General features: G+C 40.8%; 2 protein-coding genes across 2 annotated transcripts; both read right to left on the bottom strand.

Moving 5' to 3' along the window:
• Positions 1–24,767: 24,767 nt before the first annotated feature.
• Positions 24,768–43,497, bottom strand: CAV1 (caveolin 1). The gene is made up of 3 exons (XM_013948087.2): positions 43,222–43,497; positions 42,205–42,369; positions 24,768–27,082 (listed from the first exon to the last, which is right to left on the bottom strand). Exons 1-3 carry the CDS (start codon positions 43,249–43,251, stop codon positions 26,741–26,743), a joined length of 537 nt encoding a protein of 178 aa, XP_013803541.1. The 5' UTR covers positions 43,252–43,497; the 3' UTR covers positions 24,768–26,740.
• Positions 43,498–49,753: 6,256 nt separating this feature from the next.
• Positions 49,754–58,730, bottom strand: CAV2 (caveolin 2). Its single transcript, XM_067289958.1, has 3 exons — positions 58,503–58,730; positions 58,074–58,261; positions 49,754–51,310 (listed from the first exon to the last, which is right to left on the bottom strand). Exons 1-3 carry the CDS (start codon positions 58,650–58,652, stop codon positions 51,160–51,162), a joined length of 489 nt encoding a protein of 162 aa, XP_067146059.1. The 5' UTR covers positions 58,653–58,730; the 3' UTR covers positions 49,754–51,159.
• Between the last annotated feature and the right edge of the window lie 13,359 nt (positions 58,731–72,089).

Raw genomic sequence — 72,089 nt, 5'->3', positions numbered from 1 at the left:
AGTTGAACAAGACTGGACCCAGTACTGACCCCTGGGGGACACCGCTAGCTACAGGCCTCCAACTAGACTCTGCGCCGCTGATCACAACTCTGAGCTCTGCCATTCAGCCAGTTCTCAGTCCACCTCACTGTCCACTCATCTAGCCCACACTTCCTGAGCTTGTCTATGAGGATGTTCTGGGAGACAGTGTCGAAAGCCTTGCTGAAGTCGAGGTAGACAACATCCACTGCTCTCCCCTCATCTACCCAGTCAGTCATTCCATCCTAGAAGGCTATCAGATTGGTTAAGCATGATTTCCCCTTGGTGAAGCCATGCTGACTACTCCTGAGCACCTTCTTGTCCACCACATGCTTGGAGATGGCCTCCACGATGAGCTGCCCCATCACCTTTCCAGGGATGGAGGTGAGGCTGACTGGCCTGTAGTTCCCTGGGTCCTCCTTCTTGCCCTTTTTGAAGAGTGGGGTGACGCTGGCTTTCTTCCAGTCTTCAGGCACCTCTCCTATTCTCCATGACCTTTCAAAGATGATGGAGAGTGGCTTAGCAATAACATCCGCCAGCTCCCTCAGCACTCGTGGGTGCATTCCATTGGGGCCCATGGATTTGTGGGTGTCAAGTTTGCTTAAATGATCTCTAACCCGATCCTCCTCCACCAAGGGAAAGTCTTCCTCTCTCCAGACTTTCTCTCTTGCCTCCAGGGTCTGGGGTTCCTGAGGGCTGGCCTGACCAGTAAAGACTGAAGCAAAGAAGGCATTCAGTAACTCTGCCTTCTCTGCATCCTTCGTCACCAGGGCAGCCACCCCATTCAGCAAAGGGCCCCCATTTTCCCTAGTCTTCCTCTTGCTACTGATGTATTTGAAGAAGCCCTTCTTGTTGTCCTTGACATCTCTTGCCAGATTTAATTCCAAACGGGCCTTAGCCTTCCTCGTTGCATCCCTGCATACTCGGACAACGTTCCTATATTCCTCCCAAGTGGCCTGTCCCCCTTTCCACTTTCTGTATACTTCCTTCTTCTGGTTGAGTTTTGCCATCTTTTACAATGCAAAGAAGAACAAATTGGGGAGGAGAAGAGTTTCCTTCTATCCGCACTGTGGATTTAAAATGCATTAAGTTATGGTATGTTCAGTTCCAGCTTAGTTTTCTTTGTGAGAATCAAAGATTTTCCACATATAATAAAATGATTTGCTAGGCCTTGTGTCTTTGTCTAAAATGCTTTATGTATCAATGATATCTGAATAACCTGTGTTATATGTCAGCTGAATTTCTTTGTGAGATATTCTCATTTTTTAATTTCCTTGTGTTCACTTCTCTCTACCCCCCTTCACCTCTTTACCCACAAAACAGCAAAAAAGGAATTCCTCGGTTAATGGAAGCCAAGTGTAAGTTTTTCAAAGTTTCAGGTCACTTAAGGACTTATTTACTATTTTAAAAGTAACAAGCACTGAGGAACAGTAGATTCACAGAAAGTCAATGAGATTTAGGCATGTTTGTTGATTTTGTTCTAAAAACAAATCACTGTGTCTTCCAAGATACCTTATGTCTTTTGTCTCTCTCTTCTCCTGCTCCTGTGAGATTGATAGCATGGATGAGATTCACTGAATGACTCCTTTGATGTCAATGGGATGAAAGCCATGGCTAAATTGGACTGTGTGCTTTCAAGAAGACTTGGAATATACTTTTTGATTGCTTTAATAAAGATACTGTAGCAAATCTGCAGCTGCCAGAATTGTTTTAATAAAACAATTGTCTTTCCTATAGTGGTATTATGTAATTATATTGTTCCCAGTAAAATAATCCTGTCATGCCTTAAGGATATTTCTGGAGGCTGCTCTTCTACAATATTCATTTTGATTGTTATTCTGATAGGTAAACTTATTAGTTTACTTGTCATGCAGTCAGTCTGGCTTACTTTGTTATATATGACTATCTCATGTAAGATCTACCTTTGGTTTGAAGAACTAGGTTTGGCTGACTGAAGACAACAGAAATGGCGGTTCTGCTCTAAAATATGACTATACAAACTGCAGTGTTTGCTAAACCTTTGTGATTTGATCAAATCTCAACAATTTATAAGTACAGAGATGCTACTTTTTAAAGACCCAGATGTGTTTCATCTGCATGGACAAGTCAAGTTTGCTTTCTACTGATTCATGTCAGCTATATGGATTCTGCATTTGTAACCTGTCTAATAATTCTGCAGCTGTTGCACTACCCAGAATAGATCCAGTTAGGTGTCTCATACCTTTAACGGTTCTGCAGTGCCGTGGGGAGTATAAAGTAATAAATGCATATTATGGCTAGAAAATAAGCAGGCATCCATCTAAATACTAAATGGGACATGATGTCTTCTGAATAAAAAACATAGTTTCCATACAGACACAGTTCAGAAAACAAATGAACTTTAGGGTGGTTTTTATTTATTAGTCTGTTCTGTCCAACATAATCAATTTATGTTTAATTGAACTGTGTTTTAAAAATCACAACATGAATCTTTACTCCTAAGGGAGATTTAAAAATGACCAGAAAACATAGCTACTGAGACAGTGATTGAATAGTATTTATCTTTTTAATCACTTGCCGGTTATGTTCTAGGCTTAGCATCTACAACTGAATATTCAACAAATAAAATATCAGCAAGGTTTTCTTACTAGAACCCTGCTTAATGCCCAAAGTGTAAATTAATTCTTGTTTACCACTGCTAGTAATCCATTTAATATTCTCTATTTAGTATGCTAAATCTGTTATAGAAACGTATCCCTGCACAAGCAAGTGTCTTTGACTTCTGCACAATATTAAATAACTAATGTTGTGACAATCTTTCAAAAATGTCATCATTTCTGCTCGTCAAACAGATCTTCAACACTTCTACAAACTGGCCGATAGCATTGTGGCTTGTTAGCTCAGATTAAAGCGGCTCTGAAAATATAACTTCATTTACAGATCAGAAGAGACTTTAAAATTCTGTCAAGGTGGTTTTATAAATCATTAAACAAATTGTCTGGCTGTGTAAGATGCACTCAGAAAAATCAGCAGAGTTGCAGTGCTGCTGAGAAGAGGGCCCTTAGCGCTTTCCGTCCCGAAAGCCCCTCCGCGGTCTCTGCAGTGAGTGACAGGATGCTGACGAGTTGCTCCTCAGCAAGTATTTTTTCCAGTTAGATAAATATGTAGGCATCCACACACTCTGCCTCTTTCTACTTATTAAAATAATAATAATCTGAGAATGCTTTCTACCCATATTGTTGTACAACAGTAAAAAGGGATAACTGCCAGTGGCTCTGATTTATAATTAGATTCCAGATGTAATAGATTGTGCAGCAGATTATCACTAACAGTTCTGCTTAAGCTTGGGTGACAGACTATTCTTTTCCATTAATATGTTGATATTTTTTATACAAAGAACAAAAAGAGGAATATAGGATGAAATAAGGAGGTGGATGTGGAACTGAAGTTTCTTTTATCATGAGCTAATTCATCTTTCCGCTTTATAATCTGTGCCTCACCTCCACTGGTTTTGAAGATGGACTTTTTATAGAACTGTTATGCTTGCCTGGTATTTTGACTGTGTGAATGTATTCATATTTAATAAAGGTATTATTGCATATTTTTCCAGATAGTGCCTTGCTTGGAGCTGTGACAGCATCCTTTTAGAAAAGTCTTTTTTAGCTGTACTTAAATAAAGTAAAAATACAAAGAAAGGGCATGGAAGCTATTCATTAGAGGACAAGAAGATTCAGGATGCAAGAGGTGCTATTTCTTTTCTTGTATTGACTTTTAATAATTTACATAAACTACCTGCCTTAGTTTATCCAACTGTTAAATAGTTATAAAAGCACATATCTTCCCCCAAGGGTTATGAACAGTATTCATTAATATTTAATAAATGCTTTCAGATGTTTTTGTAAGCTCATCCTATTTGAAGTGGATCACACTAATGAGACCTATTGATGAAAGGTGCCTTATGTAAACCAGGTATTATTATAATATTATTTATTTTCCAACACAAATATTTTGAGAGCATAACAGTCATTGCACTTTTACAATGAGAAATATATCATCATTTTTAATGAAAGCATCATTTCTAATTAAAACAGCATTAATTCTACAGCAATAATATTAACTTTTATCTCTGACAAGCTGATCAAAATTCTGACACTGATAGTCAGAGATTTTGTAATTAAATGCTTTATGACACATTCCAGTTCTGACTCTGATTTTCTTCCATCTCAGTACACAGCACTGCCAGCAGCTTTCCACAATAATTTAATAATTTCTGAGAGAGCAGCCATTCATTTATAAACCACCCCCTCAACTGTATCAGCCTTTCCTAACAATAAGGATTGGATTTTCTTCTTTCTTCAGCATCAGTTAAGAGAGCGATTGTGTATTTCCTGTGACTCCTGAAATGGGCCAAATGCACCTGGATGAGTTAGCTGTTGACCAGAAGTTTTTGGCATCTAGGTCTGACTGGGAGAGGCCCTGTTCTCACCTCCTGTGTATGTATGTCTATAGAGTTGCCTCAGACCTGGAGAGCATGGGGCACCAGGCAGCAGTGTGCCACTACTGGAGACCTCTGTGCAGGCTGTAGAGTGACTACTACACAAAACTTCTTCTCAAGTCAATAGAAAAGCAAGTTGCATTACCAATATACATACACAGACAGAAGCCAGAATTTGTCCTCTTCTGAATCAATGAGATTGAAGACATATACTAAGTTATTGAACTTTTTCCAAAGAAATGCCTGCATTTTGAAAGTTGGGATCTGGTCCAGAGAGGTCTCAGTGTTTTTTTCCAGGGTAGTGGATGCCCTCAACTTTTACTCAAAAAAATCCCTACAGGTAGTGCCTGGTGCCTTATGGAAGATGCACACTTCTCCAAAGCTGGGCATGAGATATGGTCTGCATACACTCAGATAGAGTTTAAACCTGTTCCAGCTAAAGTCACTGGAGTTACAGTACCCAGGATTTAATAAAAGATAAACATTGCCTTCCAAGTCTTTTTTCTTTGGGTTCAGTCCTGGGAATATGTGTTTGCTTTGTTTACACAATGTTCCCTGAAGAAGCGCCTTCTGGAGAGAGGGAACAATACAAGGCTTTCCTCTTTATTCTACACATTTTTTAGAGCCAGTTTTAAAACTGACTGGATTATAGAACTCCTGCTCTGCAGGAATTCCCACATTTTTAATTAACTGAACATAGCAAAACATTTGAAAATGTATGCTACGTTAAGCAGAAAAGCTGGAATGATAACAGTCAAAATGAATTGTTTCAACATTGCAGAAATTAATCTGTGGGTAGCTTGTTAATTTATAATTCCAATGAAATTAAAAAGTCCCCACAGAATATTTTCATTTATCTAAACCCCTGTTTCTGACAGAAAAAATACAATAGTTATTGGAATACTGAATTCTGTTGCTGATCCTTGAGGCTATTTGGTTTTGAACTCCCATTCTTAAAAAAATATTTTTCTAGAAAGCTTTTTTGGGTGTAGGTAATGTACAGAGAGCAATTCAGAAGGTAAGTTCAGCATTGTGAGGTGCATTGCATTGTCCTCTGGTGGAGCCTTTCTCGTTTGGCAGGGTGTCTCAGAAAGACATCCTCCAAACGTCAGCGCCTAGATTAGGCCTGTGCTCCAAGACTCCTGTTTATATGTAAATAAAATGTTTCATTATGGATTGATCTCAATTCCATATCATCAATTTCTGTGGTAGGAACGAGATGATCAGCAAGGTAACAGATAGTATTGTTTGGCAGAAAGAACATCTTGATTGTTGAGTGATGTTCTCTTCATTAATTGCTTGGAAAAAAAATCTTTGGCTCTTTAAGAAGGCAAATAGGCCTTAATTTAGAGGGTTACTATACAGCCAGCAGGTAAACATGATCTAGAGATAAAGAAGTAAATTTTAAACATAAGTGCTCAACAAATCTCTAGTGGAAACAAGGTCGTAAAAGATTACCTGATTTGTCTGTCTCCTGTTATGAATGAAATGAAGACTAAATTTGCAAAGCATCCCTATGTGGAGCACTCCTGAAGAACTGTAGCCCTGGCTGGACAAATGCTTGGTGTATTTCTAACTTAATGTAAAAAGTTTGTTTCCCATTAACCTGAAATACCTTTCAAGAATTCTGAAGGTAATAACATAACATTGATGTTGCTTTTTAATGAAAAATACTGCAGGCCCTAAGCAGGTCACTTTCAGCACTGCTGACCCTCTGAAATTTAAAGATGTGGGTCAGATATGGTCTAGAAACACCTTGGTTCTGGAGAGATCCAAGACTGTGAATCTCTACTGCTAACCAGAAGAAGGTAACTTGATCATTAATGATATCTACAAACTTATGAATTGTGTAGCATTAAAGATCAAACAGCTGTCTCTTCTCTACTCAGCTATGACTAGACTTTGTCATAATTAGAAAAGAGCTAACAAAAATGACACAGCTGATAAGCACTCACAGAGCAGCCCTTCTTTTCAAAATTTCTCTTGTTCTTGTCTCTTAAAGTACGTGAGGCTTTTCTTAGCTATATGGAAGGCTTTCTGGACCTTTGCCTTCTAATGAAACACAGAAGCCAAATGTCCCTTTGCAAACTTCAAGAACTGAACAGAAACATGCCTTGCAAGCTTTCCATTTTGGACAGCACTTTTTGAAGGTCCACCTACTGTATCAGCAGCAAACCAGCTCTGGATCGTGTATAACAGAAGTTAAAATGTGATATACAAATCCTAGAAACTATGACTACTTTGTTTACCTTTGTATTACAGCTATGGCATAAATGCAATGAAACATATTCACTTTGTCTACAGAAGGATATCTGTATGTCTGTGTCTATAGGATACCTGGGAGCCTTCTGAGAGTCTTGATACAAGACTTCCACATGGAGATGGAAGCACTTTTAAGAGTACAAGAGCAGTGATGCAGATACAGCAAAAGTACCACATGAGCTACTGAACCCTGCCCTCCTGAAGAGATAGAATGAGACAGTGAAGGGTCTTAACTTGCCCACTCTGACTGCAAAGTCTCAGCGCTCTTCTGCAAGCGTGAAGCCAGTGACCTGGCAAAGCACTGTCAACCGAAAGGACTGCCACGCCTGTCACCTCTTATCTTCTCTGTGACTCAAGGACCAAAAGTAAAAACCTGACTGTAAAGAAGATTTGGAAAGAATGTCTTCTAAGCAGCTTGCCATTTCATTGCTATTCTCCCTTATATGCTGTAGATGTTACAAATGAGGCCTTTACACCATTAAGACAGAAACTTGGGGTTAATTTCTTCAAAAAATCAGAGCCAAAGAGTGAATGTGTCTGACAGATGTATTCATTCTAGAAGATGGTAGATCTTTCTCCTTGGTATATTCAGAATGAAGTAGGGCAGGAATAAGCAGGAAGAAATAGTTAGGAATCCTTGTTCTCCTCAAAAGTGGAAAGCCACAAAATGATGTTACTTATCCTTTAATAGCTTTCCTGCTTGCAAACTGTAAGTTAATGGAGAAAGTTTTGGTGGCTGATCCAGCCAGCAAGATTAGGAACATCTTGTCAAAGGAATAAGCATGTTCCATATGGAGATAAAATTTTACAGGCAAGATTTTGTTTTTATTAGACACATCATACTCACTTTCAGCAGCACTTAACAACTAGAATAGCACAGATGGATTTAGCTGCTTGGAGGAACATGCTTGGACTGTGCAACTTCCAGCATTGCTTAATTCTATCATGCTACGACACTGCTGGCTGCACTGTTGAGCAAACATCTATTCTGCACTCTTCTGGACAAGCATGCACACTTGGATGTGCTAAGGAGGATTTACCCATGCCTACCTCTGTACCCTTCAATACCTACATTTTCATGTAAGTTCTCCTGTGATGATTATATCTTTACAGCACAGCTCCCCATTTCTGCTTACTTTAAAAGAACCATTACATATCTGATGATTTGGAAGCTCTACTGCAGAATTTCCAAACCTTAATAGAAACTAATTATCAGAAGAGGAAACCCAGCACAGAACTACTTACTGTAATTTTTTGCTGCCAGCAAGGCCAAAACAAATTTCATCTGAAGCATTCAGGAATAGGTTTGGATTGAAGACTGGCTTTAAAATTCATCTTCAAAAATACATAAGAAGACATTAAACGATATCTAGCTTTGTGTGAAAATACTAATGCCCTGATTCATGCACAGCTTGAAATGTGCGCACTGAGTGTACAGCATGCACTGAATATTACAGCGCAGAGAGCTCTAGGTGTATATCTGAATGCTACAATTCAGATCAGACCTTCAGGATCAGAATCAACATTAGCTCAGTGTTTACCCTCTGTGGTACCCATTCTGCAAGTCATTTCAGGATTATCAGGCTCTTAAAGCACACTTAGAGTCTTCATCCTGTCTTTGCTCCCTGAGCTGCTAATGTCCCAAGCAGACCTCTTACAAACAACATGACTGAAAAACCTCTGAACATGAACCTGCCCTGGAAACAATAATTTGCGCTGAACTGTTTCAGAACATCACAGAATATCTTCTATTCAGAATATCTTATACTTTGGGAAGGTGAGAAACTATGTACAATATGAGCAGAAGTGTTTAGTCACAAGCTGTGGACTGCATCATGATTCAGTGTCGATGATAACTATTTGTGTTTTATACTTAACAACAGGCCACTTCCAAAACTATCTGTTGATAGCTCACTAATCTGGATTTCATTAGCTGAATGTTTCCTATAATTTCTCTCAACATGGGAATCAGGGCCTTTAGCATGATTCTTATCATGAGAATCAGGCTCTTATTCTTCCCTGCACACCAAGCTCTTTTTTGTGTTAACTTGAGATCTTTCCATTTTATAGTATTAATAGCTCCAAAGTCCAGCCAGCAGGTTACCTAAATCCAGTAAATATATACTAAATGGCAGTGATAACAATTTAACAATTGAGTTACAAGCAGTAAGTTACAAAAGAAGCCAAGTTATCTCTGTCTTTCCTTAGTTTTATGCTTAATGGTCTCCTTAGTTTTTGTAGTTGGGCATAGTAGTTAATGACCTCAGCAATAAATCCTGCAAAGTGAGGTTTTAAATCATCAAGGTAGATCTGTGCTACTGGTTTGTCTTGTTATTTTCCATGTTGACCTCTGCTACCTTTATCTAGGTCATGCTCCTTTAACTTTAACTGTTTCAGAGTTTAACAGGTGATAGCTAACACTGAAATACTAAACCTTGACCACATACATGCCAAGTCAGTGGGTACTCCAGGCTCTATAAAATGGTGAATCAATGCCTCCAAGGATTATCATAGCTTAAAATCAGAAGAGTTTTAAAACAGTGGCAATAAAAACATGTTTTCCTTTTTATTTGTCTCTTGCAGTTCAAGATTTCATTATTCAGGTTTTGCCAGCAGCTGTATGAGGGCCAGAGAGTACTTTTTTTTTTGAAAAAAAAAAAAAGCACATATTCTTATTTAATCACCTGACCAGAGGAACAGGAAGGCTTCAGGAAGAACAGCAAAGAACACAAAAATCACAGTCAAATCCCAAGACTGATAATCATGTGCCTGACAGAAAGGTCCTTCATCCCTGACTGCAGGATCCACATACTACAGCAATAATCATACCAGTGATAAAGATCACTGCATTTTGTCTTTTCTCTTTCTTAACAGGTTCCATGTCTGATTCACTGTGGTGTTTATTGAGTTCAGGGATGTTAAGCCAGTGTACAACTGGAGTAAAACAGCTATGAATCATACCTTCTACGTGCTCTTTACTGTAGCCACTAACACTTTATACTGTTGTCTAGAAATTCAAAAGAATGATTTACTCAAAGCATGGATTCTATTTCATTTTTATTAAACCTGGCTCTCTGCCTAAACTCTTGGCATTTTAAACAGCTAGAATATATTGCTTTATTCTGAACATTTGTAACCTCTATTGATCTGCTCAGGTAAAAGCACAGAGTAAAAGGTCTTTATTATTGATGTGGAAAATATTACTTCTCCATTGTTTTTCAGACCACAAGCATCCGTCATTTTCCCCTTGATAAATTCCTTTAAGTCTTCTTTGTTCTGGACTTAGAAATCTCATTCATATTTATTTGGGACGATACAAGTCTTTTTCCATATAGTTGAATTAACATTGCAGCCTGCAGCACTTTCTCCTGGTCTAACTTCTGAATACCATCATTCTGCATGAATATGGCTTATTGTGTTCACCCACCTTTTCAGAACACTATAGTACTTTTCTACAGCTTTGGGGGCCATAGGTTCCTGTAATAATGTCAGAACACGGTGGCAACTGATCCCTGGGGAACCCTGCAGGATCGGCATCTTTTTTGGAGAGCACGGGAGTTCCTCTGTGTACTCCACCAAGTACATGCATATCTCCCAGGAGAAAATAAATTGGCATCGAAGATTGTAGTGTACAGCTTTGACTTCTGCTTTTACCAGCCAGCCCGAGCTGGCCGCAGGAGGGGGCAATGGCGCAAAAGAGCTCAACGCCTGCCCCAGCAGTTGTGGGAGTAACACCGTGGCTAATGATTTTTCTATTTTGTTTTTCTGTCTGACACTTGATATCTCTTGTCGTGGGTCTGACAGTTCTAGGAGAGCAAGTAATAATTTTCATATCTGACACAAACATAGTGACCTGGCCATGGCCTGGTAAAGTTTGCTTGGCGCCTCCACCGTGCAAAAGCTGTGATTTGAGTGCCCTTTGTGCTCTTACAACTTCTGAGGCAGAACAAGCTTTCTAAGGTTTTCGGTCAGTGCATGGCTGTCATGTTTCATTTTGCCTGCTACACATGAAGGTGATATCTTCAGCAAGTGCATTTTACTATGCCATTTGTTGATTTCTGCTTTTTAATTCCACCTGCTGGGCCCCAAACTGTCACTACATTGGTCACCAGGCCACAGAAAATTTCACTGGCTATTTCCTATGTCTTAGCACAGTTCTTTTTAAGTTTATTAGCTTTGAAAGGGTTATAGATTATCATTTATCTTTGTGTGTTCTATGTGTATGCATATGCATTCAGGCAGATTTTTATTAATCGTTCATTCCTGTCTGGACTGCATCTGTATTTGCGTGTGTTTATGTGTTTGCATATTCAGGTTAATATCATTTGTCCTTGAACAAACAAGACGTGTGTCTGTGTGCATGCAAGTAGGATAATGCATTCTTCTGTTCATATATGTACAGTACGTGCCTTTCTGGGCTGTGTGAGGATGAGCTAATATTGTAATTTGTTCTTCTGCTTGCAGTATGCCTCTGTCTGCATGTTAATGTTTCTCAGCAGCTTGCCATTTGAATCATACATTATGTAAGGAAGGCAGCACTGCTTCCCAGTGGAGAACATTTATTTTAGGTTTTCATTTTCTGAAATAATTTCGAGATGATGTTCTACCATTATGAGAGAAAAAAATGTTTTGACTGACTGAACTATTTATTGCGATTGGGAGCAATGTCATACGTGGCACTTAAGATCATTTCTGGATTCAGTGGGTGGGGTCCATCTCTCCTAATGTTAGCTGTCCCAAAGTCAGTCTAGTCTAAGCTGGTCATCTAGGTTCTTTCTGTAGTCAGTGGAAAAAGCACAAGTCCCTGCAGAGAGTGCCTCCATAGACATCCCATCTTAAAGCAGTTGGAAGGATGGTTTGTCTAAGGACAGGGATTTGTTGCTTACTAATGGAGGAGGAGAGCTTTACTCACCTCCTTATCTGATGAGGTGAGTCCTGGGACTCCAGAAAAGCAAAAATAGCTGAATGGAGCCTAGCAGTCTTTCTCTTTATATGTTTCATGACCACAGATGCTTGCAAGCAGGTTATCAAAATCTAGACATGGCCCACACTGGATGAAAGGCATTAAAGGAGTGTACTAGGAATATGTGAACTATAAATGGCACAGGCATTTAATAGCATAGATCCTAGATGGAAATCTGAACAGAGGAACTGTGGACACAAAACTAACGCCAAAGCCAATGAAATCAAATCCCCTTGAATTTCATGGGTTTGAATCTGATCCTACAGGTGAATGACGATTATCTTGCAAACGACGAAATCTTCTGATCTTTAGAGCTCTTCCCAGCAGAGTGGCAAGGCAAGCAAGGGTAACGTTTGTATTACCCTGTAACTGCTGTGCAGACAAACAAAAAACTGCAGTGCTATCTCATTGATAAGCTCCAGAATTTAAAGAAACCACCCCCAAAAGGGTATGAATATGGTGAGTAAAAACAGGACCCAGGAAATAAACAATTAATACTCCTTTTTTTGGATGATTTTCCCCATTTTCCTCCTGATTGCCTGCAGTTTTTGTTAAAGGAAAGATGGCAATCCTAGGCAAAACCTGCTTTATCTTGATCATTTTGTAACTATTGAAGCATAAAACAGGCACAGATTCAGACTGAGCAAAACAATGAGGTATTTAATATCCAGTGGAACTAATTCTCAGTGGTTTCACCCTCATTAAAAGAGAAACTGAAAGTCTATCTAATATGATACTCAGAGCTGAACAAAAAGGAATGATATGAGCTTTCCCCTTTTTTTGGCCTTGATACACTTGGAATTATCAGTAACTCTGTGGGCCTGGAGAATTTATTTATAGAACAGAAAGTTTATTTATGAGTATCAAGCTGCTGGTATGCATAAAAATTTACAGAACTGGACTCTTACTATGTTCTAAACCTCCCTGTTAGGCTGGATTTTTTACAAGTGATCAGTGTCCCATGGCACTTGCAGTTTATCTTTATGCAGGGTACCAGGATGACACAATTCAAGGAAATAACTGCCAATACTTATTTTTAAGGGGTGAGAGTCTTGTTTCGTGTGAGAACTTCACTGGACTTTGGGTGGGGCTGAATCCAATTCCATGTTTTAACAAGAATGTTTTGGATTTGACTGATTTTGCTATTCTCAATATGGAAATACTTTGGATTCATACATTTTTTAGGGCAGTAATACCCAGTCTCTCTTAGGCATGCCTCATAGCTGTACCCTTTTACTATCCGCTCTTTTCCTCCTCTCCTCGATCATCCCACGACCCATGACTCCTTGGCATCCCTGCCTTTGGAGATCTATAGCACTGTATTTCCTTACCACCAAGCAGTATGTCCTTTGTCTCTGAGACTTGAACTTGGGAGTGGGAAAAAAAATCAGGCAACATAAATAAACTGAACAGTTCTCTCTCTTCTGTTCTTCAGACTCAGCAATACTTCTGCTCTCTCTTACGTATCTTATCTTTAATGCTGGCATGCCTCACTAAGAAGGCTTGTCTCGTGGGTTGGGAACTACTGCTTTTGGTGACGACTTGTTACTTTTTTTCTCCTGTTTATCATGTCTGAGCTAACTCAACAGCTTTCAGTAGCTGCCAGATTGTCAACACAGGACCCAGGCGTTTGCTGTGTACAGAACAAATGTAGTAATAGCTTTCAAAGTACAGTGTCTGAGAGCCTGCTGCTCTCTATTTCTCTCTCCTCTATGTCAAATATGCCTCCGTCCTTTCCTGGAGGGCTCACGTTGGCAGGCAGGAGCAGGATTCAGCTTTCTTGCCCACTTTTTCTTCTGCCTTTCCGGTGAGACTGCCAGCCTGGGGTCTGTGGCGGTTGTGGTCGTGTGATGAGGCTTAAAGCAGAACTGCAAAGACTATTTCCCATCTGGTTCTGAACAGCTGTCAGCTGGAAATGAATGCCAATATTCAGGGACAAGTGCCTGTTTGCGCTGTGTGTGCATGTTGGCGTTTGTATGTATGCAGCTTCACAGATCACTGTCGGGAATCACCTGTGCGCGGGGAGCAGCTTCTCGTTGCAAATGCATACGCAGAACGCCTCACTTAAACATGCATATTGCTGTGCATTATAGTTTGCAAACTATAGTTTGTGTTGCTATGGTTTGCTACCTAAAAAGGCTATATGCATGTGGGTGTCAAAGTATTTCAGTGAACTAAGCAGCATAGCTGGCGATACATTTTATTTATGTTTTGCAGAGGGATCAGGGAGAGCTGCCAACTTGATATGTTGACTAAGAATCAGAAATGACTGTGATAAGTCCAGCTTTCACTTATAATATGACCCATCACTGAAAACATCAGCTATGATGTTTATATCTGGTCTTCACATATGAATCATGTCAGACCTTTAGGGCAGTTTTTCTGCAATGACACCATGTTTTCAAGAGTTGTAGAAGTTTCTAGCATACCCACATGTAGCATACCCACAAAATGGAAACAGGTTTGAAACTTTCCCAAGAGGACATGTTCAAATAAAAAAGAATATTCCATCCTTGCAGCAGGTCAGTTTAGGTGCCTACCTAAGGAAAAGTGAGGATTATTTCTTAAATGAGTATGGGGAAGCAATGAACACTAAATAAAAAGCAGAGTGTGTTAAAAAATATTGCTGCTCGTTTGTGTTTCTGAACAAGTCTTTTGTGAAGTTTTAGTTACCTCTGGAACCACCTGGGTAAAGGGACCAGCTTTCCAGTGCTTGCTATTGCCCATCTGGCTATGGGGCTTTGTGTGCTTGGCCAGGACCTCACAACTTTGGGGACTGCTGGTGTGTGCCATTTAACCAAGGAGAACAGCTGTTGCTTATTGTAGAGCCAAGATCTTGTCCAGTCCCCTACTGTGAGCTTGTCATATAAGCTATCACCATGATGGAGATAATAACATTTGCCCTTCTTTAGAAATTATTTTGATATCTGCCAAAGAAAAGGGCCTATTCAAATGCAAACCCTGATGCTTTTATTTATGAATAGATATTGTGCCAGAGTCACCAATCTGCTCCTGACGCCTAGTGCTGCTCTGAAAACACAGAGACGCTGCCTGCTAGATTTAATCCAGCCAGCAAGCTGAGGCCTACGGCTGCTTTGCGGTATTAGAAGCAGCATGAAACAGCCAGATGTTGACTAGCAACAATTCAGGCTCAATGTTTCCCAGCCTGTTACTCCTCTAAAACTTGAGCAGATGTTGAACTGCCTAAGCAATTTTGCCATCAGCACCACTATTTAATGCTCTGACTTAAAAGGCTGGGCTTTTCAAAATACTGTTTTACTCTTAAAGAATCAGTTATTCTTAGAAAATACAGTGATTTGAAGTAAAATCACCATTTCATTCAGGAATATTTTTAATGAACTCCTTAGGACTCATGAGGGTAGCTGCTTTGTGTACTGACGAACACAGCTCTAGACTAACTGGGTTCACCTGATATATTACCACTACTTCAGAACTACCTTGTGTTTCTGGAGTCTCTGGCTCAGCTCAATCCCAGTCAAAATTTCCAGGGAAAACAGGCAGGAAAAAACAACAAAAAAACCCCACCTCCTTTCAAGGACAGTCTTGCCCAAGCTTGACTGATCTGCAATACCTGATTTAGTAGGTGGGAAATCAAATTAGAAAAATTTTGTGCTTTCCCTGTTTTCTTTTTGCCTGTGTTTTCCTGGTGCGAAAAGCCTTGTGCTAATTCCAAGCAAAGCAGAATTTTGCTGGATCCATTTTTGCTAACCTCAAGAGAGTGTTTTATTAGATTACTCTCCTCTCCTCACTTGCAGTAATAGATGACTTTCTGAAACGCTTCTATTAGAATGAAAGCAGAGGGTGCATTTCCGCTGGTAAAGTGATTGACAAACATTTGTTTTGCCAGATGACATGCAAGTGGAAGTAACTTCACCAATGCATTTTTACTAAGTTGGTTGTTTCCCTGGAGCCAGGATGTTACAGTCTGTTTATTTGTATTCCTCACATTCAGCCTATTCATGGAAGCATTTTTATTCCAGAAATCATGCAGGCATATGTATAATTAAATGCAGCCCTAACTCCCTTGGAAGTCAGTGGGAGTATGTAGAGAAGTATTTCTAGGTGTCTATTTAGGCGTTTTGTTGGAAAACGATGGGCTTAAGCAGGATCATTTCTGTTCTGAGGCGCAAAGCAGCGTTTTATAGCTCTTCTTTCCGTTCGGAGGAGCCCTGCAGCGCTGCGGCGAGCGGCCGGGAGGTGGCGGCGTCGCGTTGCGCTGCTGCCGGGGCTGCCCCGAAGGGCACCGACGGCCGAGCGGGCGCAGCCCAGGTGCGTTTCTAAACGTCGAGTTTCTCACTAATTCAGAATAAAAATAAAATCTCTCATGTTCTAGCTGCATATCGTGTGTCGTCATGGATTTAAAAAAAAATCAGAAGTGCTCTTTTGAACTGAAACGTTTCTTGTGTCACTACTCTGTTCTAAACCTCTAGAAAATGTGACCACATCACAGGGGAGAAAGGGCTCCAGGTCTATCCAAGTTTGGTTCTGTTGTTGCTTTCATGGGTGAAATTCAGTCCATTAAAGAAAAAAGAGGCTACAGCAAGACAAACAGGATGTGAGGTGTATTAAACTTAGTGACCTCATTTTGGTAGATGAAGGTCTAATTTTCAGCTGGTTTAGATCAGTATCTTTCATAAACTTTAGAAAAGGGTCGCTGGAGCAAACCATGAGGAAAAAAAAAAACATTAAAGTAAATCCTGTCTGTCTTACTCCAGTTAGTAACACCTTTTAATGATGCTATCCCTCACTATGGGGTGGGATTTTCCTTGGCTTAGTTCAGTTTCCATTGAATAACTTGGAAAATTCCAGTGACTTTGGTGGAAACAAATTCAAATAATCTGGGATTCTCTGAAATGTTCTTCCTTTCCAAGGAACATCACTCCTTTGAGATCCAAAGAGCTCTACCTTTCACAGAAGTTTAATGCTTCTTCACTTTTGGTGTTGAAAATGCACTATATCAGAAATAAAGCATAATGTAAATGAGATTATACACTGAGCTACCTACTCAAAGAGATTAAATTGAACAGCATTTTAAATACCTTGCATTAATATTCTTTGGTCCTTCATTTCATTTATTTGTCTGACATTTGTAATTTATTGAACAGTCCGAGTTACCCTAGTTTAATTCATTGTCTCCAAGGAGTTGACACACAGTGAATTTGGCTCACTGTCTTAAAGACAGATTTCTGCTTTTTGTAAGCAAATTCCTGGAATAGTAAATGCTCCTTCAGCTTCAGTACCTTCACATCACTGCTGTGAATTGACAGAATCACACAGAAAGCAAAGCTATTTTTGGGTGTCTCCCCTGTCAATAAGGGAAAATATTCCTCTTGCAAATGAAAACTGTTTCTCTTCTGCATGAGTCATGACTCTGCTTGTATGCACAGAGCAAACGATTTCCAGCTTCTCAGGCTTCCACTGGCATTTGGGAGAGGCTTCAGCCAGCCAAGATTCAAATATGGAAACTAAATATGGTCATAGGGTTACACTCCCATTTTTTGCCCATTACTCAGGCACATGCATGCTGTATTTCAGTGCCTACTCCCTTTCTGCCGCTGTGCATCTCCCTCTGCAGTGATAGCTTACTCTGTGGTTAAAGCTAGTAAGCTCTCAGACAGCACCAGTTACACAAAAGGAGCGTATTTCATATTCTGCTTAGGAGTATGCATAAATAAAAAAGACCTAATATTGATGCTGGAGGGAAGCTAATCACTAGATACCTTTATAAAGCTCCATGCTAGAGGGTGTCATCGTAAGTCTTTGCACCAACTTCCAGCTGTAGTAATTGCCGCAGCTTTCATGGCAGAACCTGACAAAAATAGAAAAACAAGAGGGAGAGAACATGTTGTTATTTTTAAATGAAACAGCCTGTTTATTTTCAGCAACAAGAAGGCAGAGGGACATTTTTTATAATTATATACAACAGCAAAAGGGTTATGATGTCATGGGAGCCAGAAAAATGCATCCTAAATTATACTACATTTTAGTATGGAGCTTCATCAGATAGCCAGCCATATATTTAGGTACCTGTGAGGGTGTTCAGCCCCTGCTTGTAACCCGTCAAAATGTGTGACTGTGTAAGTGCAGTGATGAATACAACTAGCAGGGGTGTTTTAGCTTTATGCTGCTCTGATAGGGTGACACAGCCTTGGTCTAGGAGCTGGTTCACGTCACATTGCTCTCCCCGGGAGCTCTCATCCCCTCCTCAGGTGCTTCACGGACCTGCGTGGGAGGAGTGAGGAGCCTGGTCTCACACTGTAGGGCAGGTTTCGACTTCCTGAATAACCTGGTGTTCTCCATTTGCCTCAAAATCATTCCATGCTGTGTAAAAACACGAAACTCCAGGTATTCATCTGGGCAGATGTACCATTTGCTTTGTTCACAGTTCCCACCTTCAACCTCCATTCAGGATTCAGTATGGAATGGTAAACGCACGGTGATGAAAAGTTGCTGTGAGTCAGACCATTTTCAGCAAGGCATTTGCCTAATGTCAAATACATACGCATGCCAGCGAATTAAATGAGACTATGTATGTGGGCTTCTGCTCAGGTCCCTGGCTGGATTACCATTTTGGTTGAGAGATATTTTGTTAGCTGATGATTTACTCTTGCACTGTCCAACATCAGTGTGTCTTTGTGGCTTACTTCAATACTTCTATCAGAAACTAAAGCCAAGATTTGTATAGAATAGCTGTGACAGCTACATATATTAGCAGACTTGAACTGGAAGCATCTGATACAAATTTTTCACTCAAACTTTTCCCTTTAGATTACAATTACTCTTTTGTGCAGGTTTTTTTTTTCATTACAAATAAGTTTCCAGTAAAAAAACCTCCACAAATAAGTCATTATAACTTTTATTAGATAAACAGAGAATTTTCATGAGAACTGCCCCCCATTAGAGGGCCACAGAATTTGGAATTCGAGTTCACATCAGATTCACTGTGACTAGGTTCCTATTCACTGGCTACTGAAGCTTTTACATGGCATAAGTAGTTCCAGTTTCAGTCCTGTGTCCATACAATGCAAAAATTACCAGAAAAATGGATATCAGTGTTAGAAGAGAGAAGCAGCAGCTTATTTCTTTATTTCTAGAATCAGTTCTTTGAGGAGACACCTTTGCATGGCAATATGAAGGCGTTTTCATTTCTGCTGTGAGTACCAATATTTATACTGGAAACAAAGAACTTGCTTTGTGAAAACTATTCTATTTCATGCCCTTTTTCAAGACTATTGAACCCTCTTCAGAAATATTCAGAACATGCCTTATGCCAATTGTTTGCACCTGTCACATTCTTTATGCATATTTAGGTTTGTCTTTTTAGCACCTGTGATTAAATCATTGATTCTTTTGTAATGCTCCTAAGGGATGTATATTCTGCTTCAGAAAATCATTTGGCATTTTTATATACTGAAATTAGATAGTATGTACCATGAAAAGGGATCAACATTGCTGCTCATCTGGACCAAAACTATCCATATATCCGTGTTGGACAGATAAATTGTTGTTTCTTAAGATAGAATTGTTATTTCTTAACATACTTTCATTAATAGCAGTGTTTTGTAACCCAGCAGGACAGCTGAGTTGTTGGGAGCGATTCAGAGTTTGCATGAATTAATTTAGAGACAAATTTGACACACTCATTGTTCATAGGGCCACTGCAAGTAACATCATACAGGGAAAGAACTGGATCTAATACCTATGTCATTATCTGATGCGCACTCGGAAACATGGTACTAGGACTCAATAGGCAATAATGAAATGATTATCTGCTAGTTATTAACTGATTTCGGTGTGGTCTCTTGCCCACAAAAGATCAGGTTTTTGCTTCTACCTAGTGTCTGTAAAGAGAGACAAAAAAGAATGCAAGTTCCATCCAGGAGAAAATTATTTAATACTATTGAATAGGGAGAAGAGCAGCTACAGAATGATTTTATTTGCATAAGCTTTCTATCCAGAATAATGTACATGGCATTTTGGAAACTTGCTCGAAGTGCATAGATACTCTGAAATGGAGAGGGGGAATAGAATAGAAACAAGAAAGGGAACAGGGCGAGAGACTTTCTTTAAGACTTCTACATGTTGTTGACCTTCTGCAATGTCTGTAGACATTGTGATGAGTTAGTTTGGAGGTGTGTTGTGGTGAGAGAAACAGCTTGAGCTGAAGCTGCTGTGTAAAGCAGCAGGACTTTGTGGATTCCTGTCAAGTCTTCTTAAACAAGTAAGGTACAGCTGAACTTCCCTGAGGGCTAGTGACATGTCTGTGTGAATAAATGAATTCCTGGATATAGTGGCAATGTGACCACTGATGGTTAAACAGGGATAATGGTTAAAAAGGATGGTTAAAAAGGGATAGCAGGAGTCATAGTAATGACAGCAGAAGGACAATTGCTGAGAGAAGTATCATGGTTGGGGCTGTGAAACTGTCAAAGCTTTAATGCAAAGAAATACAGCATGGTGCTTTTAATCATTATTAAAACATTTGATTAGTTTATCATTGTTAATTCTTCCCAAGTTTATTTTACTTTCCCTTGTATACAGCCTCAATCTTGTAAAAGAGAAATATTGCTTATCAAGAGAGTCAGGGTTCAACTTCCCCAGGACTCAAGGTGGGGGGTCAAACTGGAGGTTTTGGTAGTGTTAAGAGGAACCTCTCTGCATGCAAGATCAGTTCTTGCTGCCATCAGCAACAGGGTTGCTTTGAGTTTCAGTCCTTACTAGCCCATGAATCAACAGATCATATATAGTAAAGATTTATTTTTCTTATTATGGATGAATATCCACCAACAATAGTCACAGTATAATTTCAGTTATAATATTTTCAGTCCTTCAGAAGGGAAGGAATAAACTGATACATGTAGAATTTCAAGTTTTTCAGAGAACTCTGCAGAAAGCTTTCGCCCACTACACTGTGGAGCTGAGTAGGGCTGGATTTAACCTCTCTGTGCTGAATACTGGTATTTGGTCAGACAATTCTGCAAGAGAGAATCTGTATTTTAAGTGGCCTTTCTCAAAGGATGCTGGTTAGAGATATTCCAAGAAATTTTTAACTGTAGAAATGATGCTCCAAAGATATTCAAACTCACACCAGAAGACCCAGTCCTGCTAAAATCTGTCAAAAACAGTTCCATCTCTGTTTCACAGGATGCTTCAGACTGTATCAGACACTCGCTACAGATGTACCAGATGGAAGATGAAAAGTCGTCAAAGTATGAACAAACTTTGACGACACTTGTCTAAACCTATAAGAACTTGTATGCTCTGTTCCATTGTCAGTTCCTATTGTTGGGATACTTACTGTCATATAGTGAACCTAGACTACAATGAAGGATTTCTGTAGGTGGGATAGATCATATTTACAAAATGAGTAGTCTGCTAAATCAACATATGCTGAGCCCAGGGGGCACAGGCGAATTATGGATCCCCAGCACATCTGGGCTAGGCTTTGGGACTGCCTGCAGAGAGTTTTTCTTGCTTCCTGAGTCTGATTCCTGCCTGCAACTTTCAGCGATTTCCCAGCCTGGTTCTCAGTGTGCTCCTCTCGTCCCTTCATCCTCTCCTTAGAGTATACCTGTTCCTTTTGATATACTTTTCCATCTTGTTATTTTCTTTTAGCAGCAGGGTTCATTCTGTTTCTGTTTAGTTTCCACATCACTTTTTTCACTTTGGATTTTCTGCCAGTAGGATTTCTGGCAACATGGACATCTGGCAAACTACATCTGGAGCTCCGGTTGCTAGAGATGGGCAGGATGAATGTTTTGTTGAGTAATAGTCACAGATGAACGCCTCCATTCTGACAGCTGCCAAAAAGTTATACAACTACAGATCCTTTGGTGCTTTAAGGGTTCTCTGTGCTGATCCTCTGGTGTAAAGCTTTTTGTAGGTCAGAGTAACTAGCCAGGAAAATATTGTCAGTGTCTAGATGTGCTGAGGGGTACCCCATGTCCTGGATAAAGGTTCAGAGATGTGATCATATGTGAATGTCATGGCTAATCCCTGGGTGCTAAAACACCCCCCGAGGACAGCTGTCAGTCTGTAGAAAACAGAACAGCCTTCAGCCTAGATCCCTACTCTTTCAAACTACGGACCAGAATTATATCTAGAAGTGCTGGAACTGGAGAACATGATGGTGACTGAAAGCTGCTTTTACTCCCCTCTGCACTGCCGACAGCTTGCTGGAAGAGAAAACCTGGGTCTGAAGACTTTAGACCAACAGATGGATTCAGGTGCCACGGTGGCCAGGCAGTACCTTTCAGGCAACCGGGCACCTACTAGAAGCCGTCATGCCCCGTTAAGGGTCTGCAGCTAGTTTCTGTGCAGCACATGAGGAGAGTTGGCATATGAAGAGAGAACCCTAATAGTCAGCAAACTGACCGGTGAGCTGCTTATGTTTGCAGCAGGAAGTGCAGTGGGAAGAGTTTAACTCTCTCTCAGGGAGCCAAATGCTCAACTGCGAGCCTCAAGGAGGTATTTCCAAGACCGCGTTAGTGTCTCTGGGAACGCCTATCACCTTGAGTTCCTGCAGGAGACAAAGGCAGGCAGAGCAACATCTCATCTGTAGGTCCCAGCTGTGCTTAGATGTGACCTGGGCACCTTTACTGTCAGTTTTACTGACAATTATGTGCCAAGACAGATCAGGCATCTGCAGAGTTATGTAAATTCAGGTTTTCAAAGCAAAAGCAAACAACTTACCAGTATTGAGCCTAGGGCCTTTTGTGGATTGTATCTGGACTCAGCAATAAAATGTGCCTTTGACAGGATTATGTAAGGAATAAAACTAAGGCCACATGGGAGGACACAGACTAGTGACTAGAGTCTAATCACTGTTTTCCTACTTTCACCATCTTTGGTAAAAACAGTTATGAATCTGTGAGACTGTGCATTTAGATATTGTCATAGATATCAAATGTACAACATTTTACCAGTGTGCCACAAGACAGAAAAGCATCTTGAAGACGGGATGTGCTAATTGAACTATACAGTTGAAATATTAATTAAAGGTATTAGAGAAGGAAACAAGATGGGAATAACATAACCTGTATCACATGCTATCAGGTAAGATGAAGTGCAAAATAAAATCTAGTAAGACATAAATGAAGATGACAAAGATGTTCTAGCTTGGCAATGACTTTTACTCTGTGCCTCTCTCCTCTTCCTCAGGAGGTGAGGAAAAAAGGAAGAAGGATGCAGCAGTCACCTGAGACAATAAAAGCAAGCAGGTGAACGGAGAGCAATTCTAGTTTAACCTAAGAGAGAGACAAAAGTTGGCTTAGGTGCAGCCATGGAAATTCTCTATCATTAATAAAAGATTATGGCTTGTCATTACACCTTTTTGCAACTTCATTCAAAAAAATTTATTTCAAACAAATATTCTGTAGAGTATTTTTTCCACTGTTCTTAAACAATCAAAGGGGATGAACCACACAACCAAGCATTGCACTCTCTAGCTATAACATGTCTTAAAACTAGGGTGCTCTGGATTGTTTAAACTGACTACCTGGCTCCCCCACACACCGTCCCTGGTTACTCAAAGGGAAACAGGTCAAGCTAAATGGCATAGTTTGAGAACTGGTGACACAGAGGGTGAGAAAAGCAACCAACAACAGCCAAGGAAGTTTTCTGATGTGTGTTAAAAGCACTTTTGAGCTGATGTGAACCCACAGGCAGCTTATGACACTGACTTTCAGATCTAGCAGTATAAGACTATTTACACTACATTTGTAGCCACGATAGGCAGTTATCTAATTCTATTGTCTCCTAATCCTGTTATAGACAAACATGGATCTTGGTACAGGATATATCATGACTGTGGTATTGATCATGAGTATTACTGTGCTACGAGTCTAGCAGGAGCACCAGTCTGAGATTCGCCCACAGCATATGCCTGTGAATGCTGCCCAGCAAAGTGCTATGGGCAATGCAACAGTAAGTCAAATCTGCACATTCCCCTCAGGAAAAGTCTTGGCAATGTGATATTATAAATGGTTAAGATGAATAGCTGTGTCTGTTCTAAATCTATCAGGCTCTTTTCAAAAGAAAGATATTTTTGAATACTGGCATACTCATTTACTTCACTTTCACATTGCAATCTCCAATTTACTTTTCAAAATCTTCTTTTTAATTTTCTCACAATTCATCATCCAAGACATTCAATGTACTGTTTATTGCCATTGTACTATTTATTAAATACCATTAAAACACCATTCTGCTACTGGAAAACATATGACAGACTACCTTATGCTGATATTTGCCATCTGAACATTAAAATATGGCTAATAGATTTGTAGGTCAAAATGTAATTGGTTGGACTATTTGGTTGGACTATTTGGTTGGACTTTTGTGTACTAGGGTAAAGGTGACAGGTATTGTGTAATAATCCCACAGAAATGGACTGTCCTGTCACAAGTTATGTCTGCGCATGGCTGGGTAAAATCTGTCATTCCTCAGTTACATATAGTAAATACTTAGGGTAAAACAAACTTTTATTAGGAAAAATTCTGTTTTCACTAGAGTCAAAAGGAAAGCTTTAAATGAATTTAACTGGAGAGCTATCAGGACAATCTGGCATTGAATTTTAGATGGCCGAAGTCTTTTATGCAAAATGAATTATAAGCACTCATTTATTATGATATTGTTTCATTTATTGGATCTTAAAACTCTTTATAGGTAAATAGCATTATTCTCATTTGAAATATAGAGAAACTGAGGAACAAGAAAGCAAAAGAATTTGCCCAAGGTCATTATTAAGCACCTAGACAAGCTTATGCTCTCTATTCAATACTATATTTACTAGTCCTACTGCTTACTTATTCAGTAACAGAAAATATTTATCTGGGGAAAATATTAATTTTTTGTTGGGAACAACCTTCCTGGGTCAGATCTTGAGAAACAAATCAAGTGTTTTGCACATTCTTTCCTGAGAAACATGACATAGCTTTTTCTACCTTTATCAAGAAATATTAGGGTTGGCTTCCTAATAACATGAGATTTGTTCACATGAATTTCTAGGAATAAAAGTCAGACAGGAGCTACCATTAAACATCTTTTTATTGTAGTCTTTAATGTACATGCAGAATAAAAAAAAGTGTCAGTTATATCTGTAAGCATATAATAACGTTTTAAATGTCTTTGATCAGCAATGTATTTGGATTAGGGACTAATAAATCTAAGTGAACAGACATCTTTCAGGATATACAGTTTATATGGTAAATCAAGGAGGTTTCTTTCAGAGTGATTTTTCCTCATAAAATAGTCCTTGTTTACAATGTAGCTTGTTTTTAATACTGCAAAACTCTATAATAGTACACTCTCCATTATGAACATAGAAAAACATAAAACTCTATCCATACCAGTGTCTGTTTTAAATGCAAACAATAGTAGTTAATACGTTTGTAACTTCTGTGTGCACCCTTCCTACCCCCCGTTAAAAAATGCAGCATTTTCTAAACAATTGTCAATGCTTTGGCAGCAATTGAACTGAAGGCACTCCTGTGTTAGGTAAAGCGATATGTGGAATATCAGCACTAATTAAAAAAGCTGTAGGTGTACCAGGCAGCTTCATGCTCATTCCAAGGGCCAGATCTTGCAGTCTCAGAGGTCAAGAACTGTTTTGCTGTAGATTCCAACTGCAGCAGGCTCAGACTCCAGTCTGGTTTACAATAAAGCTGGTGAGCCTCACAACTATTTTACAAATGCTTCATGCAAACCATATGAGGATACACACAGTATCTCTGAACACAGTACTATCCTGAGGGCAAAAAGCTCTTGTAGGTCACAGCATCAGAACATGTTGCAAAGGCTTTATTTTCTAGGCCTTGCACTTTGCAACATACGATAGCTTCACACAATACCCTCCATCTAAGACTTCCTTGCAGCTCAGCTAAAGAAAATAAAAAAACAAACCCACACTGTGAAGTTTCTAAACCATCTCTTGAGATGGATTAGTTTAGACGCAGCAAAGCAACAATTCTCCTGAAAACAATCCGAGAACTAGTGGCATGCTGACATCTGCTGATAGAAAAGTTTTTAAAGCTGATAGGAAAGTTTCTCTCAGAGGCAGCTCCTCTTTGGCATTATGTGGCTTGCATTTGGCACACCTTGATTTTTCTTGTAACTTTATCTCTGGCATACTTGCTATATGTATTTATATGAATACTTTGGAAAAAAGAAAGAAAGAAAAGCCTATGAGATAAGCACCTAAATGCTAAGGGATGTGTCATAAGTCACGCAGAAAACATTTCCATAACGACCAGTTTTAGTTTTCAACTTCAGTTTGCCTCTGCAGTTCTAGCAAAGGTTGAAAAACAACCGTCTGCAAACTTCCAAGAGAGAGAATGAGATAGAAAGGCACTGACTGAAGCTTTTTATGGACATGAAAAGCTTTCATGTGTCAATGTCTCCGACCTGATAAAGTGTTAGCTTTTCAAAGCATACATTAGTTAAGCAATCTGTTTACTTAACTAATTTATTCACAGAACACCATATTTGACCATGACTCTAAATGACTGTAGTCATCTGACAATACAATTGAAAAAGAACATTCTGCTAAAAATCTGCCAGTTTGTCATGTTCATTCTGCTGCAATAGCTCTATGCTCTTTGGCCACAATGGCTTTATAAAGTTGGAAAGCACTTTTGTAGTTCTTCAACATTGCTGTGGATTTCTCTTACAAGCAATGAATGATGGGATAAAAATGAATCCAACAACAGCACTTCAGTCTCTGAATTGTCAGTAAGATGATATGCAACTGGCATGGAAGAATAGCAATTTAAGGTTAGTTTGAAAGGTATATTTAAGAAAAAAAAAAAAGAGAGAGCAAGTAGTCCAGTAGGAATAAACAGTAGAAAAGGATACTGAGCAAGTGATTCTTTGTTTTGGGCCAGTACATCCACCACCAGTTGCTGCATGTTGCTTTGGGAAACTTGAAACTGGCACCAAAAAACTCCAAACGAAACAAAATACCCAACCCCACTTTAGGCTGATGGCTCTCCTTGAGAGGTCCCTCAAATCTCTTTCCGTACTGTGGCTCGGATGCTGCTGAACATTTTGCCTATAGCCTCAAACAGTGGGTCGCAGAACGTGTGGATGCAGATAGAATAGACACGACTAATGCACTGGATCTCAATCAGGTAGCTCCTTATGCATGGCACCACTGCCCAGATGTGCAGGAATGACAAAATGGCAAAGTAGATGCCCCAGATGAGAGCCATAGGAATGCCAAAGATTGCTGACAGTAGGCGATAAAACCAGTATTTTGTCACAGTGAAGGTGGTGAAACTGGCCTTCCAAATCCCATCAAAGCTGTGTGTTCCCTCTGGCTCAGCAATCACATCTTCAAAATCAATCTGCAGCAAAGAAGAGCACAAAATCAGGTCAAGTGGACACTCTGAGCAAGTGCAGCTTCCAGAATCCCCTCTCCTGGAAAGTGATGGCTCCCTGCAACAAAACGCTGAAGCGTGTACTTCCTACATCCCAACATGATTTGACCCATTCTAGCATATTGTCTAAGACGTCAATCAACCTTATCCTTCTCCAGTGACTATCAGGGACCACAGATGATTAGCTCAGAATTAGACATCTACCGTTAGATGGAGATGAACTCATCACAAACATGAATATATTTTCTTCTTCTCCTAGAGACTTAAGGGTATGGAATGCCCCTAAAGTCTACTTAAGGGGAGGACCAGGTGAACAGAACCATCATGCGTTATTTACCTTAACTTAACCTTTTCAGATCTTTCCAAATGGAATAATTGTAGTCACTTTTGCCCCATCACAAACATACATCAATAAAACATGTTTCATTTGTCTTGGTTTTCCCATCCTTCCTTGTATACCATTGATGGATTTTGACGGTGAATAAATGCTGAGGATAGCTATTTAAATATATACTTTGAAACAGGCATAAATAGTTGTTAATAGTCTGAAAAACAAAATGCTAGATTTACATCTGCACCAGATGGAGCTCCTCTTCAGTCTGAAAGGGTTAGGGAGCTCTTCAACCGTGTTAAACATAAGGAGGCTCTTCACATTAAAGCCATTTTGTCCCAACTTATCCTGTTTATGTGATAACACTCTGTTCATGAAAGACATGGCCAGACTAGCATATTAATATTTAGAAGAAACATACTCTTCCACATATTTCATAGTTTTGACTATTATTCATAACTAGTTCAAAAAGTCACCTAAGGAAGCAGTACATTCCAGCATGCGTATTTTACTGGTCTCTGTTGAAATACCGAGCTATTCAGGAAGCTTAATTGTCATAACATTTCTATTAGAAAATTAACAGAATTGTGATGATTGTTCAGCTCCATGTCACACAAATATGTGTTTGATATAACCCACAGCACAGGATATTTAATTTAGTCAGCACAACAAAATTGTATAGGCACTGCATTCAACAGAAAAAGGAACATCATAATATGTAAAAATAGTATTCTTCTGTAAAAAACTAAATGATTGTATAAATTAGATGGAAGAAAAATGAAAATACATTCCTGGGACTGGATCCCAAAGTCAGATGATAATGCTGCCATAAGTGAAGACTTACAGGAGCAGGCTAAGCATGATATGGGCCAAAGCCTTCAGAAACTAAAGCAACAGTACCTTAGTATGCTGGAAGGAGCTGAGCTTATACTCTGTAAAAACATTGTTTATACTGTAGTGAAAAGCTCAGAATCACTTCATCTAAAATATATATAAAAATGGAAAGAATTCCTCTCTCTCTCCAATCAGCTCCAAATCAGTTACCAGCTCATTGCAGGAGAAAAAATGCTATAAAACCACTGTAGTTTCCAGTTTTCTTAACAAAAAGATAATTCCAAAACAACACTGTATAATCTAGGAACTACTGGTTAGTCTCTCTGTAGAAGATGATAGCCTTCCCTCATTTGAGTTGTTCGCATTTTTCTACCAATTTCAGTAAATCCAGGTCTTCATTCAGAAATTCCAGTCATTTAACTACATCAGTGACTAAGTCAGCTTGGTTAAAGGTGTTAAAAGTCCTTGTGAGTAAATTTCTGAATCAGCTGGAATGTCAAATATCTTGAATGTGTAACATCAAATTGTCTTAATTCAATATATTATTGGGCCTAAAGAGCTCTGCCTGATATGGTTAGTGTTTCTCTCTAGGCAATGCAGAAAGCAAACTACGAACCTTCTCCTCATTATCTGCTACTCCGATATAGGCTCTAGCGATTAGGAAGTGATTTATGATTCTTTTGGAAGAAAATTAATCATTCTCACACCTAAAAATAACATTTGAGTTGAAATTCTTTCTCCATGGAAATCAACAGCAAAATTTGCACTGGCTGGATAACCAAGGAACACACACAGCTCTATGCACTTGTCTGTAAAGATGTGCAGAGTTGGAAATCTATCTAGAACTCCTGAAACTGAACAGCATAATTTTAAATAATAGCTACAAAAGGAGAAAATGAAAAAAGAGTTTGAATCACAGTTCTCTTTTGCAGTAATTCTATATGGATGAAATAACCTATGCTTCTGTGGGTCATATTCATGAATTTTTGTTAGTAAACTTGGAAAATAGTTTCCTTGAAGTCAGTGTATAAAGACAGCATATAATGCACATTTTATATCTACATTCAATATCACCACTGAATGAAGACAGGAAATTGGAAATTATTTGGGATCTGTAGTTTCAGTAAGTAAAACAATGCAGTTCTTATGGGAATAACTAATTCTAGGAAAGACATCAGAGACAATAATATAGTCTGTCTACTCTGTTTTCATTCTGGGATTATTATGTACAAAAGTTTGTATCCTGGGATTAAATAAATGACACAAAATGGTTTTATGAAGTACATTGGCCATAAAATAATTATTTGAATTTGTCATTAAAAGTTAGCTGCATTCTAGCAAGACCGAGCAAGAAACTTTGCTGGATGTACTGTGATCTTGTTTACCAAATGAAACAATCAGATGTCCTTGTATCAGTCAGTGGATTTTAGGACTGCGTCGTAAGACAAAAAAGAAAAGATTGTAGATGTATACATGGAGAAGTGAGTGATGGCATCCAATTATCTTATATCCACACAAAAATAAATTAAGATGATTCCAAGAGCTGAATATTATTCACTGAAATCAACCTCATTCAGCTGAGTACACACTTGGGAAAAAATGTATGCATGAATTTATGGAATAAGTATATTGCCTCACTGGAATACACAAGCATGCCAGAAGTATCTATTTCTGCAGCTATTAGGAAGCAAACTATTCATTGTAGCCCGTATTCCACAGTAGTTGATTTTCAAAACAAATGAGTGTTTTAACTTACTACTAACATTTGCTTTGGAATCAAATAATTAAAAATATGCATATGATGGCATAAAAGAAGATTTTTTCAGCAAATAGAATGTAGCTTCTCAAAAAATGAGATTACATGAAGACTACACTTTTTTTCTCATAGGTTTTGCCTGCTGAAGAAGTCATATGCCAGTAGACACATTTATTCTAAAAAATCTGGCAATTTATTGCATGCTTCCTGCCAGATGATGTGATCATTGGTACAGCCAGTTTGTGCACATAACCATCACGGAGCAGTTCAGTGCATTAAGGGCTACTCAGGGTCATGCCTAAGGCTGTGGCGGAGTCTATCATTTCTTTTCAACTGGCTGATAAGGGAAGTATTAAATCCTTTCTAAAAGGAAAACAACTTCACATTGAGTTCCATCAGTCTTTTCATGCCTACATCTTTAATTTAGCTAAGTGGAACCTATTTTTATCAGCAAAGTATGTTTATGGCATGCAGAAAGAAACTACGGGTTAATACGATGTTTATAGACAATTTAAAATAAATAATAAGACTGCCTGTAATTTGACCGCTTTTAAAGTAATTCATTATAAGGAATGCTTTACTGAAGAATGGAAGCTGGTAATCTCATTGGTTTCAAGATCAAATAGTAAACTTTCTGCAATCACGATTTTCGGAAACCAATGGTCTTCGCCTGTCCTGCACACCAAGATGCCCATGGAGTTAATCCTGGGGAGCTGACGAAGAATCAGGCCATATAACATTTCCAGATGGACACCTCTGTCCTAATTCCAAGGGATGATGCTGATGTCAGAACATTCATGACACATCTTTGGCTGGGTTTTCCCAGGTCAAGTCAAACACAATTGGCCTAAAAGTACTCAGGAATCAATACGTCTGCGAGATGGTAATGTGAGTGTATTCAGGCCTCCAACAACTGGCAGGAGGTTCCTTCTTGGAGTAACTTCAAAAGCTCAGGGAGTGTTTAAACCAACTACACAGAACCTGAATAGATGGTGTTATAGGCACTGTAATGGTGTCTCACTACTGTATCTTTCCCATTTCATTATTCCTCAAGCCCTGTATTCCACATTCCTCCACTTTGAATAAGGAGAGATATTAAACTGAACTGGAGAGTAAAAAGACAGATAAACAGCCTGACAGCGCTAAGAACTCTCAGATGAATATAGTGTTAAAACAAAGCTGTGATTTGCCTAAAAGCCATAATAATGTTTTGAAATTACATACATATCAAGAGAGTCCAGCAACAACTGAAATGCTAACACTTGTGGTGCTGCCCAAAAACAGACTTACTCTGAGCAAAATAAAGATGGGCAAAGAATTGATGTAAGCTGGGCTCTGTCACTTCTCAGCTGCTACCAGATCACATATTAATCCCACTGGCTGGGAAACGCTCTATTTATTTCATAGTGCAGGCAGTACAGATAAGTCCTTACGCTGCAGGAACTGAGATATCACCCAGATTCTTCCTGCACTGAACCACTCCCATGAAAGATCCTGTTTTTAACTCACAGGGACCAGTCCTGCACAGGCAGCAGAAGAAATAGGTCACTGAATGCATTTTGTCTTGCAAAAATGTTATTTATATCATTCAGATTACTCACCCCTCTTTCTCTTCTATTCTTCTCCTCTGGTTTTTAGTTCAGTAGCACTCAGTGTGGTGAGTGTCATTAGACTGATAACAGGAGGCTAAATGAACTAAGTAATGTAAAAATAGGAGTGACAGGAGAGACAGAAGTGGCCAGAAATATGATCCTAGGAAAGAAGGACGCTCTGCAATTCTCCACTAATTTGTGGAAAGGAACCTAACTGGCTCACAAGGATAAGATACCTTTATTTAGGGTATTCTTCTCAACTCCACTTTTGCCAAAGCATCAAATATATGTAAATCTGTGAAGAACTGGTTTTATCTACATGAAGGCATGCCTAGGTTATGCATAAGTCTTGTTCAGCAAATAACAGCTTCAGTGTGCAGTTTGTTCTAGAGTTGTCAGGGTGTGCTGTGAAATAACCATGAATTATTTGCCAAGCTAATGAAAATACAGGCACATTCACTTGTGAGAAGTACACAAGTAAAGGAAATTTGTTTTGACCCACTAAAGGATGCTAATAACTCACTACAGCCTTCTGATTCAGCCAAAGCTATTAAACACTATCAACTTCTGTTCCATGCCTACAATACACTTCCTGACTTCAGCTATTCTTTGTTTCCTACTATTCAGTTTTGTAAAGCCAGTTTTTACATTGCTTGAGGCTTTTGTCTGATTCTACTGGAGAAGTACTGCAGCTTCTTTTGCTCTGCATGTGTTTATTAAACTTTTATAAAGAAATTAAGGAACCTGTCGCGGTTCTAAAAGAGATTTATTTACAAGAAAGGGAAATGGTATGAAGATGTCTTCTTTTTCAAAGTCTGTTTAAAGAAATTCCTATTAATTGAAAAAGCTTAAGCGTGTGAAGTTATTGTTTTTCTAAATAAACAGCTGACTCAAGAATATATGCCTTATTCGTGAAAATAGCTGACTCTGGCACTTTAGTCTCTACGTAGCCCAATCTGGCAGGCTAGCAAGGTGTCTTAAATTCCAACCCCAAATTGCCTATTAACAGTTACATTGCTCTTAAAAGTTTGTTCTTTGAGGTATTATCCATTATACAGAAAACTTCACTGTGCTGAGTCTATCAGAAAAAATAATTAAACCCACCAACATTTTATGGGGGCTTTGACCTAATCTACATTTTAGTGAGTGTAACTATAATTACTCAAATCTTTGTGTGTTGTATCTGTGTGCTATCACTGAGCTCAAAACATACAGTTTGCACAGGCAGACACTACCGCTACTCTATTTAGGAGGATCCAGACAGATGCTGAGCATGTCGTTTCTGAGTACCATCAATATCTTTTGGAGTCAGTGAAAAGATGCTCAGGTCCTTACAGAATTTCAGTATCTCTTGTGATTGATCACTAATGTCTCCAGTCAGGCAGACCTTTTAAATATGCACACAACCTGAAAAATGTGAACTATCCCACCAAAGTCAATATGCTTAAATATTCTGCATGACTAGGGCTATAGTCAAGCCAGACTGCAAGTCAGGTCTCTGATGAATAATTTACAAAAAAGAGCCACAGGATACTTTTCTTTACATTTTTAACAGAGTATGGAGACTGTCTTTACAGCTAACCTTGTGCTATGTTAAACAGGCTTTTCCCTTATACCAAGACTGTAAGTGTAATGCTGTTTCCCCAGATTAGGTTGGGTCCCTGTAAAACTAGTAACAAACCAATGTACAGCAGAAACAGACACAATCTTTTTTTCTGTTGTAATAAATTTAATTTGTAGAATCCCCAGTGCACTCAACCTCTTTTCAAAAAAAAACCTGAACTGAAGCAAATGTATAAATGAACACAAAATGCCAAGCTGTCCTATGGCATGAGTCACATTTGGGAGGTGACATTCAGGACAGGTGCAACACTACCAGCTTTGGGGAAGACTGTGGTATATGTTATTAAAAATTAGAAAATATGTGAGCATATGACATTGTTAATAGTTTTTGTACTTCCACCCACTATTTGGAATCTAAAAATGGCCAGTTATAGTGCTCAGAGAACAAAGGCATCACAACAGATGCAGAAAAGTTAAGCAATAAGCTCTCAGCCATGCTTTTAAATTAGTGGTATCAGCTAAACATTTGAAAGTTTCATTGACCCTTTAAAATTTCATGTTTCCATACCTGCTAGTGACTCTTTTCCTGACCACTGCCACAGTTTATCAGAAAATAATGAAAAGCATATTAGGTAGTTTCTACTGAATCCGAGGGAAAGAGCATGGGAGGTGTTGGGCTGTAGGGGCAGAGCTGCTCTCCTCCCTTCCCTTAGCTCCTAGACATCAGGAGATTTCACTATTTTGAAGGTGTAGGATGCAGCACATTGCAGAACACCATGTCTGCAAGGCCTGTATGAAAGAGGAACAGGAGAATGCTCAGCTGTCCTTACTACAGAGACGTCCAGCACAGTCCCTCCCTGCCTGAGGATGCACGTCTATGCCTTGGAGATTACGAAGAGAAAGGGTCAGGAACTTGAGCAGGTCTTCATTTGTTTCTATTCTAAAAAAAAAAAAAAAAAAAAAAAAAAAGCCCACCCTTGTTGTAACAGAACTACATAATTTACCTGCAGTTATGTAGAGAAGTTGGTACTTTGTTCCTGAAAACATTCAATTTAATGATGCCTAGATGTTCCACTTCCTCACTAATCACAGTTTTAAACAGCAAATGTTAGGTGCTGTCAGGTGTATTACAAAGGCAAAACTCAATTCTCTTCCAGAGTATTTACATGAGCCTCAGGCTGTGGCATGGATGATTACAGAATATGAAGACCCAGCATGCTCAGAGATGGCATGAGCTCTATCAGAAGACAGGAAATCACCTTGACTCTCAAAAAGGTGGCCGGCATTTAACAAGAGCCCCAAGAGTCTCTCTACATGGAATTTAGCAAACTTAGACTCTGGCTGTCAACCTTGAACTCAGTCTTCAGAGCATACTGCTCTCACTGGGATTCCAGATTAGCTGGCAGAAGGCTCATTCCTTTGCACAGAGAAAGAAATACCATGACTGCAAATGGCTAGGACCATGTAGAGCTGGGTAAATGCAGAAAAATGTCAACAGAATAAATCTAAGGCAAATAAAATCCTAAACAAACAAGCAGAGCTGTTCCACCCCAGTTATTTGTTCAAAATGACCAATGAATTTGCATTACCTTCCTTTTCTCCATGTCTACTTTCCATAATATTGCAAGAAAAGAGCTCTTTGCTGGCAGATCTCTTCATGGAAATAGTGAATCCTTACTATCGGGTATGCCAAAAAGCAAACAATACTTTAATAAATAAGAGCATTTCTGTTGGAAAATAGAGTTGAAGGACTATACCCGTCTAGTCAGGGAGGAAAACCATGTCCAGTCATGAGTGACCACTACTGCACAAATAGCAAATATTCAAATGGATTGTGAACAATTTTAAGTAATGTCATAACTTGGAAAAAGGTCATGATTGCAGGTCACCATTTCACCAGCTAAAAATCAGTGAAAATAGTCAAAAAATAATTCACTACTAATTACCAAGAAAACAACCTTTTGCTTCCTCACCATGCTGAGTTACTGATTCCATATCAGAAAAGCCCTAATCAGATGGACAGTCTGATTCAAGTCTGCAGAACTACTCCTGTGAGAAAAATGCTATTGATGCCAATGGGTCAGTACTGCAGCAATGAGGCTTCTTCCAGAGATCTCTTCCTGAAGCACTTGCCTGACCTATCTCAATATAGTCTAGCAGAAGGAATAAATAACAGCTTGAAGGAGACATCTGCACTGCTCTGAAACATAGCTAAACTTCCTGTGCAGGTGGGGATATCGTATCAGTCAGTTCCCTTGGAAAATACATTGATGCTGTCAGAGTAAGCATTCAGACAGAAAATAAAGTGGCTGTTTTCCTCCCTGGAAACTGGGCTGCTGGGATGTCATTACACTTTTCCCAAAGTGAAACTCTTATCAAGCATTTTATTACTTGTTTCATGTACCACCTCTTGTTTGATACAGCTATTTTAGCAAAGAACTCTCATACCCATCTGCGTGTACAAGCATGCACATGTGTATGTGTCTGTATGTTTAAAGATGCATATTCATCAACACGAATACCAGGGTGAAATTTTGACTATACTGAAGCTAATGGGAATCCTTTTATTGATTCCAGTGGGGTCTGGAGTTAACCAGAATCCAGAAACCTTAATAAAAATAAAGGGATTTTGTTAAACAGTTTTTTAGATGATTATACTGCCTTTTAATACAATACGGTTTTGGGGTTTTAGGGGCCTTATGATGTAAATGTTTCCATAAACTCCCTTGAGCTCTGGTAGAATGCTCTAGCATCTATGCTTATAAATGCTCCAGCAGAATTTATGTTTAATCTCTGTCTGCTGTTCAAGTCACAGAAGAGCCCACTCCCACAGGTTATATACAGACACTTTCCTAACTAAAACATTACAATCAAACCCTCTATTCATGAGATGTAGATGGAATTTTTAGTAAGGTAATAAACCACTATTACCAGGCTTAAGTATCACTTTCTGGAGCTTGCTCTAGATTCACCTCCCACTGAATTTAGGCATCAACGGGAAATGGGAGTATGGTGACCTTAGACTCTTTAGGTAGTAAATGGATAGAGAAAGGCACCCTTTGGAGGGTGATTTAGCTCTGGAATCCAGTTTCTCTCTACCATTCGTAAAGCGAGACTAAGGAGAGGAGACTCTAAGCTAGTTACACTACACACAGACACATTCCTGTTAATTGCTGCAATTATTTGTAGCAAATCTGTGCAACTTGTTCTCCTCACCTTTTCCCTAATTTCTACTTGGATATACTTGAATATACCGTTGACAGGGAGTGCACAGTGATGCCCAGCTACCTCTCCTCCTCCAACTACCTCTCTGCTCCTTTAAACAAGATCTGCCTCTGCATTTCTTCTGTTAGAATGTTGTCTTTCCAATGGAAGATCTCAAGTTACTGGTCCTTGAATATGAGATAACTATTTTTTTTTAGTATTTTGCCAAAAAACAAGGTATCACAAGTCTACAGTTGTGGTCTTGTCATAAATTGCACTGGAAGAGAGATATATGAACCTGGACTTTACAAAAGGATAGGAGGCTTTGAGACCGAGGTCTACAGGAGATATTAACCTGATCTTGAGGGAAAACTGAATGTGTTTTTTAAAATATTTATTTGGATTCTGAGAATGGATTTCAAAAGCAACAGAGAAAGTGATGTAATGAACCTAGGAGGTTCCCTGAGGCTTTTCTGGGACTCCAACCCTAAATTGAGCACAACAGGAATTTGGACAGGGAATGTGATCCTTTCACCTTAAGCTGTGATGGCATCTCACTTCTTATCTGAGAAGCTGAATTTATCAGTTCCCATTTATTTGAAAACAAAGCATATGGCCAGATAAGTACAAGGTTACAGAGAAAACTTATCCTTGTACAACTCCATTGAAATCTGTAGCATAACTCTTGAGCAGAGGGAAATTCAAACTTATCTTTAGTTTAGAGCTATTTTGCTCTTTGTTTTTCTGGAGATGACAAGTTTTATGACACTGTATGAGTTCATCTGTATTTTTTTATTTTTGCTGCTTACAATATACCAAAGATCAAATTCTTGTTGGGGACCTCATGGGCAGACCACTCTACTATAAGCACTTCCTTGTTCCCAATACAGAAGACAGTATTTGTATCCACATATTGGCTAAAAATTCTAAAATGAATTCAAACTGTTCTCAAAATTTTCTAAAGTATAAAGTGAATTATGTTGACTTTAATAGAAACGAAAAATATTTGTTTTCTCTGAATCCGATATAGTGTCCAATAAACTTTAACAAAAGGAACATCCGTGTTGAATAGTTGGCTCTGTCCCCCTGGCCATCAAATGAACATTTTCCTAAGGAGTTATGAGTCATGTTCATCATGCTAAGCAAGAAGGCAGTGCATAAGGTTTTAATAATACCACAAGCTTGAATACAAACACAATTTTCAAGAAAGAAGCTTATTATTATTATTTGTAATCCTTATGGATGTTCAAAGCACCATGTCTAGCAAAAAGGTATCCAGAAACTCCTAATTCCTAAGGAAGAAAACTGTTTTTCAGAATTTGAAGGCCTCACTCAGTTCTCTTATTATGCTAGCCTTCATAATGACTCAAGCTTTTAACTTCTGAATCCTAGACTAGCCTCAGAAGAACAATTTGAATCAGACTTGTATCATGTGTAGCCAAAGTTAAACATTTAAACATTACTGCTTGTTAAAATCTAAAAACCACAGTTGGATGTTAATATGACATGAAGTTTAAGAATCAACTCATCTAAATGTAGTTGTGTACAAGTAAGGTGTTATGCCTAGGCTACATGTACAGTGAATGGAGAGAAATACACACAGTCCTGAGGTGTGGAGATGGAAGGTGCTCCGTCTGGTTGTCTGTCTGTGCACTTACTGTGCTCAGCACAATAATGAGAGCTCATAGCTGTGAAGGATTAAATAAATTTGCAGATCACTTTTTTAAAACTTTCTTTTATTAGGAAGTGGTGGAAATTGTAAATGGTTTTAAATACAGCTTAAAATGACTGTGTAGTACTGTTCTCCCCAATGCCTGTCTAACAGTGCTATGGTGTTTGTCAACATCTGACTAAAAATTCCAGACTTTTCGTTGCAGTGAGCTGAACTGCCTTTAACTGCATTGGCTTTAAGTGGCAGGCATAAATACATAATTGTTTAAAAGTTGGTACAAAAGCTCTGCATTGTTACATGTGTAGCCAAGTACTGGCATTTTTTTCCTGAGAGAAAAGGACTCTTACACAACAAAGAGTAGATAGACACCACTTGTTTAAAACAAAATAATAATTATGTTCTGGATGGTACAACAGGCATAGGCCTTTCCCTCTAGCACACCATTGTAGGAAAGAATTATAATCTGGCTGCAGATGTGACTGTGCGTTTGGTGCTCACTAGTCCAAAAGCAGTAGGTCACACAGGGCAGGCTACAAGGTCCACCCCTATCTCATGCAAGGACCAAGGAAGTACCGAGAAGCACTAGCCAGCTACAAGTTGCAGGAAAATTGGTTCTCTCCTCTATTTCTCCCAAATTCAGTAAACTTTGTACAGACACAGATGCTCTGAGAAACTTCGAACTCCAAAGAGCTGGACAGCTGTAATTTGGCCATAATCTGGAAAACACAATCATTATTTTGGGAAACGGAAAAAGCAAAGGGAGGGAGTCCTGGAAGAGAAGGAAGATGACTTCAGGCACCTTCAGATGAATCCTGGGTCATCAGGGAATGGATGACAGATGAGAGAAAAAGACTGTGAATTGTTGTGTCTTATCACACATAAGTGAAAATTGTGGGATACTAGAATCCACCAGTGAAGACATATGAACTAGACAGAACTGTAAGGAGAAAATATAAAATCATCCAAATAACTCCTGGAAGGCACTTCCTGGTGCAGAGAGGCTGTTTCCCTCTTGACAGATTCCCTTTTTGCCTCCTATTTGACTAGCCAACTTTCACACTGCCTCAAGCAGTGGCACCATTCTGCCATGCTCTTGTCCTCTCGAGGTGATGCATGAGGGCAGTCATAAGAGGAAGAGACTCCTTTTCTGTTCCTTGCTGAAGGAATTAGAGCAGGAAGGAAATTCTGGTGATTTTACCAGATCATGCTTCCTCCTGTGCAGCACTGCCAGCCTGGCTGTCTGCATACCTCAGCTTTCATACTTTAGGTATGGTAAGGCCTCATTTCCATCCTTCTCTGAAAAGAAATCCAGGTATTCGTCCCACCTTTCTGGAAACTGCACAGTACTTAGGTTCCACTTCACAGATAATTTGAAGATAAAATGTAAGCAAGGTCAAGCTCACCAATAACTTTGACGTAAAGCTGCTCCATCTGTCCAGTTTCACAAAAGGATCTGGATCAGGTGCCTCTCCCTGGCCTGGATTGCTGCCTGCATCATTTTATCTCCTGCAGAGGAAGCTGGGCAGATGCTTTGTGCTACACATCAAGGGAACATGTCTCCTGATTCTCACAAGCAAGGGTTATTTTTAAAATGTGCTATGGGAAGTATTTGAACGCAGACAACACTGAGGCCTTTTAGAGAGCTGCTTACAGAGCAGATTCCTTGTTCTCTGTCTAATCATTTCTGTTTCATGGTTGACTGACTTGTCCCCAGCTTCCATGCTATTGTGTCTCATAGCCAAGTGGCAAGAAATGCATTAAACACTGACTAAAAAGTGGAAGGTTCTGAATCTAAAAAAACACTCTCTAAACAAAGTTGAGCTAAGCCTGAACCACACTTCTGGCTTTGAAAAACCTCTGAACACATTTTTTGCTAAGTATTTCAGTAGTCTGTTGAGATTGGGGATCCCTTGTGTTATACAAGCATATTTTTTACACTCTGCCCTGGACAATTTACAACTGAAGTAAGAAAGGCAGACACACAACCAGAGGGGAGCACAGACTGATGGCTAAGGCAGGAACAGAATCTTTTATTTCTTCAGCCCAACCAGAATTTGTCCACAAGGAGCTGGATCTGAACTTTATGGCTATTCTAATAAGCTGAACTTGAAAACAGTATCCAATACTTGAATTGTGGCAAAAATCCTCTCTAGACTTTTCAGGTTGGACCCATCTGTGAAATACTTGTAAATGCTTATGAAAATCAAAATCATTCTTTTTTGTCCTTGCAACAAGACAGAAAAATGCTGCTTTGCAATGTCCACATTTTTAACAAATGCTGCTGTTGTTACAATACAGAATGGATCCAGTCTGGTAAACACCAAATTGATTTTGATACATTTCTGCGTCTTGACACGACTATTACTTGCACTACCAGAAACTCCCTTGCTGTTACAGAGGCGGAACTGGTATTTGGGCCGTTTGCTGCTTTTCAATGAATGCATTTGTTGGTCCATGATTATTTTGAAGGGACAAACTGAGTAGCTTGTTTTTTCCATTGCTATAATGCTTACTTTGCTGCTGTGGGGGACAGAGAGGGCAGGAGAGGCTTTGTACATTTTGGTCTCCTTTAAGTGTGTTAGGAGTTTTTTCCATCAGTGGTCTCCCTCTTTCCCAGCAGGATCTTTCTTTCTCTAAGTTTGTGGATACCCAGATTCCAACTTGCTTGGGGGCTATGACTCATCCTCAGAAGGTTTGGTTGCTCTGGGGACTTCTACTGCTGCTGTATGCAATAAGCTGTGATGCAGTCTCATTTCTCAGCTCTTGCATTCCCTGTCTACTCAGCTGCTCCTCCACGGAATTGCTCTGCCCTTTTTAAAACCAGCCATTTTAATAGAAGTTTTGCACTAAGTACTTTTCCCCAAAATACGCAAACTTTACTCTTTTTCTTTCTAGATCTCAAAGCTGACAATGGCTCCTTAAAAATAGAGCCTGCTCTGTGCAATAACTTTTACGGTTGATCCAACAAGATGGCTAGTTATGCTCAGCACCTTCAAGTTGCATTGAAGTCAGTGGAATTTGAGGATACTTGGGACCTTATTACATTGTCTGCACATGGCATAAACCATTTTACTGACATACATTCAGGGACCAAGGTCAATCTTTCTATCCTCTGTAAAGAATACGTTTTCCTTTTTCAGTGATGGATCTTCCTGACCAAGGGACTGGGTGAACTAGGACCGTGCTGAGCTGTACCCTAACTAACTAAGCCAGCTGGTGGATTAGTAACTCCTGTTTTTCCTAGGTTCTGACAAGCCCGGATGACAGCATCCCTAGCTTTCACACGTGTAGTATAAAATTTTCTGCTAAGGGAAAAATCGGTTTTATGATTTTTCTGACCAAAGTAACTTCAAGCAAAAATCTCCATTGACCCAGATTTGTCAAAACAGTCTAGCTCTGAATTAAAAACCCGATCAAAAAAATCCACACAAGAGCGCAGTTTTTGCTTAGTCTGTTTCCTTTTATCATTTCTAACGGGAAGGAAAAAAACACCAGGAAAAAGAAAACAAAACAAGGAAACAAATGCAAACTATGACCAGGACCTCTCATTTTGCACCCGCTGGGCGTAAGGGAGGGCGACCTGTGTTGGGTCCTGCAGGCCGTGCCCAGCAGCGCGGTCAGCTCGCAACTGCACCGCTTAACGCGGTTTGGTGCCCCCTCCCTGTCCTGCCTTCGTACGTGCCCGAGGGAAGGAAAATCCCTCTGCCAGTGTTACATAAGGTCATGCAGCTTCTTCCCCGCTCCCCCGCGCCGGGCGGGACGCCGCGGGGCAGAGCAGACCTGCGGGCGCGGGGCTCCGCGCGCGGCCGCACTTCCGCGGGGGCTGCCGCGAGCCCCTGCGCGCCCGCGCACGGGGCCGCCCCGCCGCGCGGCAGCGCCAGGAGAGCTCCCAGCCCGCAGCCCGCCGTGCTCTTTTCCCCCCTCACTTTTCCAAAAAAAAGAAAAAAAAAGAAAAAAAGATCAAGCACCCCCCTCCGCTCGTGCAGCAGGTGGAGAGAAGCGGCTCAAGGGCTGCTGTTGGAGCGTCCCCTGGAAATGCCCGTAAACGCTGTGCCGCTGGCAGGACAGGCAGCTGCTGCGAAACAAGCGGCATCACCCCCCGTGCCCCTGCCCGCGCCCGGCGCCTGGGCGCCTCACCTTGACCACGTCGTCGTTGAGGTGCTTGGGGTCTCGGTTGACCAGGTCGATCTCCTTGGTGTGCACGTCGTGCACCACCTTTTCGCTCAGCTCATCTGCCATCATCTTGTTGTTGGGCTTGTAGATGTTGCCCTGCTCCCTGACGGGCGCCGTGTACAGAAAGCCCTGAGGAGAGGCAGAGGCAGCGGGAGGGGAGGGCAGCGGCGAGGCGAGGCGAGGCGAGGCGAGGCGAGGCGAGGGGGCGGGCTGGGGCGGCGGCGCGGGGCTCCCGCGGAGCTGCGCGCAGCGGCGGGAGCGGCTCTCGCCGCGGCTATTTAAACGCCGCAGGGGCCGCCCCGTTCTCCCCGCGGTGCCGGGCACGGCGCTGGCTCCCGCTGCCGCCGCCAGGCGGCCCCTGCCGCCGCGCCCCGCGCAGCCGCCCCGCCGCCGCGCCCGCGAGGCGCCGCCCCGGCCGCGGGGCAGCCCCGCCGCCCGTGCCGGGCCCCGGCCCCCGCACCTCGGCTGCCGCGGCCCCGCTGCCGGGCGCTCTGCCCCTGCCCCTGCCCCCGCCGCCGGCAGCACCGAGCCGGGGCCGGGGCGGGCGGGGAGCGGGCGGCAGCCGGCTGCGTCGGGTCACCCCGCGCAGCGCCCTCACCATACCGCCCTCAGCCCTCACCTTACTGCCCTCACCATACCGCCCTGACCCCACTGCTCCCACCGCAGCCCCCCGCCGTACCGCCCTCACCACGGTGCGCGGGCAGCGCGGCCCCAGCGCGGCCCCGGCCCTCGGGGACGAGCCCGCCCGGCGGTGTCCCTGCCCCGCCGCCCCGGCACCCCCTTCCCTCCCTGCGGCTCCCCGCAAGGGCGCTGCCCTCAGGGCGGCCCTGCCCGGCGGGAGGCAGCGGCGCGGCGCCCCCGCCCCGGGGCGGCCCGCTCGGCGAGGCGGCGGCGGCGGAGCGGGGCAGCGGCGCTGCGGCAGGTACGCGGCGGCCGGCGGGACCGCGGCGGCGCGGGCGTGAGGCGCCCCGACAGCCCTACCTCCGAGTCTACGTATTTGGTACCGGACATGCTGCCCCGGGCTCGGTGGCGGATCTGCCTCAGGTTTCTCTGCGCTATAATTTAAAGGATCGGAGGAAGGAAGATCCGTATTGTAAAGCAGCTACCCAGGGGGAGGTAGCTACGCGGGAGACAGCTGGCCGCCGGCCAGGGGCTGTTCTCTGCTTTTGGCTTGCATGACAGCGGCGGCAGGGCCAGGCATCTCCCCAGCGCGGCCGGGGCTGGGAGGGGAAAGCAGCCCAGCCTCCGCAACCGGGAGCGGGCTGCCCCGGCCCCGGCTGCCGGGGCCACGCCGGGCCGCCGGGAGCCCGCCCGCGCCGCCCGACGCTTCCCCCCGCCCCGCCGCGGAGCTGCTCCCCTCGCTGCTCCCCTCGCTGCCCCGGCGTCCCCCCGGGCTGGGGGCGGCGGTGCCTGGATGCGGCAGAGCCGCCGGGGAGCAAGGAAGCAGTGAGGAGATGGAAAACTTTAGTTGTGTTGCAGAGTGCAGCAAGAAGCGAGGTTGCAGGACTCCTTTTCCCTGCCCCCCTCCCCTCCCCCTCTGACAACAGTTTACACATAGCCATGAGCGCCCCAGGAACAACTGTGGAAACTTGGACATCCTTGGGTCGAAGAAAAAGAGACTTTCCTGAATGGTTCATTTCAAAACTATGCAAATATTTAACAGTCCTGCACTTTAACTATACAATATTTTCCTGGGAGGAGACTGACCCATGCATGTCTGCCATGCATCTTCACCACTGGGACTTTTTTTTAAAGAGGCGTGGTGGAACACTGTGACACTGCCATGCTCCATTCTGAAGGTCCTCTATAAGCTCCGGTGCATCTATAAGCTCTCAGGATCCATCACTGTGTTCAGGATGGTTCGGGTTAGGATTACAATGGCACTGCACGTCTATAAGCTATTAGTTACAGCCCTGTATTTTTTGGTGTTTGCAATCATCAGTTTTCTGTTAGGAAAACAGTTTATAGTGTAAGATTTGTCACATTAACAGAAAAATAAAGTGAGGTTAGTGTTATGCCATTTAGCACAGAATTGCAGCAAGAGAAGTAGGAAATTTCAAACTGCACTGTATTTGGCTTTGGCAACTCAACAGAGAAATGACCTCAAAAAGGCCATTGGCTAAGATGGAAGTAGGTTCCACAAATAAATGCACCTGTTAAAAATGCAGTCCGCATGGACACCTCTTACTGATATGGTCATCAGTTAGCAGTGAACTTTAAGAGTTTCTGTTGCTCATAAGCTTGTAATTTTTAAAAGTAACTTTATTGATGCAATAATTTGCTTAAGCCATCATTAAAATATCTTCTGTTTTCCAAACATTTCAGTGTGTGCGTAAAGTCAAATGGGTGGACATAATCTGAATGAAATTTTTCAACCTATTGGAAGAAAGACAGGTCTTCATTTCATAGGCTAGGAAAGTTTTTTAATTGGTCAGTTTCCTGCATGAGCATCTGAAGATTTTGACCCATCATTCAGTATTATTGCATACCTCAAGGATGGCTAAATTAAGGGATATATTTGTTAGCTTGAAATGCTACACTTGGAATAGTTTCTGCGGAACTGCAGCCTCCTTAAAAAAAATTCCGAATCGCACAACACTAGTGCAGCTAGGGGAATACTGGAAGCTGGTGGAATGTATAACCTCTATGAGATGAATCCCAGAATAGGCTACTTACCAGCTGAAATGACCTGTTGCATCTGACGAACCTTGGAAGTGCTTATTTGAGCTTGAATGCTATGAAGACATCCTACAGAGAAAACTACATAGGTACTGACAAGTTATGGAGGTGTGGGAATTATATCTGCAGAGACTAAAATCACAGCCCATTGCTACATGGCCCATTGTATGAAAAATGCACCCAAACTGTCTTCTCATTGAGCTTTGCTGTGTGTCTTTACTTGACCTGTACTTGATATATGCTACTTTAGCTGGCTGCCTCACTGCCTTTCTTCCTTCTCCATCACACCAGCTTTAGGCATTTCATGCCTAATTTAAAAAAATTTTGTATGCTTCAAAGCTTTGCTTTAACTGAATTTTCAAACCTCAGGATTACCTTAATTGAGAACTGACTGTAAAAATGGAGCAGCATGTGTGCAAGCTGTGAGCAGTTCTTCCCATTGTGAGGAAGTTTTTCATACCAGTAGGAAATATTTCTTCCAAAAAGCCAGCACAAAAATCGGGTTGGATGAAATTCCTCAAACAACAATGTCAGAAAGTGAGTCATGAAAGTGAACTAGATGTGCATGACTGCTCACTGAGTGTCTTTGTCTGGTATCAAATGCTCCCTCTCACTCCACTCTACACACCTCCTAGCCCCCCTCCTTTTTAGTTGTGTACTTATTGCAGTCATGCTATCAGCAATACTCCTGATATATTCCAAAGTCAGCAAGATCAGAATCAGCCCTGGGAAACTGTTTTCTGTATGTGTAGTCTCAACAGCATCCAGGCTGCCAGATAACAGAGATTGCCAGCGAACAGCCTTCATGCAGGGCGCTTACAAAACTAAGGTCTAGTGGAGGAAGATCACTGATTTTCTTAGGGTCTTCTGTTCAGCTGCTTAAGTGCATCCCTTTATGCGCAGTTTTGGAAGTTTTGCTGAATGAAAGCCTGAGCTGCCAGAACCTTTGGTAATGAGCTTTTATCAGCTGTGATACTCTTCTCTCCCTATTTTGTGATGGTAAGCACTGGGATGGGTTTAAAATGAAGCCTGTTGCTTTGCTCATTCCATGATTTACAGACTTGGAGGATTCATGGTGGCTGGTCGGTCTCCACCCTCAGGAGGCTTTCTGTATTTTAAATTTTAAGTCACTGGATCTGAACTGTTCCACTTAGGTGGGTGCCCCTCACCACCAATTTAAAGAATTTATACAGTGCAGTCATGTAAGTATTTTTTACCTGGCTTGTCTGGTCCTTGAGTCAAAGGAGTAGTTTTATCAGGGATGGAGAGACCCCCTCACATTCCTTCCTTCTCACAGCCGCTAGCAACTGGTGATTTCCTTTTAAATGGGGGAACTGCTGCCACTACACATTTGACAAGAGCCTGATGGTTAGAAGATTAATCCAACGTGTGGGAGAGCTGAGATTATTTTTGCCTATCTGGGGTGTGCTAGTGCATTGGGACTCACTCTGGGAAAACTGCTTGTGTGCACAAAGTGTATTTTCAGGGCGCTGAGGCAATCTTTCACCTTATTTTTGGGTTGTGATGGGGCTTAGATGTGAGTTAGGTGCCAGCTTACTCAAACAAGGGCAGCTCTAGGCATGACTGAAAATAAAACTGTAGGTACCAAGGGAACGTTATGGGAAAGGGAGGTGCCTTCTGAGTTTAGGCATGTTTTTGGTCGGGTGGCAGCTGAGCAGGGATTACAATTTTGGATTTAAATGCCTGACGGCCATCTTAATCCTGCTTTAGGTGCGTGCTTCTTTTATTAGAGCTAGTCCCTGTAGGTCTTGATCAAGACAGCCTGTAATTGCCTTGGCTGGTAAGGCAAGTAGATTGAAAGCTTAATTCTGTCAACTGAAAGTAAGGTTTTGAGACCTTGAGCAATCTGAATCACACTTTTCTCAATCCTTTTTAATGTCAAATTTCCTGACAAATGCCAAGCTGGACCATGGTCAATTTGTCTCAGTGTCGCCACTGTTCCATATCCTTCCACTAGTTCTAATGTATTATTAACTGTTCTGATTTCTGACAGACGTATAAGACTGTGAGAACTATTCTCTAATGGGACTCAAACATCCAGGGACTCAAACACCCACTCCAGAGGTTTAGGACAGGACTTTTTTTCACCCAGCTTTAGCTGTCTAAAAGTTTTATGCCCAATCTTAGCTTATATTTGTAGCACTGTGATAGCTGTGATAGTATAAAGAAAAAAGGGAGGCAAGGTACACAGGGAGAAAAAGTAGCTGCTATGAAACTGAGACAGTTGGAAAAATGGACAAGCTTTCCTCTAAATTTGAAATAAAAGTGGGAATCTCTAAATTTTATTTTATCTACATGTTTAAAGTAGGATGTGATTAGCTGCCTTCTGAAGGGGCCCTTCCTTCTCTGCTAGAAACAGCATGAGAGAGAGTCTTTCTGGAAGGTGATACTGAGCACAAAACCTATCTTAACCCCTCTGAATTGCCTCTACAGAAGCCATTTTCTTTTTGTTCTCTATGAAACAAACTTAGCAAGATTAGTGTCACTAGGGTAAAATTAGCTTTTATGAATTCACCCCTCATTTGTAAATCACTGCGTGAAGAAAGCACCTCAGTTTTTACCATGAATAGTTACGGTGGTTCAGTGCACTCACTGGAGGTTTTTAGCTCTAGTTTTCATGTGCATAGTGTACTAATGGACAACATTGGTAGAAAGTGTCTGGTGTTTGACCTCGTTCCATTTGCATTTTCTTTTTTTTAAAACAAAACCACACATCTTTTAAAGCTTTTCAGCAATCATTTTATCTCTGCAGGTGGGGGAAAGATCACACCCTGTAAAAATAATGAACTTACTATTCTTCAGCTTCCACTAAATATGAGTGTGTGGTCTGAGTCCCAGAGCTGCAGGGATATTCTGAACTTTTCAGTCAGTGCATGCCTAAGTGAGCTTCTTGGATAGCTGGGAAGAGTCTCCTCCTTCACTCATATGTCAAAGTTTCAGTTAGGAATTTATTCAAATTTATATGGTGAACAAGTAAGGTGAGGAAAGATAAGATGTGAATATAAAAGTTCTGCAGTCACATTAAAAGGATCTTATTCAATAGCTCTCATAAGGAAGTAGATTAAATTTCTTTGCGAATTAAAAGAAAAAAGCCCTATAAAGACAATTCTGGGGTTAGTTCCATGTGTTAGTTGTTCTTCCCATGAAAAAGGTAACACTGAAACATTCTGCACGACAGAACTAAATCTCCAGTTCATGATTGTAAGTCTAAGGTCTGCAGTAACAGGAGGCAGGCTGGAATCTGAACATCTCACACTTTTTTATTAATTTATCCTCAGAACTCTACCTTTCTGGACTCTTTTTGCCCAAATTCTCTTTTGTCAGTTGCTGTTATTGCATCAGCTGGTTTGATTTGCCCACGGTTCAAAAGAATCAGACAGAGTTAAGGAATCTGTTCCTACATGTAAGAACACAGTTCAGTGCCAATGCTCATTCAGTCCTCGTTGTCCAACAGCGCTATAAACTATTGACAGTAACAATTGTGGCAGAGCTTTTTTGATGTGTGCCAGTACTGTCAAGTCCATAAAAACCAGAGAATGCTTACCAGCCATCATTGCCTGGGGCAGCTTCACACCTAAGTATTGAAAAGGCTCTGTATATTCACTCCCCTTACTTTCATGGATGAAGTAAGTCTATCTGCCAAATATCTAATATTTTTCCCAGAAGCGTAAAAGCCTGTTTGGTATTTTCTTATAGTAAAAGCACATCCATTCCAGAGAAAGATACTGCTGTAAAATATGTAAGAAACTAGCAGCTTTAATTACTCAGTAAGATATTTTTCATTGCAAGCTTGCTTTAGTCTTGTGATACAGTTAGAGAAATGATGAAAGAATCAATTAATGACAAATTGAAAAGAATCAATTAATGACAAATAGCAAGCAGAAAGGCCCAAATCAAAATAAGAACAAACCAAATCATTCTACTTAATTCTCTGCGGTATCTAGAGCTGGGATGACTTCAGCAAGCTATTTAGGAATGCATATATCCAGTAGTGCATGACCCAGAGTGATGTATTTTTCCTTAGGGAATAGCCTCAGTCTCAAATTTTGGATCCAGACCTGAGTTCCTGCAAAGCTTAGGCTTTTTATAGGGCTTGTTTTAGGGGCAAGCACTAGTACTGATTGATTTTTTTTTAAATGTAATTTGTTAAGGGGATATTTTTTGTGGAAAATATCTTTGTAAAAATACTTGGGCTTCAGAAAAGAAAATAATTCTCAAAAACTTCAAGCCTGGCCTGACCATTTTTTATTTTCAAAAAAGATATTTCCATTTTTGACAGAAGAAAGATATTTTGAAGAGCACATTTGAAAAGCAGGTTTAATTTCCTGTGGAAGAAAAAACTCTAGAGAAGTTTCAGTGGGCACTAATTGCTAAGATCTAGTTTTCAAAAGCCATATGAATCCCTTTCTGAATGTCACAAATGGAAAAGATGTTTTTAATGTACAGAGAATATGCAATGTTAGCTAGCTTCTGTAGAGCAAGAAAAGGAAAATTCTGCAGCTCATCTATAAATAAAGCACAAGTCCTTTAAAAAGAATTAAGCATTTTTCTGAATGTAGCCAAAATTCCTCACTGAGAGACCTGCTTCAGAGAAAACATTCTGTTTAGGCTTAATCCAGCACAAAGAGATACACCACTTTAGAATATAAATAAGTTGAATGCAATTGATAATAGTGGAACTGTATTGATGCTCATTCATTTCTTTTTCTTACCCTGTATTTTGGAAAAATTGCATAGTATTCTATGCTGTTCCACATTTTAAAGAGCTTTTAAAAAAGTTGAAGAAGCTGAAAAAATGAAGTTGAAAATATGAAAAAGCTGACATTTTATTATTTTATTATATACCTCTTTTTTTTATAAGAAATCTGTGACATCATTTTAGAAAGCAACATACTAAATCATACAAACATTTTACAATTGCAGCTTATCATCTGTATTTAAATAAAACAGCAGCATAAACCCATCAGAAGGCTAATGTAATTTTAATGTACCTCTGCATATGTTCTGTTAGTCTGGTTTACAAAGCTCTGTTAGGTGCAGAAGGAAGAAGGGCTCTTTATGGGTTAGGCTTTAAAGTAGTAAATAAACAACATGCAGAGTCAGGTCAATAGGTGAGGAGAATTAGACAAGGATACCAGTTACACTCATGTGCCTTATATAAGAGCTTGCTTCCTAGTTAAAGTGCCTGCATAGTGTCTATCATTTTAAATATCACAGTGTTGCTGATAATGCACAGAAATAGGCAAGGGTGCATTTACTGCAGCCTTTTTTTAATAAAAAACAATTCTCATAAACAGATATTTCCAACTGTTTGCATAGCCTTGTAAGAAAACACTTAAAATCTTTGCTTTTACACACAACTATATATAAAGGATATACTAGAATTGCACAGCAACACTTCAAAAGTCTGCATAATTTAGAAACTGAAATTTTATTTATCTAATTTTTAGTTATCTATTTTTTGCAGTGTCTCACTCTTTCTGCCTAGTAAGTTCGTTAGAATACAAATACTATAGAAATAATGCTTCAAATAATAATGGTCAAGTGCCATTTACATACATACAAAATATACAGCAAAGTTAACCTCTCATTAAATTAAATATACAGATTAGCTGTTGTTCCAATCATTAGCTAACACCTTATTTTAAGGGATAAACTTCTGGGGAGCTTTTCCCCAGTATGGTAGAATTACACAACAGTTCCCATCTCTGTATGCTGCATGCAATGAGTCACATTCATTTTACCTGCTGCAAATAATAATTGAGTATATCATGCTAAGGGCCAGAATGATCCCTGGTGGAATTCCAATAGTCAATGTGAAACCCTAGAGATCAGTGTCACCCAAAGTATCACATCTTACCAATATAAATATTTATAGTAATAACATCAGTCATAGCAATTTAAAACATTATCACTGTGATGGCTATTAAACCTCCATGAGAATTCTTCTATAATATAACAGTCAATGTGCCATTAAAATAAAGTGTTGCCAATGTATTCCATGTTCCTTCTGTTGTTAAAATAGTGAGATATGAAAACTGTCTACTTTATCTTAAATTGATCCCTGAAAATAAATGAAAAATAGTATGTTCCCACTTAAACCAGCCATTGTAATTGTGACAGTTTGGAATGAATGGTAAGTGCTTGCGTGTTACATTAGCAAAGAGGTATAACATCTTCTGCAATTACACACAATTACAATTGTTGCATCCCTGACAGTTACTCTTGATCCAGGCGTATATTAACCATGGCAAAGCATCGGCCTATGCTCTGAAAGACTGGTACAATGAAAACATCTGTCAGGCTCTTCCATACGGTTTGCACTGAAGGCAACACCATGAGACAGGTTTTCACGAAGGGTACCACAATCCTGTAAAGGAGAAAATGGAAGATTTGGAGATTACTGCTCCTATAGTGTAAGAAATCAGGATGACAAAACTCAAATGTGAGATTTTATGGAAGAGGAAGGTGATTTTATTAACCAAAATCTTTGAGCAAGTTGACTTTGTGCTCTCATGCTCCTTTTCCATGGATTTTGTTGCCATTCATATTTCATTCATACCCATCTAATATTTCTGTTACAAGTTGCTTCAGTACAACAGAAACAGTAAAGCAATCTTTAGTTACATTTGATTAATACTGTACAGAGACATGCTGATGTCCAGAAAAATGGGACCTTGCTAATACCGGCATGTTTTTCTTTTATGAGTGAGACACTAAAGTAGCGTGAAGTCAAAACTCTTGATCAGGGAAAAGATATTTTTATTTACTCAGGGTATAGCCACATATTTGAAGGAACTGTGCTTCTCATCTGCTAAACACTAGTAATTATTTGTGTATGCTCTTCATATGTCCCAATTCCAAAGCAATGTCATTAGCAGTGGCTTAAGCTAAGCACACTAACAACAGAGGCGACCCAGAAGTGCGCATATGGCTGGTTCACCATGGCCAGCAGTTACGTAACAACTGACCATAGTATTGTAAGTTATTCTCTTTTTTTTAATGATTTAGTGGCTAAACTCCCTGGTCATTTCCTTTAGTTGGATGTTCTTATTTGGGTGCAGAGAAATTAAATGTATAAATCATTTATGTAATACTGAAGCGATACTAGAACATGGTTTTCAAAAATCTCTGTGCCATATGTAATACGGCTAGTTCCTAAATTAGGTAGAAGGAGCCACAGATTCTTTTCACAAAGACAACAAATTCCATTCTAGTTTGCTGTTGCATTCAAAATTTAAGGGACTTTTTTTTTCCATTTAATTCAGTTGCAGAACTCTCATTGACTTTGGTGGAAATGAGAGGAAGTATTAATCAAAATACTTACTTACTATTTATTATAGTCTGGAAAAATATATGAGTATTGTGTATTCCAATAAGTACCACTCAGAACAACAAAGTGGGAAAAAATGGCATGTTAAAAAAAAATTGAAGCTTAGAAATTTTAAGAGTCAAAATGAAAGAGTTATTTTCAATGTTTACATAACCTTTTATACAGCTTTTATCATACAAGTCAACCAACATCCTAATATGTCTATGCTGCACTCTAAGCTAACCCCAATGGATTTAAACAGAATAGTTTTCCCAAAACCTTCTCTTTCTTTGTCTCTGCTGAAACAGCGAGTAATATAAACACCACATAGAAGAACTGTGAGTGTTACTGGAATATTTCTACAGTTTTAAACCGAACTCTATAAACTATTGTGTTTTATAATCACATATAGTATCACCATATGTAGAATATATAATGTCTACAGAATAAAATTAGAGCTTCACGTTAGATTATAGTTGATAAACAGCATTAAAGTGCATAGGGGAAAAAATGGTATTTCTCCAAGCAACACAGGGAAAACACCAGAAGTGGCTACTCAGCTTGTGTTGACTTTGCCCCTTTTCCATTTCATCTTTGTTTGTACAGGCTATGTCACCGCTCCTTTCCTGGCATCTAAAATTAATTTGGGATGATTGTTTTTTTTTCTTAATACAACTCAATTGCAGAAGAGAAGCAAAACCCTACATTTTTATTGGACACTCCATAGGCAGGATCACAGAAACTGCAGACATTAACAAATTAAACAAATGCCTGGTTACGGAAGAGTTTCTCAAAAAGTTGTCAGGAATCACCAAGATTTTATTAGGAAAGACTGGAAAAGCAGTGATCATATTACTTAGGACTGCTACAGACCACCCACTCAGTGCCAGAACTCAACCTCTTTTGATAATGTTAAATACAATAAACATCAAAATGCTTTCTTTTTTTTTTTACATTTGTTATCTAATTTTATGCTAAATACATGCAAAAAAAATGTAGGCCTATCTCCACAGGAGGATATGTGAAACATACGGACAACCAAAGCTAATTAATGCAAGTAATTTTTCATTTTAAAATAAAAGTTGGTCTACTTAGACAAGAAAGTTGAGTTAGACAAGAATTTCTCAAACACATTTCCTCAGAGAAGAAAATCCTTTCAACCCCAAAAGCACTAAAAAGTATGATTTATGATTTCTAAAATCTATGTGCATCTTATATATTATCTATATGAATGTAAGTACATATATATTGTGTTCTGCATCAGTTCTATGGCATTCTATGTTTTCCTTCCATGCAGGATTTCCAAATCATCAGGGTGTGATGTGCCCTCCATAGGATAATTGGGCACAATTAAAAAATAAATAACAAAGTACCACTAGAAGGTATCTACTTTTTTGTGAACTTTCCAACAAACATTAGCTCCTTAATCACAATGCTGTGTGTTTAGTCCAGTGTGGCATTTCCACATGGGTGGCAGTACTTGCTTGAGTAATGCCTAGCAGTGGAAGTACAGTTGACATATCCTGAGGATATTGACATTTGGTGCAATACTGGCATTAGTAATATTACCATGTGGTACGGTACAGTACAGAGAAGAAAAACAAAGCTCTGTTGAATCTGATGCCTGAGCTGAAGCATAGCCAGGGTATTTCAGCTACCTTTATGAGCTATGATTGAATCGTGCTATGTCCATGTATCCTAAAATAATCATCCCTTCCCTAATTAGAAGAACTCACCTCTTTTGGGAGCTGTTGATCTGAAAAGAATAAATTATTCCTTTTGCTCCATGATACTACTCTTCTCGTCTTTCTGTTCTAGGCATGACATCTACAAAGTTATTCCCATCACCCCTACTCACTTTTGTTTGTATTACTTTTTCCTGTTAATTCCCCAGGGACATACTTTGTCAGGAACCAAACACCTCTTGGAAACGGCAGAGCACAATTTAATTCTCACTGATCAGGGTATTTTCAGATTGTCAGGAAGCAGCTCAACTTTTCACAGATTTGGGCAATGTGTTTGGAGAAGTCATTTTCCATTCATTCAGATTTCTGCTTTTAAGTGAAAAATCACATCTTCTCCTGTGAAGTTTTCCAAAATGGAATATCAAACATGTCTTAATGCTATTTTTCAAATACTATACCATTCAGTGGCTAAATTATCCAATTCATGGTTTGCATGTGCATTACACCAGGATCTTCAATTAAAGTCCTGCATGGTACTGCAGTAAAAGCAAGGATTGTAAACAGACCATTAAGTATTAGCTAGCAGCTCTAGAACTTCTTGTAAGGTCCCATTAGCCCTTGGGATATTTATGAGTGATCAAAGATAACTCTCAGAGCCTTCCAGGACCCATACATAGTATATAAAGTGCGTTAAAACCAAATGTTACGCCTCACAGCACCTGTGTAGACTTGGAAAGAAAAGCATCTACCTACTTCCTTTTCAGAAGCCAAAGAACATATGCTGGACAAGAACAAAGAGGCATCGAGGTAACATCAGATCATAAGGTGGGCCTTCATGGCATAATTTTACTGCCATTTCCTTTGATTTCAGTTGGTGGGTAGGGAGATATTTTCAGTTCTACAGGTTTGAGTACAATAACACTAAGCCATGGAAGTGGAGTTGTGGGAAAAGGGGTAAGAGATGATGTATGTACATGTTTATCTCTGTGTATCTGTCCCTGGCTACATCTTAGTACTGTGAATGAAAGTACAAGCCATGAGGGACTCCAAGTACTTGCCAATGACAGGAGCACAAAGCTGGCTGAGGCCTTGAGCGAGTGGGTACAGAGAAGACTGTCCATTTCAGACCCAACTCCCAGGTTATGGATCCCCAAATGAAGCACTGATTCTCAGCATAAATGCCAAGCTTTTATATACAGCACACCTGAGAACCTTCCAGACAAGACTACAACAAAGTTTATGTGAGATTTAACACTAATTTCCAGGAGGTTGTAAAGATACTACTTGGAGTAAGAACGAGTCCCTGATCTATAAAAAAGGTCACAATTTTACCTGTATTGCCTGGAAAAACAGCAGTGTTCTGCTTGAGTTCAAAACCTTAACAGCCTCAGTTTAAGGACATGTTTAAAAGTTTTCTCAGATATTTACAGATAGTTGGCCTGACAGCTTCCACAGTTTATATTCTGTGGTGAGAAGGACAGCAATCAGTAAAGAGAGGGATGTGGAGAAGTAGCCTTCCTTGAACTAGCTTGTATTTAGGTCATTAAACTGCTGGCTGGCACAGTTTCAGCCCATTATCTCTTTTTCAACAGGTAGTGTAAATTTGGATCTTAGCTCCAGGCAGCCAGTTTGAGAACAGAATCAGAACACACTCCTTTTTAATAGGTAAAAATGAAAATTAAAGTGTACTATTACGTATTTGTTACTCAGCTTTCTTTCTGCTTTCCATGATATTCCCTGTGCTTGCTCTTTCTTTTTGCTGGAGAGAAGTAACATTTGCTTTCAGATATGGGGGATGCAACTCATGAGGGGTCCTTGATGCAGGAGGAGTGCTAAGTCTGTCTTCTGCACATTTTCAGCATGCTGAAAAAGCTGCAAGAGCACATGTGACAACCAACAGAGCTTTGTGTTTGAAGACTTCCAAGTGTTTTAGAAACAGCTTCAAATTTAGTCTCATAGAAGCTCCCCAAAGACCAACCAACATCATCACCTCGATTGTTTGGGTGACGAAGACAAGGCACAGAGACTCTGCTAAGCCCTCCTGCACTTTGTCATGTGGGAGGGTGTGCCCAGAGCTTCCCATGATGTTTCAACAACTTAAGAGAGGGTTATACTGGAATTCCCTTCCTCTCACCCACAAAACAAGGAGATATTATTTTTCCAGACCCAATGGGACTCCATGAGAGCCAGCGCCATGTGTTTGAGAGTCCCCATGTCCCCACTCTCTACTGCCTCTTTATTGCATGCCCCCGTGCTACCCTCTGAAATGCAGAGAGGCACTGAAAGCCTTAGTCGCAACAAATCTGCAACACTGTGAGCTGCACAGACCTTAACATAGGCTCAGTGTGTTCCACCTTTGTGCTGGAACAAATCCAGCTTGTTTCTGTGGAAGACTAGACTGTGCTGGCTTTGGATCCTAGCACTGGATGGGGCCCAAGCCAGTGCAGACAGAGCTACTGCGTTATATGGTTCTTTCACACCCATCCCACATGCAAGAAAGATGAAAACGAAAGATCAGCTCGGTATTGACAATGAATCTAAGAAAAAAAAAATTGATGGGGAAATAAGTGTGTTCACTTATTCAAGGCAAACTTTTCAAAATCAAGTGCCACATTCAGACAGTTCTATTTTGGATGTACTGAGAACCTACAATTCCTGATAAAGCCCCTCGGGACTACTTGCATAAATAGAAATTGACCTTGGAGTCCTGATTCAGTGAAACTCATGCATCCATGCAGTGAAACCCAGATCCAAGATCATCAAGCACAAAAACTCAATACAGTCTTAATATAACTGGACATTAATGAATTAGCCCATGCATATTCCACTACTGGAACTCTGCACGCCCACCATACTCTTTTGCAATCATGTGGTACAGTGCAGCCCCGTGACAGCTCGCAGAGCTAAAAGTCTGGGCACACTCTGCAATGTTCGTAATAATTTGGAGACTAGAGAAGTAGCCTGTGGGGTAATTCAGACCCTGAACTAGCAGGTGGGCAGCTCTAATTTCAATTGCAAGTCCTCTGGATAGAGAGAGGACATGCAAACTCTATGCTCCAAAATTCTAGTTCATCAGTTTCCAAGGTAGCTCATGGCAATGTTGTCAACCCATAAACTTCCACTCCACTTTTGAAAACAGAAATCTCCAACCAAAAGATCGCAATCAGACATACAGATAACTAGTGCATTCCTATTGTTTTGTTTTTTTTCTTTTTCACAGTTTCTGGACTTTATTTTGTTTTCTTTACATCACACTGACTTAGAACATTTATGAAGCTTTCTTCAGAATAATCAACATCTTCATGATTCTAGTGGTACTCGAGTCAAATGAGACGTTACCCAAAACCCGTGCATATGGAAAATCCTGGTTTGCAGGAATGGTATTAATCACTTGCATTCATCCCTTCCTCTAATAGACTGACAGATTCTCAGTTCTTTCCTCAACCTCATACTTTTCCCTTCATTTCCTCCTTCTCCACAATCAGTTGCCTGTCTAGTCTCAAAATTCACTTTCCTGATGTTTTGCCAGTATTTTCTATTTAAAGTACATCAGCTTTGCTGTGACTTGGAAAGCTACTGTATTTGCATGTGAACCTGGGCCATGGCCAGAAGCAGCCTTCCTGAGATCAGCAGGGGTTCTTTGCTTATGTGGAAGTGCTTTGGGGCACTGCACCTAGAGATGGCCATGTACCAGATGTAAGGCAGTGAGAGTAGATTTTGTGGCAGTAAAAAGAAAGAAAAAGAAAGTTGGGGCCTCAAAAGCTTTCTTCAGTCTGTGAGGATAAAATCAAAGAGGTAACCTTACTGAGAAGGTGTCAGGTTGATAAGAAAATCTGAGGTGTAAGTAATATTTCCAATTAAAAAACAAACAAACAATCATGATTATTACTATACAAGCAAGCCAAGACTGGAATGCATTGTGGCAGACACCATCCATATGACAGGACGGGCACTCTGCCCCAAGGAGCTTACACAGACAAGAAAGACAGCTGGTAAGGGCCATATTACAGATGGAGAACTGAATCACAGAGAATACATCATTTCCATTTCTCCCCCTTTAGAAATAAAGTTCTTGGCTGCCTGCAGAGCTGGTGAACTGAAACACCTCGAGGTGGCAGGCGATGAAATGTACTTACCAGATGTGCAGGCAGCTAAGCACTGCAAAGATAATCCCGGCAACCAGGGCCAGTGGTATGGCAAGGACCAGAGTCACCAGCTTGTAGATCAGGTACTTGCTGAGCTCAAAGAGAGCGTGGCTGCAGATCCAGACTTTGTCGAAGGAGTGAGTTAATTCCGGCTCCGCAATCACATCCTCAAACCCCAGCTAGAATAACAAACAGCAAAAACAGCAGCTCGGTCGGCATCTGCCTCCGGAGGCAACTGGCAATTGGGCAAGGCTGGGGGTGGGGAGAGGGTAGCGGGCAGCTCCGGCTAACGCCCGTGCCGGGGCCCTGCGGGCAGCGCCGGGTGGAGCCGGCCGGCAGCGGGGCGGCCGCGGCGCCGTCCGCGGAGCCCCGCGCCCCCGCCGCCGCCCGCCCGCCCGCGGCCAAGCGACGGCGCCGCACCTTGAGGTGGGTGTTGAGCCCGTTGGGGTCCCTGTCCGAGTCGTCCTCCGCGCTCTTCTCCGCCTCGGACAGCGCGGGGCCGCCGGCGCGGGTGAAGTTGTCGTCGTCCACGAAAATCCGCGTGTCTGCCTTCTCCTTCTCCAGCCCCATGGCGCTGCGCGGCGCTGCGCGGCTCCGTGCCCCTGCCCTCTCCGCAGGCGCAGGCCCCCGCCCGCCGCCGCTCGCGCCGCCGCCCGCTCGGCTCCGCGGCGCTGGGGCGGAGCGGCGCTGCCCGCCCCGCCCCGCCCCGCCCCGCCCCGCCCGCACAGCGCCGCGCCGCGCCGCGCCGCGCCGGGCCAGCGCGGAGCCCCCGCCGCGCGGAGAGCAGCGGAGCGGAGCGGAGCGGAGGAGCGGAGCGCCGGGCGGCGGGGCGCGGCGGGGCCGCCCGAGCTCCGAGGGCGGCGAGCGAGCCCGGGGCCGGGCCGGGCCGGGGCCGCCAGAGGCGCCCGGCCGCCTCCCCCCGACGCGGCGGCGGCCCCGCCGGGCAGGGCCGGGCCCCGGGCTGCGGCGGCCGCTTCCCAGGGGCGCGGGGGCACCGTCCCCGCCCGCCGGCGGCAGCTAATCCGTGCTTTGGAAAGGGCGGTTTGGCTGCTCTGCTGCGTGTCCGCGCCTCCTTTCAGCTCCGCCACCGAGCCGTCCCGGGATGCCGGGCGGATTTGCCTGCCCCATTCATCTGAAATCCCCGGCGCCCGGGGGTGCGGCGCTGCCCTCGCCGCAGCCTCACACAGGACCGAAAACTGTAGCAGCAAACAACAGACACCAGGAAAAAAGCGTAGGTGATTGTGCGTGAGGCTCAGGTCGTATTCGCTGCCTTCTCTCCAACCTTACGGGGTAGATGAAAAAGAAGGAGGAAGAAAGGCGCGTTGCCCCTGCCCGGCAAGGCTCCCGTGTCCGGTCTCACGAGTCTGCTGCAGTCCAATACTACTTACTTGATTTAAACTCCCTAAACTGCCTAACTGTTGCCGCAATAAAACAATGCATCCATCATTATAAGCTATCATCATGTCCTTCTTGGGTTTTAGCGTCAGCCTGTACAAATTATTCCCGCTGTTTTATTTTAGAGCGTATTTTAAGCCTAAGTGTTATCGATATCAAAGTGAGCAAATTACTATAATGACGGCAAAAGTTGTTTGATAATATTGATCTACACTGTGGGCTCATGGATTGCCAGAAGCACATTCCGGCTGCATTCAGTAACTACAATCCCCTTTCACTCTCAGAAAGAGAAGTGACATTACACTAATCAGTGATTCAGACTTACAAAATGAAAAAGAAGCTGGTACTAGTAATTTTCTTTGGTTTTCACCACTGCATTAAATTAATAGTAGCTTCAAGCTTTGAGTAGCTCACAGGAAAGTGATATAAAAATAACTCTGCGAGGTTTGTGTAGGAAATCACCTAATACAATGGCGTGGACCATACCGCATTGTTCTAGACCGGATAACTTCTGCACAAAAGCTTCACATCTATGTATAACTTATGTTGATGCTTTTTTCTCCCCACACTGATGAGTTTAGTGATACTGGTATCATGTAAATTGTTTAAATCCAGCAGTGTAGCTGTAGCTCGTTTAGTATAAAAACTTGCAAACACAAGTTTACAATTGTTTCGAATGCAAGCAAAGAAACAGTGTGATGACTCAAGACATACTTGTGAGCTGCATTTCTACTCCCCAATTCCACTTTGTGCTGTGAGTGGGAGGAATAAAAAGGGCAATTGACAGCTTTGTGGTCCAAATCCACCCTTTAGGATGCTTCTGTTCAGCATTATTTTTAACCTATAGGCACTGCTGTTCCAGCAGTGCATGCAGCCCACAGGCATTTAGCAGGCTTCCAGTAAACTGCTTCTGTGGGACACAGAAATTTGGGTTTGGTGTTGCTGAAAAGCAGGGCAGAGGCAACCAGCAGAGGATCCCAAACTAACTCTGAATGTCAACTACTTTTTACCTTCCCCCTCACCAGATACATGGATCAGTGTGCAATGCACAGCAAGGCAGCTGTTTTTGAACAAAACAGTTCTACCTATTTCCCAACCATTCCTCCCACCTTGCACTCTGCCAGTCAGCTCCAACAGGGTCCTTAGCTCCACTTGCTCAGATCCAGCTTTGCTAAAAGCTAGCAGATGGCTCTTCTTGCAAGATTGCCCAAATCACAGTCTGTCACCAGGGTCTTGCAGTATCCGCACCCTCTGTGAAAAATGAGCAACATTTTTCCGTTAATGTCCATCAGTTTTTGAAAACTGTTATTGTAGCAGTTGATAGATGCTGATGTCTGTCAAGAAAGCAGTGTGCAAAATGAAGAGTTTTCCTTTATAATCTCTGAGGATTAGAGGACTTGAAATAAAGTGATGATGCAATTGCTCCTGAAAGAATAATATTTTTCATGAAAAGCCTGTTTAAAAGCAATAAAAGTTCAAGGCTGTAGATGACTTGAGATGTTGTTCATTAAGAACGCTTTACAGCATGGTTTTTTTCAATAACTCCAGCAGTTCTTTTGGAAATAATTTGTACATGAATTATCAAACAATGACTGATGGCAAAGTCTGAACAGTGTCTAGCTCTGATCCTTGACTTTTCTGGCTAATGTGCAGAAAACAAAGAGGCACATACAATGTTCAGTAAGGGTGATATATTCAGTTCCCCCCCCCCCCCCCCCAGGCTGTTTGTTCTCTGAACAGTGCTGCCAGGCTCAGCTTTCTGCCAGCATGGCTGGGCAGTACAGTTTGAAGCATAAAAGTGAGAGTAGAGACCAATGACTGCAAACAGAGTGGAAATCAGGCCCTGTCTATCCTCTCCAGTCTTATATAGGATTCCATTTGGACAATATTTTTTCAAATCTCTGTATAGATAACAGCCAGAGTATTATATGAGGTGACACAAAATGTGTGTGAGTTTTCCACACTTCGGCCCAGGTGTAGTTCTTTATGGTGCTAATGTTGTGCTTGAAGGTATCTAGGACACACATGATGCCTCCATTTTTTAAGTATTATACATTTTGCTGCTGTAATACTAGTCATTATTTTTAACACCAATTGAACGGTTGAAGTTATTCGTTATTACTTCTTTGCATTAGAATAGTCTCTAGGCACCTATAACCCTATAGACTGTACGAGCATTGAACAACAAGTAGTCTCTCAAGGAGCTAACCAGAAGATTAATCAGAAATATAAGCCTGGAGATGACAGAGGGATACAGAGAAATAGTTGGGATACACCAGGACATAGGCAAGGCTGTATTAGGCTCGGTAGTTTTATCACTGTGTTTTTATAGACATTCTGACAAAGGGAGTTTTAAGAAGGCGTTTGAAGAAGGATTATGAAGAAACTTCAGAGATGTTCACAGCCATTCCTTGCAGGCATGAGGTGCAGCATAAGGGTGAACATCTCAGCTCACATACAGCTTATTGGAAACGGAAAGTTCTCAGTGAAAAAGTTTTAATATTTGTCGGTGGTAAAGAATGGGTTAAGTTTCTCTTTAGACTCTGACCAATGTGTAATTTTATTGAAAATTATCAAGTCAGTTCACCCTTTGTTCTGTAAGTAAAGGATGTTCCTGTTTAATATTTGAACATTACTTTGATATTGTAGCACTTTATATACAAATCAAAACCATCTTTCCTGAACATGACAAGGATGCCAGTTATATGCCTTTTGGCAAAAATTTTTACAATTATACTTTGTATTTGAAAAAGCTTTCCAATCTTTGCAACAAGACCATGACTAATGTCTAGATGGGCCTCATCTATTCTTTGCTTGTCTGATTGAATACAATTCTCAGGGTGTTCTTTTCCCCTCTCCCCTTTCCTTTCCCTTTTAAAAAATTATTTCTATCCTGACCTAAAATTATCATACCATGATTATCATAAAAATAACACCTTATATTTTCAAAGAGATAAAGAACAATGAATTATATTAATTGCTCTTGTAATTTCATTGGTGTTCTACCAGATTTGTACTTGGAGTAAGTTATTTTCTTTTTAAGGTCAGTATTGAAAATCTTGATAATTTCAGAGGAGCCATGAGAAGGAAGTCTTCCATTTTATCATCAAACCTCTATGACATGTCTGGGGAATTTTTGTTATTACATTTCACAGATGGTCTACTGCAATACGAAAGGTCAGCTGGGCTCTAAGTAGTTGTGTACATTACAAGCAAAGTGTAGAAGCCACTGCAGCCCTGATCTGAACATGTGGTAAGGGTGGAAGGAAGAGGAGGCTGCACAGCTGGGATTCCTGAGGTGAACCATGAAATGGTAATGGTGAAATTGCAACTCTTTTTCCCGATTTTCCTTCCGATAAATGCATGCTTGCGTATAAATTCATATAATGAAAGCAAGCATAGTGAGCTGAGAAATATGTGTGCCATTCAGGGATATGCAAGATGAATTAAAATGAAGCAAAACTTGAAGAATTTTGGAGGCTAAAGATACAGATTAGAATCTAAATTTTCTAGTTTTCAGAGTGGGATGATTAGATATACAGATCCGACACATACAGAGGGGTTTAAGCTGCAAGCCTCAACACATAGTCTTGATTTAGTCCTATTTGTATAAGCAAAACAATTTGACTTGTTTCAAGAGTGCCTTAAAGAACAGTGTCTGATGGAAGACTTTTGGAAACAGTGGGCACATCGTTTATACACTAATTTTTCACTGCTGAGCCACCTCTGAGAAACTGGTTTTACGAAAGAGTAAAATTAGAGTCTGTCTCTGTGTATGGAAACTCTTGCTCTCAGTTGCTGTTCTTGCAATGTTTTCTGCCCTGTGGAGTGTAAATTTCACTTTGTTTTCAGTGATCAATCAGTGTAAACAAAGGCAAGCCACAGCTAATCATTTATATTTATTTTCCAAATTATATCCAACGCTGCTAAATTTAAGGCAAAAGCTTCTATGAAGACTGTTTTTATATGTGTCAGGATGAAATCTAGTTAGGGACTCAGAGTAGATACGACATGATAAATGCATTCAGGTCAAAAACTGGTTGCGGATCTGTGAACAGATTTTAGGATTATCTGGATCTCATTTAGCCAAGCTAGGTTAGAGATGATAGAGACGTTTGTAGCAGCTTTCAGCTTAGCCTCTGAGTTCTAGTATGAGAAAGGAAGAAAGAAAGTATTCCCATAAGGTCTGCTGTGTTACTGTTTTGATGATTTACCAGTTTGTGCTCAAATCATCTCCAGGGTGGGGGTGCGAGTTTTCTGTTAAATACCAACAATGGGAATTCAGTTCCTCCTGAGCCTGGGGAGCAGCAGAGGGGCTGGGCTCAGACATTTTTAGTTCTTGGTGTTTTTTTCTTTTCTCCTGTCAGTGGAACTCTGGAAATGTTTCCAGCGTGTTTTCATAATTCATACCATTTCATAATTCACACTTGACTATTTTCATTTTTTCATTTTTTGCTTCCCACTCCCATTTATAGGTCATGTCAGCAGAGCTGTTCTTAATATGTTGGTGTATGTTACAGTGTAAAACTCACAACGACTCAGTGGGATCTGGAATTGAACGCTGAAAAAATGATGGTCTAGTGAATGAGGTCCCAGATTGGGACTTGGGGGCTGACTGCATGTGTGACGCATACCTCAATGCTACAGTGGTACAGGGAAAATTGTAATATATTTTCGCATGTGCTTAAACATGTTAAAGACTATACGGAGCCATAATGAGGGTTAAAAGTATTTAAGACCGGTTCCTGATAAGTGGGTCAGCTACATGTTGTAAAAGGAGTGCCTGGAAAGCTGCTCAGCTCAGAATGGCAATTCCTGGTGCATGGCCATGCTCCAGGCCTGCCCCACTCATGGAAGAAAAGCGTCTCTTTTAATGCAAAACAGGGTGTTCAAACAGCAGCTACAGCTAGTCAGCTGGCCAGCAGCAACTTGTTCAAATGTGGTAACTCAGGTGTTTGTGACTGTATATTTATATCAGCAGAGTGAAGAAAGGTGTTAAAGTTTAATGTAGCACAAAACCAAGCCCTGAATGCTGATCAAAACTTCAGAGCCTGTATTGCGAGTCCACTAAAATAAAAAAAGCGATATTGTGGAAGTGATATGCAAACAGCACTGATGATGGTGTGATCTGTAGAAGGGATCAGGCAATGAGTTCACCATGAGCAGCCTACAATTAAACCACAGCTTCTGGTGGAAAATCTTTATAAAAGCAATAACCGTGTCTGGTATCTTACAAACGTTCTGGGTTTAGCTGTCAGTGACTGATGGAGACTCTGCTCTTTAGCTGGGATTACACCATGTTTGCTGAAGGTTGCTAAATGGTCTGCTTTAATTAGGACTCTGTTAATGGTTGTTTTATAATTCTGTTAACCAAGTGTCCCTTCAGAATAACACTAAAGTCCCGTGGAAAGCAGGTGATGAGCGGGGCTGCCAAGGTGAGTGCTATTATTAGTAGATGGCCTTTAAAAAATGAAATTTAAACTCTTTAATAGCTGTCACAAGCTTAAGGGCTTTGGACTTTTAAAAAAGGCTTGATACTTTTTTGGAAGGTGCAACTACATTTTTGGTTTCTATCCATTCAGCAGCTGGATCAAATATATCTCAGAGCAGTTTATGAAAGCTGTCCATCTGGAATCTGACTTTAAATGTGACAGTCACTGGATTTAGACTAGCAAGGTTTAGTCTGCATTTCTAAACCCCATGTCAGTGGTTTGCTACCACTAAGTTTTCCAGATGATTCTTGCAACTTACTTTTTAACAACTTTCTATGTTGAAAGTTCTTTGTTCTTTTCACAGATTTCAGCTCTTTTCATACTTTGCAGATGGGAGAAAAACACTGAGCATGTTAAGCTTCAATTAGGTCATTCTCTTTTACAGTTCTTTTGCTTCTACAAAAATACTTATGGTCTGATAAACTACTTATCCTAAGAGTGCATTTTTGGTCTGGATGCAGTATATTGATGAGAAAGTCTCCAAGGGATTTAGGACATTCTCAGCATTAATTAATCCAACCCTGGAGAAACAACAAAACTTTTTTTGCTAAAATAGAGAAAACAATTCTCTTACATTCTTATTCATCATATAGTTTTAGAATAGCATATTAGAAAGCCAGAAGTAAATACAGGTCAGCAGTGTACAGAGCAATCTGTTTTTCCTTTCCAAGGCATTGGCCATCCCTATGCTTATGGTTCATTAGAGACTGACTGACTTGCACAAAAAGTGCTTCACAAGCACTATCTTTTTTTTTTTCCTAACACAGACTTTTATTTATCTTTTTATATTCTGATGGCTTGATTGAATCTGGACTTCTCTGGCTAAATAAGTCATTAAGTAATTCTCAGGGTGAAAACTTTCCCTTATAAGACTGGATGCTACTTTGGAAAAAGTAGAATTTGCAGAATACTTTTCTAAAGGCATGCAATTTAAAAATAGCTAATTTAAAACTCCACTAAGAGTGAGAGAGAAAGGAAGACAAATGTCCAGGTGAGCAATTGATATTTTTGCTGCTTTGAGTCAAGTAAATGCAGTTGTTTCCCTTTTTGAAGATGCACTTGGATTATATTCCTTCTCTCTGTAAGACTTTGCCAGTGTCATTTGGTCTGCCCCTACAGTGTCCATGCAACTAGTCCATGCATTATGACAAATAAATATATATAGTAGCCGTCTGTCTGTCTGTCTGTCTATCTATCTACTAGTGTTTTGTTCTGTCTAGCTTATTGAAAAGAAGGAGATGGGAACAGGTAGTTTGCTAAGTTACTTTCCAGACCGGATGTACATGAAAAATAGTCAAAGTCTAGCAAACTTTGATTAACCTTCAACTGGCTGCTTCTGGTTTTTTTTTCTTCCAGGCTGCTCCCTCCCAAGGCTACGTGCTCTTTCTCTTTCTCTCTTCAAATAACTTTCTATTAAATCCAGATGGAATAAGGAAATTCTTGCCTAAATGAGTCAGCAGCACCCAGTAGGTTCAACAAATGCTGAAAAGATTTATATATATGTACTGCTTTCTTAAAATTTCCTTCAGCATTCATGCCTATGACAGCAGTGGTAGGAGACATAGCAGAGAAGAGTGACTAGGTTAGGAAGCAGTTTGTTCTCCAAAGCTGTTTTGACCAGAGCTGGATGATCCTTGAATAAAGTGCCAGCTACATTGTCTTTGTTAATAGCAAGGAACATTGAATTGTGGAGATGAACTAATAAGAACAAGAACAGAAAAGTTTTGAGAGACCTACTGTAGATGAGTTTGGGAGGAGAAAACACTGTTAGCCCTAGATTAATCTTTATGGATCTTTTACACCTCTATGCTTGGGAGACTACTCAGTTTATTGTAATTTTTCAGGAAGATTTTTGGATGTCAAGCTTACATTTTCTTGTCTTATTTAATTGCTATTTCTCTTAGCCATTCCTCTTTTGCCATAAAAGTCCCTTTCTTTTTGCATTTATGCATTTCAAACTGTAGATTTCTGTACCTCTTTAACTGTCATAGAGCCAAGGTCTTTAAAATCCATTCTATTTTAGTCACTCACAATGTATCAGTCTCTCCAGCTCTCTGATCATTTTTGCTGTTTTCTGGACTCCTTCCATTTTGTGTCTTGGTCTTTCAGATAGTTAGATGGCTATAATTGCATGTAAAATTCCTGGTGTACACACAGACAGTAAGGTCATATAAAGAAAGATTTTCACCTCCTTTCTGTTTGACATGATGTGTTTGTGCACACAGCTTGAAACTTTTTATTTGTAGCTATATTGCATTGCAAACAATGCATTTAATTTTTGCCATTCATTATTACTATGGGAACTCAGGCTTTATAGCGTTGAGGTTAATTGGAATAAATACCGGGCCTCAGCTTTACCTATTTACGCTCACTGAAGGTCTAACCACTTTATTATCTGTAAGCTGCTTCAATTTCTAGCTGGGTTTTTGCTTAGGTTTTTGTGCATATGTATGTGTGTTCATGTTCCTGAATTCATGCTATCTATGCTTTCTGTAGCTTTTTTCTTTTTCTTTTTAACAAATCTATATAAAGATCCCCATTTTCCAGTGAGAAACCTGTTAGTCCTGCAGCTGGTATAAGTCAGAGCTCCAGCTTTTCCCACTGAAGCCCTTGGGAGTTAGGGCAGAATCACAGGGATTTGGATGCCAGAGTACTCGATGACCATATGGAGGCTATATATGGTAGAACAACCCCAGGAATACTCTGAATGCTAGGCCACCCCTGGACTCAGCCCCATCCTACCCTTTGAGGCAATTTTCCCTCAACCAGGGCTCTGGCCGCTTGCAAATCCTGCTGCCTGTGGTGCTGGGTGGCTCGCTGGGATGGGCTCCTGGTGTCCCTCTAAGGAAGCACCCGGGGAGCATCGGCCCTGGGCACAGGGGCCAGGGAAACAGCTGGAGGGGGCAGGCAAAGCACCACCTGCTCACACACTGTGTGTAGCAGGAGCCTCTGAGCACAAGGGTCCCTTCTTCTGTTTCCCAGCCATGCCAGCAGCAGCATCCTCAGGTCACTGCTAAGGTACTCCTACACAATACGGACAGATGGGTTTTTTGGACTTGGAGCTGTGGTCTGGGACATGCTGAACTGCAGCACAGACACACAGGGAATAAGCAGGTGCCTAGCTCTCCTTGTATGAGCACTGCAGTGCTTCCCAGTGTGTGTTAAGTGGCAAGGTGAAGGCTGAAGGGCTGCTTATTGCTCAGCACCAACACCTCTGAGCCGCAGGAGCACAAATAAGCACATAAATTTCCAGACTTTGTTTTGGTGTTGATGACCATCTAAAATGTATGCTGGGCATTGTGAACCTTTTCTTAATACCAGGTTTATTAAATAATATTGAAATATTATGCTAAGAGTATGGCAAGCCTGAGGCATTTCTTGGAATATGACTCATTGCATTTTCCGTTTCAGCAGCTCCAGGTTTATTTTAGTGCCCTAACCAAGTATTTTAGATTTTTTTAGTTCTTTTCATTGTGAGCTTTCTAGTTTACTTCAAATTTGTTAGTAAAAGTAAGGTAAAACACAGGAAGAACACAGCCTTTGAGCACCTTCTGACATGAATATGAAAATATCGTTATGGTCATCTGAACACTGAGAGTTGATATATGGGTTTTATTTTTCTCTGTGTATAAACTTTGGCAAGGCATCTGTGCTTTTTGTGCTATATTGTCTTTTTGTGTGACTCATTGCTAACTATTTTGTTATGTGGGAATGAAATGATGTGATTTTATCAGGCTCATGTTTATTAATCCTATGAAGTGTGTCAGGGAACCTGTTTGCCTCTACACCTGCCCATTGTGCTATATAAAACTTGTTAATATATACTGCACAGTGCTATACACATAACTTCCAGCTGTATCATGAAAATTCAAAACATTTTGGCAAACCCTCTTGCATTCATTTCATAGTCCACATTCTGGTGTCATTGTACAAGTACCCAAATTCTCAGAAACAATGTTTGCCCCTATTGGCATAGTCTTTGCTTCTTAAGCTGCTTTGAGGAAAGGTACTCTTCAGTATGCTTGTTATGTAATGTATGTTATGTAAAGCTTTGTGAAGACTGTTTTAAATAGACTATGCCTATTGTATGTGATAAGTTGAATGCAGCCTGCCTCTTCACAGGGATTTTGAAAAAAACATCAAGGACTCTGCTCTGGAATCACCACAAAGCCTGACTAAGGAGCCACATATCAAGTTGATTCCTGGTTTTCCCTTGCTCCAGCAGTGATATATTTTGACCAGTCCTCAGTTTGCAGTAGATGAGGTCAACAGTATGGGTAGGGTCAGAAACCGGCCATTCCTTTTCCTGCTCGCTGCCTGTCCCTCCCGTGGTTAGGAAGCACATGACTGGTGTCCCACTGCGTTGTTGCCTGGGATGACCTTTGTCAATGCTGGGAGGAAAGCTGAGGTGTAAAGGGACATAGAAGAGCCCCTTATTCTCTGCAATAAGTGCATAGGAAGAAGCATAAACCTACCCAGAATTTTTGCCAGTAGAAATGGCAATGTACAGCTGAGGCAGAGTCAGAGAGACATATTTTACTGAAAATGCCCAGTCTACCTGGGACAGACCACCTGCTAGAGGCTGGCTGGCTACGAATGGTCTGTGGTTGTTGCACAAGGGCTGTGCAATCTAGCCTTCTCTCCAATAGGGGTCAGAGAAATGAAGGCTCACCTTTGCCTGTCATATATAGCGTATAGATTATTCTGATATTTTTCAAGATGCTGGTTTATAAACACAGGCCTGTGAGCAAACATCTTTGTTTTCTGTTTTGTTCCTTTCAGAGACATTCTTTCCAGATAACTGTGATGTGAAACAGCATGTATTTACAGAATATTACAGAGTGCTTCTGACAAAACATAGCTGAAGGCAATATGATCTGAAGAAAGATGCCTCATAAGTTCCACCCTATCTTATGACCCATCCACTAAAGGTGGTTTTGTTCAGACACTTCAAGAAACAACTATCATCATGTAGGCGGGAAAGATTAACAATAGACAAAGTGAGCATTTTACTTAGAACTCACAATGGAGTGAGTGAAGAGTAAAAATCTAAAGAAAATTCAGGGGTGGAGCCGAAGTTTGATTAAGCTGAAGTCTGATGATTAACAGAAGCATGCTTTTGTAATTACTGTGCTCTCAACAGCTAAAATCCTTCCCTACTTACTAAGTACACTGTAAAAGTCAGTGGGTAAAACTGGTCAAACCTTCCTGCTTGCAGAGAAGTGCAACATGCCTCCACTAGGTGCAATGTTTGAAAATGATGCAAAGTTATTTTTCCCAAAACAGCCGCAAGACTCAAAAGCATACAGCATCGACTAAGTCCTCCCCAGTGAGAAGGCAGCTCTCTCCATCCACCTCGGCAGCATGTATCTCCTGTGGCACTCACGTCTTGATGCCTGCTAAATGCCCCTGTCCAAATATAGACCCTGGGGTAAAAGCAGGCAGAAGCCCGACCCGGTGGTAGAGAAAGGGTAAAAATGGAAGGCAGAGAGAAGAAAAAGACTACTACTGATACTAAAGCAGCATTATCTTTTCTCTTTAGATGTTACACAAATCACTGATAGCCTGAATAGCTGGATTTTATAGAGCACAATTTGGGATGAAAAGGTATTTTGCCTCTCATATGTCTGGGTCTAGTAGCTTCTATACACAGTGCCCCAAAGAAGCTGAGTGCTGCACACGTCTTGTTATGTTTCCCAGGTACAGAAGTTACAGGAACAAAGACTTTTATCTGTGTTTTATCTGGGAATGTCTGGCAGAGAGACAGGGGCTTGATCTGCAGAGACCTAGTACAGCCTGGCCAAATACTTTGTGTCAACTCAAGTTTAGAGAAAGCAAAGAGACATTCAGCACAAAGAAATTGTTTGCATTCTGGGGCTGCCCTTTGGCAGGTGGAAATCAGGGTAGCCCTGCTTTGAAAGCCTGAGGAATGGAGAGTTGGAGAGGCCGAGAGAACCCACCCTTTCTGTTTGCCATTGGACAGATTTATTTGGCCTGATTCTTGTATGAGGAGTGTTTGAAAGATTTTGAGGTAGAAATCCATAAAGTAGTGACTGCCTCTGGAATAAGAAAATTATGGTTTATAAATTGCATAATGCAGTAATTGAGGTAACTACTGAAACATTGTGCTTGTTGCTCTATTAATAGTCAAAGAGTTTGATAGTGAAAATAAGCTGTTAAAGTGGCTATTTAAAGTTTCTCATATCCACACTAAGTTTCTAAGCAGGGTCTCAGCCCTGCTAGCAGGTCAATTTCCATGGAAAAATAAGATGAGAGGTCTGAGAACTGAAACAAAGATGGGAAAGAAAGATTTGAACAATCTTTTACGCTCAGGTGTTTATATCCAAAGCCGAATTTCCCCATCTGATGAGACTTGTGCTCTGTGTTCTGTATTGCACTGGTCTGCGCTACCATCACTGAAGGCCTGCTTCTGCATGGTACCTCTCTGAAATGTGAATTGAGGAGAATCAGGGACTTGTACAGGCACCAAAGCAGAAAGAGGAGCTGAGTTCCTTGCTGAGCACAAGGCAGCAGTAATTCATCTGGCACTGCAACAGAAACACTGATCCCCAAGTTCTTATTTTGGCCAGTAAAAAGGGGAAAAAATATCTCCCTAAAGGGAGATATTCCCTCCCTCCTCTAAATTCCTTCTAATTCCTTCCTCTAAAGGGAAAAAATGTGTTCATGGTCTAGCAAAGGAACTGTGGAATCCAGTGATCTGTTGAAGTCCATTTCCCGCATTACTCACCCTTCTCACTGCTAAGGTACACAGGTGGTTTTCAAAGAACTTTGGGTGCAGGTCTGGTTTGATGAAAATGTGAAAATATCTGTCCAGATGATTGGTTAAGCATTTAAATTCCATTCAGCAGATCAGAATTAATGACTGAAGAGTACTCAGTCTACCATCCAGAAAGGTAATACCAACTCCACGTATCAGCACACATTTGAAAACATAACAGAAGCTCTTTTATGCCTCCAGCAAGGCACAGTATGCTTTTATGACAAGCAGATAATTATTCTGGGTAAACTATTAATCAAGAATTTTCTGGAATCCAAAAAGAGCAGGTTAAACAATTTATGACCAGATAAGAAATATATAATATTTGACTGGAGCTGGCCA

Source organism: Apteryx mantelli, chromosome 1 (assembly GCF_036417845.1).
Source record: "Apteryx mantelli isolate bAptMan1 chromosome 1, bAptMan1.hap1, whole genome shotgun sequence".
In the NCBI taxonomy this organism is placed as follows: domain Eukaryota; kingdom Metazoa; phylum Chordata; class Aves; order Apterygiformes; family Apterygidae; genus Apteryx; species Apteryx mantelli.
This window is presented reverse-complemented; position numbering and strand designations above follow the sequence as displayed.

Bases quoted from the DNA above. Each gene is read 5' to 3' on its own strand.
- CAV2 (XM_067289958.1), bottom strand. From the start codon at position 58,652: ATGGGGCTGGAGAAGGAGAAGGCAGACACGCGGATTTTCGTGGACGAC. The intron at 58,262-58,502 runs GTGCGGCGCCGT...TTGTTATTCTAG, and splicing joins GGCTCAACACCCACCTCAAG to CTGGGGTTTGAGGATGTGAT. The intron at 51,311-58,073 runs GTAAGTACATTT...TCTCCTTTACAG, and splicing joins CTTAGCTGCCTGCACATCTG to GATTGTGGTACCCTTCGTGA.
- CAV1 (XM_013948087.2), bottom strand. From the start codon at position 43,251: ATGTCCGGTACCAAATACGTAGACTCGGAG. The intron at 42,370-43,221 runs GTAGGGCTGTCG...GCCTCTCCTCAG, and splicing joins CCAAATACGTAGACTCGGAG to GGCTTTCTGTACACGGCGCC. The intron at 27,083-42,204 runs GTGAGGCGCCCA...TCTTTGCTGCAG, and splicing joins TCAACGACGACGTGGTCAAG to ATTGATTTTGAAGATGTGAT.